At 36.3% G+C, this 71,431-nt stretch overlaps 2 protein-coding genes across 2 annotated transcripts; one reads left to right on the forward strand and one right to left on the reverse strand.

Moving 5' to 3' along the window:
• Positions 1 to 36,048: 36,048 nt before the first annotated feature.
• On the forward strand, positions 36,049 to 41,962 carry LOC131157601 (uncharacterized). The gene is made up of 7 exons (XM_058111886.1): positions 36,049 to 36,349; positions 39,143 to 39,258; positions 39,354 to 39,472; positions 39,554 to 39,716; positions 39,811 to 40,037; positions 40,135 to 40,456; positions 40,545 to 41,962. The coding sequence occupies exons 1-7, from the start codon at positions 36,191 to 36,193 to the stop codon at positions 41,698 to 41,700; spliced, it is 2,262 nt and encodes a 753-aa protein (XP_057967869.1). The 5' UTR covers positions 36,049 to 36,190; the 3' UTR covers positions 41,701 to 41,962.
• A 1,405-nt stretch (positions 41,963 to 43,367) lies between these two features.
• On the reverse strand, positions 43,368 to 46,496 carry LOC131157621 (pentatricopeptide repeat-containing protein At1g15510, chloroplastic). Its single transcript, XM_058111912.1, has one exon. It carries the CDS (start codon positions 46,433 to 46,435, stop codon positions 43,799 to 43,801), a length of 2,637 nt encoding a protein of 878 aa, XP_057967895.1. The 5' UTR covers positions 46,436 to 46,496; the 3' UTR covers positions 43,368 to 43,798.
• Between the last annotated feature and the right edge of the window lie 24,935 nt (positions 46,497 to 71,431).

A 71,431-nucleotide genomic window follows, 5' to 3' on the forward strand; every position in this document is an offset into this window, starting at 1 on the left:
ACACACATTAGTAACTTGCGGTTTGTCATTATCAAAATTATAGATTAGACTCAAAAAGTCAACAATCTCCCCCTTTTTTATGATGATAAACGCACCAGAGCAAAATGGGGTTTAGCCCAAAAAGACTCCCCCTAAGAGTATGCATAGTTAAATAAATAGTATAGTACAAGCATATTAATAAAGAAGACATTACAAATGATTATGCATTTAATTTCAACATTGAAGCACAGTCACACATGCATTTTGCTCAACAAAAAACTCTCCCTTTTTTGGCATAAAAAAAAGGGTTAGACTAAGTGAAAAAAATTTGGAGATTTTAAAAACAAACTTAGCTTCAGAGAACTCCCCTCTTTTAAAAAAAATGTTCCCCCCTTTTAACGTTTAAACACAAAAAAATTCTCCCCCTTTATCATATAGTATTTGGGCATGAATAGTTTTAAAACCAAATAATATGACATTTAAGCACACAAGTAAGAAAATAAGATATGTCGCATGTAAATTCATTTTCTTGCAAAAAAAAATTTAAAAATATATGTGTGTGTGTGTGTGTGTGTGTATAAATACATATATCACCTTAATGATGTTATCAGGAAGTACTAGGGGTGTGCTTGCTGAAAGATAAACTTTAAAAATTATGCAAGCAAAATTTTTCTGGTATCTCATTTAAGCATACAAAAAAAATGTGACCAGAAAAATCTACCATAAAGATCCTAAAGTTATTTGGCAATCTAAAGCAAGGATCATACGACAAAACAAACAACTTGAGGCAAGGCCAAAGATTTCTTATTATGATTTTTAATAAAAACATCACCTTTACACACAAGCCACAATGAATTCAAGAACTGATTGAAGCAAAAATTGGTGAGCATAATATGATAGACATTTAATATTGGATGCTCCCCCTATCGATTTGAATCCTAGCTTAGATACCATGAATTGCTTATACTAGTCATAGATTAATTACACTAAGTAGGCCAAGTAGTATAGGCAATCATTTTTGAATAAAGAAGAAGACGTTTATTTCTTATTGTAATGCATTTAATTTTTTATACCTGGTATGTAATAATGCATGCATTTGCATGGTATGGATGAATGCTCAGAACAACCGTAGATTGACCCTAGGAACCAAATAACCTTAGAGCACTTAACATTTCTAAGAAAACATTTTTCTAAAAGACTAAAATCATAAAAAAAAGGTTTAGAAATATTTTAGGGTCTTATTTGGGGCGAAAACAAACTTCGGTTGATCGACGTTGGATTATTGGCTTAATTTAAAAGCTCGGTCAACCAAATCCTTGGCAATATAAATGCCTCGATCGACTGAATAGGTCAAAAGTCAACATGTTGACTTCGCTTGGTCAACCGTTTTGTTTTGAACACGCTTCCCTTAGTTGATCGAACCAACACATGTCTGACACCCCAACTATTTGGTCGACTAAACTTATAGTTCATTTTAGCCACAATCGACTGAACCATATGAGCGGTCAACCGAACCTAAGCCACGGTCGACCGAACCCATGAAGGAGTTCAAAATCGCCTTGATACGGTCGACCATATTTGCAGTTCAAAAGTGCCACGGTCGACCGAATGTAGTAATATGGTCGACTGAACCTTGAATATGGTCGACTGAACCTCTCTGGTTTCAAATTTTTTAAGAGCTTAAATGTAATTAACTTTTAATTAAATAATTTGAAAAATACCCTGTGTGTCCCCAGTGGTCATAATTTTCAAAAAATCTATAAATACCCCCTCCATAACTCATATTAGTAATTTTGATTAACGCCAATTTTCTCTCTAATCATTTGTTAATCAAAGTTCCCCAAACCATTTTTATTGCAAAAATCTCTTCTTTAGGACAAACTTTTTAAACAAAACTCTGCACTCTTTTCCATTCATTTATTTCAAAATCACTTTGGAAGAGAGTAAATTTATTTTGGGCATTTATTTTCATATTCACATGCACATACTCTCACTTATTATTTATCTTTGAAAATCATTTTCTTGAGAGTATAACTTTGGTTTCTCCCGGTTATTTCTTTTGATAAACATTCTTGGGAGAAAATATTTATTGCACAAATCCTTTTGAACTTAAACTCCAGATTCTCCAAATACTTTTATTTTCAAATATCCTTTTTGGAGAACATAATAATCATCTTATATATTCATATATTTTATTTGTACAAAATTATTTGAGAAAACACCCTTTCTCTACTGAGCATTATTGCATATCATAAGAGAGTGTATGTATTTGAGCTTTTAATGTTGTACATCTCTGCTTGTATTTAGAAGCATTCATTTATACAAATATATATATATATATATATATATATATATGTGTGTGTGTGTGTGTGTGTGTGTGTGTGTGTGTGTGTAATGGTTGGGTTCAACCTGTTAATTGAACTGGGGAGTCTCAACCCGTAAGTGAGACCAGTTGGGGTCATTCCGGAAATTGAACTAAGGAGTCTCAGCCCCGTAAATGAGACAAGTTGGGCTCAGCCTTATAATTAAGTTGAGGTTTCCCTCGTCCCATAAGGAGAGGTTTTAACGGCTTCTACTCCCCCTATTTAAGTGAGTAGGGATAGTGTATTCCTTAGGGGGTATGCCCAAGGCGGGGACGTAGGCTGGTTTAGCCGAACCTCAATAACAAATATCATGTGTGTCTCTCTCTATCTCATTTATATTTCCACACTTAAAAGTTTGTATGTGTATGTTTTTTTATTCATTGTTATAATTATTTGCATGCACACATTTAAATTAAATGAGATAAACAGCACACGTGTATGCCTAAACTCATAGTTTAATTATTTTACATACACGCGTGTACATTGAATGGGATATGATTTGTGTTGAATCGGTGAAATGTTTAAATTAACCAAAAAGTTTCTAAAACCCAATTCACTCCCCCTCTTGGGATCACACCAATTCTAACATGGACCAACTCTTTCCAATATCTCAAATGGTCCAATATACCTAGGGCTTAGCTTACCATTTTTCCCAAATCTCAGAATTCCTTTCATCGGTGCAACTCTCAAGAACACGTGATCTCCTACACCAAACTCCATCTCTCTCATGCGAGTGTCTACATAGCTTTTCTGTCGACTCTGAGTAGTTTTAATTCTGTCTCAGATGAGTTTGATTTTCTCAAAAGTATGTTGTACTATTTTTGGCCCCAAAATTTTATTTTCACCAATTTCATCCCATTATAACTGGGATCGACACCTCTAACAATATAATGCCTCATACGATGTCATCCCAACACTGTCCTGATAGCTGTTATTATAAGCAAACTCAACTAGTGGCATATGCTGGATCCAACTACCACTAAAGTCCAATACACATGCCCGCAACATATCTTCCAATATCTGTATAGTCTTCTATGTATGTCCATTGGTCCGAGGATGAAATGATGTGCTGAATGTCAGTTGAGAACCCAAGGCTCCTTGTAAACTCTTCAAAAATTGAGATGCAAAACATGGGTCTCGATTAGAAACGATGAGCACTGGCACTCCATGTAGTCTAACTATATCTTGTATGTATATCTTTGCCAATCTACTCATGTAGTAGTTAACTCTAATGGGAAGAAAATGGTCAGTCTTCGTCAATCAGTCAACAACTACTCAAATGGCATCCTGTCCATGAAGTGCCGGCAATAACCGTTGTAATTGGTTTGATCCCAAGAGGGGGGGTGAATTGGACATTTAAAACTTTTTAGGTAATTTAAAACACTTCGCCAATTCACCATAGTTCATATCCCATTCAACATATATACATGTATGTAAAATGAGTTTAACAATAAAAGTAGACATACACATGTGCAGTATCCTATTTAAATCAAATGTGTGCATGTGAATAATTTTGACATTAAATGAACATTCATACACATGCTGAAATTAAAGTGTAGGAATTTAAATAAGATAGAGAGAGCGACATCAAATATGTTATCAAGGTTCGGCCAAACCAACCTACATCCCCACCTTGGGCATACCTCCCAAGGATTCCACTAAACATGCTCACTTAACCAGGACGAGCAAAACCCATTTACATCCTCTCTTTAAAGGGCGAGGAAAACCCCAGCTCAATTATTAGGCTGAGCCGAACTAGTCTCACTTACGGGGCTGAAACTCCCCAATTCAATTCCGGGCTAAACCAAACTGATCTCATTTACAAGGCTGAGACTCCCCAGTTCAATTAATGGGTTGAACCCAATCGTTACATAAAAACCTTTTTTGTACATGAAAAATGCTTCTGAAATACAAGCAGAGATGCACATGTTTAAGCTCAAATAAATGCACTCTAATACGATATGCAATAATGCTTAGTAAAGTAATGGTGCTAATCTAAATAATCAGTACACAAATAGAATGTGTGAAAATATGAGTATTATAGTCTCCTATAAATATTTTGCAAATAAATAATATTTGGAGAAACTAGGAATTTTAAGCTCAAAACAATTTGTGCAATAAATAATTTTTCTCCCAAAAATATTTATTGAAGAAATAACGTAGAGAAACCCTAAGCAATATTCTCAAAGATGTTTTTCAAAGATTTGATACCTAGTGAGAAGATGTGCAAATAAAAAGCCCTAAATAAAATACTCTCCTCAAAGATAATTTTGAAATAAATGCATGAAAGAGAGTAGGAGAGATTTATATAAAATATTTTGCCCCAAAAGAATGATTTAAACAAGAAAAAGCATTTTGAGGGAACTTTGATTAACAAAGGGTTTAGAGAGAATTTGGGTTAATCAAGGTTGCTAATTAAAGCAAATGAGAGGGTATTTATAGATTTTATGAAAATTATGACCGTTAGGAACACAAAGGTCATTTTAGAAAATGATTAATAATGTTTAATTAAAAATAATCTCACTAAAAATAAATTAACCCACGCGATTCGGGTGCCCAACCCAAGGTTCGGTCGCCCGAACAGACTCAGCTAAAAAAGGTATTTTAAAGAGTTCAGTCGCCCGAGTCTAGGTTCGATTGGCTAAACCAAAGTCAGAAACATTTGCGCATGGTTCGGGTGCCCAATGCAAAGTTCGGTCGCTCGAGACCATTTTGAACACGAAGTTCGGGTGCTCGGGTGTCAAGGATTCGGTCACCCGAGGAATGTGCATTCATATTTGGTTCGGTCACCCGAAACCAGGTCAAACTGTTGACTTCCTAGCTGTTCGAGCGCCCGAGGTGTTTTGAACAGCACATGTTCAATCGCCCAACCTGTCACAAATTTCCCTATTAAATTCATTTTCACCTTAATTAATTCCCCTGATTTGTTAAGTGAATTTGGGGACTTTGTGCACACTGTGTAACATCCTCAAAATTCTATCCATTTTTTTTTAAATCTATATATTTATATATATCCATACCTAAGTAGTGAAAACACAAATCATACAACCATTCACATATACGCTATACAATACCAGAATCCCAGTACGTACAGACCATAGCCATACAAAAATACCCCTCCAGCATCATCTACTCAAAAATGTACACAACTCTATCAAAAACTCACCCTATAACCAGGGTGATCAAACTACTCTCTATCCACGAGCCTGATCTGCTCGCCTAGCTAGGTCACCTGAAAAATGTTAAAGTAATGGGGTGAGTCGATGCTTAGTAAGTGGAAATACGCTATTACTAGTGTGTGGCAACTAAGTTAAGGATACTTTTAAATAGTAACTAAACAATAATACAATAAATAATTTGTAAAACATATCTTTCTATCACAATTTAAAATATAAATGTATCATCTGTACTTTCTACTTTTCATAATGATAATATCATACTATACTCATCATATACTGTAAAACTGTATAAATATACATAACTATACTTTATCCCTGGGACTCTGTACATCATGATTTGACCCCTCATGACAGGGTTGTGCGACCCGTAGGCGGGACTTCATCTGGTCAGCCCTCCAGATAAGTCAATATACTCTACTCTACCTCAGCCCGACCAAACTACATCCACTCCTAGGCTCGGGATTGGCTACTACCTCGTCAAACTGGCCCCCTCCACCTAGTGAACTGGGGAGCTACATCCTCTCCGAGCACGGCTAACAGTACCCACACACTATCTGATATATGTGGTTGCACTCTATCTGTATATAGCAACGGTACCGTGCTCTGTAATCTATATCTATATTATATCTATTTGTAATCTTTTCCACAGGGATCTGATATTATATATATATATATATATATATACTCTTTTACTATTTTCGCCATATTTCCAAAATTACCATAACGCTATCTTTCTGTACTGTAAATACTATAATCTCTATATACTGTATCTGTAGCATCTTGATGCTACCTTTGTATATCTTTCTGCATCTCTCTCTATATACTATGTCTATATACTCTATATGTTATGGTAATAGGAAACATGACATACTATAACTCTATATATACTGTTCTGTATAAAGCTGTAATATAAATACTAATCTGAGTAAAACTATATGCATGTATATGTGTATATATATATATATAACTATTTCATGAAACTAGTCATATAAAAACTGTATATGCATGTAAATTTCTCTGTATAATCTCTGTGAATATATAACTATATCTGTATATTCTGTATAACTCCATATACTAGGAAAAACTATATAAACTGTATATGTTGTCTATATCTGTGTATTCAGTATAGTATGATACATTATAAAAGCTATATAAATTCTTTCATCACATGAAAATCTACTCAGGCTACACAAGCATTTAAACTCATATTCTGTAAATACTGTATAATAAACTAGTATAAATATGTGTCTATGAAATCTCTGATAGCATTATAAAAACTTCTAGCATAGTATATTTCCCTTACCTTAACTTTGAAAAGCCCCTATATAATTCTGGCTCTATACCCACAGGATTCCTAACTCAATATCCTAAAAACACAATCCCCCAGAACAAAATATCAGTATTTTCTTACCTACAACATTTCTTATAACTGAGGGAAAGGCAAATTCTGAATAAAATGTCTTACCCTGAGATTGGGAAAAAATCCAACCCAATTTTTCCAACGATCAGTTCCGGCAAACTTGTAAAGAACTTTGCCAAGAGCGTCATGGTAGCCTCAGATATTCGATCCGGTGAGAAACAGACCCAAAAACGAAGAGAGAAGTGAGAGAGGGACGTAGAGAGAGAGAGAGAAGAGAGAGAGGAGCGCTGGAAATGGATAAAAATCTGAGTTTTAGCTATTTATAGGGCTCGATTCGTCGACGAGACACATCACCTCATCGACGAGTTCTTCAATAATTTCGTCAACGAACTTCCACCCTCATCGACGAATTTCAGGCAGCCCCAAAAACTCTCTTGGTATTTTCTCATCGACGAGACATGGCTTCGTTGACGAAATCCTTTATGCGCTCTTGATGAATCTCCTGTATTCATCGATGAACCCTACAAAAATCCCAGGTTTTTACATTCTCCCCTCCTTATAAAATTTTGTCCTCGAAATTTATTATTTGTATCTTCATCTATACACTCCATCATTCCGTAAAGGAAAAGGTCTACTTATTTTATTATCTGCTCTCACTTGTGGAGAAGGAATACCGTGGTTACATTTATGTTCTGGAAGATTACACATATAAGACTAAAAACTATCTACTAACTAAAATCAGTACATGTACCTGCAAAAGGAACCTATCTAACTATTATACTTTACCTGAGTACCTTTATACCTTTTGGAAAAACTACAGGTATTTCTGTCTAATCTGCTCCTCAAGCTCTCAAGAAGCTTCCTCTATAGTATGATTCCTCCACAAAACTTTAACTAACTATATTTCTTTAGTACGTAAAGTCTAAACCTTTCTATCAAAAATCTGTACTGGTACTTCTTCATATGCCAATGAATCCTTAAACTCTATCTCTGCATAGCTAATGATGTGGGATGGGTTTGAGACGTATTTCCTTAACATGGCAACATGAAACACGTCATGAATACGAGCTAAAGCTGGCGGCAAAGCTAGTCAGTAGGCAACTGACCCTATTCTCTCAAGTATCTCAAAAGGGCCAATAAACCTAGGACTCAACTTGCCCTTCTTTCCAAACCTCATAACTCCTTTCAGAGGAGCTATCTTCAAAAATACTCGATCTCCCACATCGAATTCCAACTCTCGGCGGCAAGTGTCTGCATAGCTTTTCTGCCGACTCTGTGCTGTACTGATTTTTTCTCTAATTAATCGGACTTTGTCGGATGCCTGTTGTATTATCTCGAGACCTAAAACTCGCCTTTCACCTACTTCATCCCAGAAAAGAGGAGAACGACATCTCCTGCCATATAATGCCTCGTATGGAGTCATGCCGATACTAGTCTGATAGCTATTATTGTAAGCAAACTCAACTAACAATATAAACTGGATCCAACTACTCCCAAAATCAAGCACAGAAGCATGAAACATGTCTTCTAATGTCTGAATCAGTCTAACCATCTGTCTGGGGATGAAAAGCAGGCTAAAAGCTAGTTGCGTATCCATAGCCTCCTGAAAACTTTTCCAGAATCGTGAAGTAAACCAAGGATCTCGGTCTGAGACTATGGATACTGGTACTCCATGAACGCGAACTATCTCCTGAACATATATCTCTGTCAATCTATCCATGAAATAACCAATTTTAATAGGAATGAAATGAGCGATTTTTGTCAGACGATCTACAACCACCTAAATCGTATTCAGTCCCTGTCAAACTGGTGGTAACCCCATAACAAAATCCATAGAAACGTGGTCCCACTTCCACTCCGGAATAAACAATGGCTGCAATTGCCCTGTTGGCCTCTGTTGTTTAGTTTTAACCTGCTGACACGTCAAGCATTTCTGAACAAATTTGGCTATCTCCCTCTTCATTCCACTCCACCAGAAATATTCTTGTAGGTCTCTATACATTTTAGTACTACCGGGATGGACTGTGTGTAGGGATCTGTGAGCCTCCTCCAGTATAGTTCTCCTGATTTCAGTATCTACAGGAACACATAGCCTAGTACAGAATCGCAGAGCTCCATCATCTGATATGCTGAACTCCTCACCCTGACCATCACGTACTCTAGCCATCACCGCTGCCAATTCTGCGTCATCACCCTGAGCTGCCTTAATCCTCTCGTAAAGTGTAGGCTGAACCACTAGGCTGGCAATAACTACCTGAGGACTCTCCTCCACCAATTCTATACTGAGCCTATCCAAATCCACTAGAATCAAGTGCTGAATCTCCATAGCTACCAACAAAAATCCCCCTGATTTCCTGCTAACAGCATCTGCCACTACGTTCTCTTTTCTTGGGTGTTAACTAATCGTGCAATCATAGTCTTTAATAAGTTCTAGCCACCTTCTTTGCCTCATATTCAATTTTTTCTGAGTAAAGAAATATTTTAAACTCTTATGATCCGGGAAAATCTCGCACTTTCCACCATATAAATAATGCCTCCAAATCTTGAGAGCATACACCACTGCAGCAAGCTCTAAATCATGGACAGGATAATTTTTCTCATATTCTTTAAACTATATGGATGCATAAGCAATGACCTTGCCTTGTTGCATCAACATGCATCCAAGACCCTTCAAAAAGGCATCACTATATATCACAAAACCGTCCTCCCCTGATGGAATAGCCAATATCGAAGCTGAAACTAACCGCTGCTTTAACTATTGGAAACTCTGCTCAAAGTCATCAGTCCATTCAAATTTTACATTTTTCCTCGTAAGTCATGTTAATGGACCTGATAGCCTAGAGAAACCATTCACAAAACGTCGGTAATAACCTACTAACCCTAGAAAACTCCTGACTTTCTGAACATTTCCTGGCCTTTCCCAACTCACCACTGCCTCTATTTTACTCGGATCAACTGATACTCCTGCTTCTGAGATCACATGATCGAGAAAAGTAATCTGCCTTAACCAGAACTCAATTTCCTTGAATTTTTCAAATAATTTCCTTTCCCTTAATACCTATAATACTAGCCTCAAATGATGCTCGTGCTCCTCAAAACTCCTCGAGTAGACCAGTATATCATTAATGAACACAACCACAAATTGGTCCAAATACTGGTGGAACACCCGATTCATCAAATCTATGAAAATCGCTGGTGCATTAGTCAACCCAAATGGCATCACTAAAAACTCATAATGCCCATACCTGGTATGGAAAGCGGTCTTCAAAATGTCCTCTGCTTTAACTTTCACTTGATGGTAATCTGACCGCAGATCAATCTTAGAATAAACTTGGGTGCCCTGGAGCTGTTCAAATAAATCATCGATCTTAGGGAGACGATATTTATTCTTGACTGTCAGTTTGTTTATCTCCCTATAATCAATGCACAATCTCATGGTTCCATCTTTCTTTTTCACGAACAAAACTGGCGCTCCCTAGGGCGACACACTGGGCCTGATGAAACCTTTATCCAGTAATTCCTGGAGCTGATCTTTCAGTTCTTTCAACTCGACTGGAGCCATATGGTACGGTGCTATAGATACTAGTGCAGATCCAATTAACTTAATCTCATGATCAGGCGGCAACTCGGGTAATTCTTCTAGAAATACATCTCGAAACTCTCTCACTATTGGTATGTCAGCTTGTCTCAATACTTCTTTTGGCAATTCTTTTATGTATGCGACATACCCCTAACAACCATATTGTAACAATCTTCTCACCTGAATAGTCGACACCAACTGTGGCGAGGCACGCACACGTGAACCCGTAAATCTAAATTCTGGCGCACCCGGGGGTCTGAAAATTACTTTTTTCTGATGACAATCTATACTAGCGTGATAAATGGCTAACCAATCCATACCCAGTATCACATCAAATCCCTACATATCCAAGACCACAAGATCGGCTAACAGTACTCTCTCCTCAATACTTACTGGAAAATTCTGAAGTACCCTTCTACATCTAATCACAGATCCCATCGGCGTACCCACAAACAATTCTATATCTAATGGTTGTGTCTTTATTCCAACTATTTTCACATATCCCGCTGATATAAAAGAGTGGGTGGCACCTATATCAAACAAAAACAATCATTCTAAATGGGAAAGCAGTAAGAGTACATGTGACCACGTCTCCAACCGCGTCTGCGTCACCCGGTGTCAACGCATAGACCCTCGTTGGTACAGTGTTCCTTGACTGACCACCGCGAGGTGCCTGATATCCACCTCAAAATGGTCTGGGAGCCAGTGCATAATTTGATGGCATCTAAAGCGATCGAGCCATATGACTCGGCCTCCCATAGCGATAACAAACATTCTTCCCCAGTCGGCACTCACCAGGATGTCTTCGTCCACATCTAGGACAAATGGCAGGAAGCTATCCGCCCTGAAATCCCCTGTGCTATACCATCTGTCTTTGGCCTCCGCCAGATCTACCTCCTCTCCAAGGGCCTCAACTAGGACCCTCCTGAAAACTCGAGGGCACAGTCTTCTTCCTCTGACTCTGTGTCTCTGTCTCTCTAGATAGACTCTCCTCTGCTATAGTGGCCCTGTCAACCAATTCTGTAAAATCCTAGATCCTCAGTACTGCCACCTGCTGGTAAATATCACGCTCAAGTTTCTATCAAACATTCTAGCCTTTTTTGCTTCATTGGGGACAACATATGGGCAGAAACGAGAGAGCTCAATAAATCTCGCCGCATACTATGGGACAGTCAACAACCCTTGGGACAGACTCGGGAACTCCTGTACTTGAGCATCTCTAACTGAAATAGGATAATATCTATTAAAGAACATGTCCCTGAATCGGGCCTAGGTCATCTGCACTGGTATAGCCCTTTGCTCCTCCAACAACTTGGTGGCTACCCACCATCTCTTGGCCTCCCTCACTAGCCTATATGTGGCATATAAAACTCTCTACTCGTCGGTGCAATGGAGTACTATCAGAATCTTCTCTACCTCTTGCACCCAGTTCTCAGCAACTGCAGGATCAGTCACTCCAGAAAAAGCTAGCGGATTCATCTTCATAAATTTCTCTATGGTACATCCTTGAGCTGAGGATGGACCTCCCTGCTCTCTAGAGCTCCGTGCTATCTCAGCCATGACTCGCCAAGCCACACTGCGTAGCACAGCATCTGAATCCCCATTTACTGCGCCAAAAGGACCAACACCATCATCCCCACTGACGTAAGCGCTATTGCCTCCTGGGTCCATCCTACAAACACATAGAACACCGTTTCAAAATTCTATTTTCCTACAGATCCAACTTATTCAACTAAAACTATAAATCCTTTATTAACTATCCCTCCTACTCCTAACCCCAAAATCCAATCCTGCAACCCAAACACATGACTCGTCAACAGTTTACTATGGTTTTCCTAGAATCGTCACCCCAGGAAAAACCTAGAAACAATCACGAAATCCCGTATCCGGATCACAGAACAAAACCTCAAATCTTTTCCCTATATTCTAGTATTGTTTTTCACTACATTCTAGAGTCTACAGAACCTAGCAACCTAGGCTCTGCTACCAAAATGTAACATCCTCAAAATTCTATCCATTTTTTTAAAATTTATATATTTATATATATCCATACCTAAGTAATGGAAACACAAATCATACAACCATTCACATATACGCTATACAATATCAGAATCCAGTATATACAGACCATAGCCACACAAAAATACCCCTCCAGCATCATCTACTCAAAAATGTACACAACTTTGTCAAAACTCGCCCTATAACCAGGGTGATCAAACTACTCTCTATCCGCGAGCTTGATGTGCTCGTCTAACTGGCTCACCCAAAAATTGTTAAAGTAATGGGGTGAGTTGATGCTCAGTAAGTGGAAATATTCTATCACTAGTGTGTGGCAACTAAGTTAAGGATACTTTTAAATAGTAACTGAACTATAATACAATAAATAATCTGTAAAACATATATTTCTTTCACAATTTAAAATATATCTGTATCATCTGTACTTTCTACTTTTCATACTGATAATATCATATTATACTCATCATATACTAACTGTACTTTATCCCTAACGTCATGATTTGACCCCCCATGACAGGGTTGTGCGGCCCGTAGGCGGGACTTCATCTGATCAGCCCTCCAACTAAGTCAATATACTCTACTTTACCTTAGCCTGGCCAAACTGCATCCACTCCTAGATTCAGGACAGGCTACTACCTCGTCAAATCGGCCCCCTCCACCCAGTGAATAGGGGAGCTGCATCCTCTCCGAGCACGGCTGACGGTACCCACACACTATCTGAGATATGTGGTTGCACTCTATCTGTATATAGCAATGGTACCGTGCTCTGTAATCTATATATGTACTGTATCTGTCTGTAATCTTTTCCACAGGGATCTGATACTATATATATATATATATATATATATATATATACATATATACTCTTTTACTATTTTCGCCATGTTTCCAAAATTACCATAACGCTATCTTTCTGTACTATAAATGTTGTAATCTCTATATACTATATCTGTAACATCTTGATGTTATCTCTGTATATCTATCTGTATCTCTGTCTATATACTCTGTCTGTAAGAACCCGAACTGTGATAATGGGTTAATTTATATAAAGAGAGGGACATTTTGGTAAAAGAGCAGGTTCGTCGACGAAGCCATATTTCGTCAACGAAGCTTTTGTTATTCTCATCAACGAAATTCAGAGCCTCGTCGACGAGGAAATTCTGAGAGGTTTAGGAAAAATGGAAATATCTGGTTCGTCGACGAGGCCACCGATTTGTCAATGAATTTTGTGAAGAATTCGTCGACAAGGACACCAATTCATCGACAAAATCCTCCAGGTCAAAGGTCTTTATAAAGGATATTTTTGTTTGCTTCTTGGCTAAGTTTTGGAAAAGCTATCTCTCTCTCTCTCTAGAACTCTCCCTACACTCTCTCTCTCTAGTTTTCTTTGCCATTCATTGTCAGATTCTTGAATCCAACAATACTGTGAGGATCAGTGAAGGATTCTCTACATTTCTAGCACATCGAAATCTTGTTTCGAGTGATTTCGAGTTTCTGGCTAAAATCGAGGTAAGGCTCAATTTTCGTTTCTGATTAAGTATATGTGTAGTAGTACGGATTGTAAGCATGTACTGTATTGTGGTTTATAGGTTTTGGAGTCTCGATTTGTAGTTTTGAGGATTGTAGAGTTCGTAGTTGGAATTTGGGTTAAGGTAAGGGGATTCTGTTTATATCAGTTCATTTTCGAAATCAGGATCGGTAAGCTTGTACGGTACGATCATATGTATGCTATGACTACTTATTTGGGGAAATCTGTCAGGTAAAACTACGGGATTTTTGGGTTACAATTTTTTAAGAAAATTGGAGATTTTGGGTATCATCTCTACTTTGTTTGGGAAATCGTTTGTTTTGTTAAAACTGTATTATTGAGATAACCGTAATCCATAATTGCATAAACTGTATATTTGAAATTGTAAATGATATGATTCGCTGTAAACCAAATAAGTGTGGTATGTATGAATGTATGTATTTGTTCCAGGTATTTGTAAAACAGCTATATGGCGGCTAATTACCGTACGTTGAAATGTATAGGGACATGAGTTCCAAAATGATTCCAGGTTTTGTGAAATCGGCTAGGGCGGCTAATTACCATACACTGTGCCATGGATCGGTTAACTACCGTAGACAAGAGTGTCCGGCTCTATATCCGAGGGTGTGAAATATCACGAATCTAATTTCGGTTGGTCACTGAAGTGGTGTGAGCTATATGCTACATCGTATGAAGCAATGGATTCACTATTAGGCCTAGGTCATTGCAACGTAGTTGTGCATATGGCAATGTAATCGTGGTGAGACTAGGTGACCTTGTGTAGTCGCGTATGTAGCAATGTAATCACTATTCGACCTGAGTCGTAGATCTTCGTAGTTGCATGTGTAGTAATGTAATCGCTTTGAGACTAGGTGACCTTTGTGTAGTTACGTATGGAGCAATGTAATCACTATTGGGCCTTGATCGTCGCAGCGTAATTGTGTATGTAGCAATGTAATCGCTGTGAGACGAGGTGACCTTGTGTAGTTGCGAACTAGTGTGACGACACTGACCGTATGTATGTATGTATGTTGGGTATCGTATAAACTGGAATGGTTTTTGTGAATACTGGAACTGTATGTATTTGTATGAAACTGTACGAATTGTTTCAAACTGTATCGTATGTATAGTGTTATGAAGTATGTAAAATGACACTGGTATGCCACACACTTATACAAACTGTTTTCTTCCTTACTGAGAGGTGTCTCACCCCGAATGTACGTACAATATTTTTCAGGTCCTTCAGGTAGCGGTAAGTAGTATCCTAGCATTTGGAAGCAAGGGTGACGTAGCTACTGCTAGTACCTTTTAGGTACGAGTTTTGGTATCCAGGTTGTCAGAATAGTTTTGTAGACACATGTAGTATGTTTTTTATATGGGAATGTATATCCTAGCTTGTATAAACTCTGGTATAAGAATAGTTATGTATGAAAGACCGTATTCCACTACGTATTTTAATGAGTATGGACGTTTGTACATATGTATATAGGGCATCAGTTCACCCCACGGGGTCGGACCCTCCATTTGTATTGTATCATGTATGTTTTAAATTGATACAAAGACAGGTTAGATTACAAAATTCACCCCCGAGTCTCATTTCCGAGTTCGGGGCGTGACATTGTTTGTATACTCTGTATGTTATGGTAATAAGAAACATGGCGTACTATAACTCTGTATATACTGTTCTGTATAAAGCTGTAATATAAATTCTGATCTGAGTAAAACTGTATGCATGTATATGTATATATATATATATATATATATATATATAACTATTTCATTAAACTATTCATATAAGAATTGTATATGCATGTAAATTTCTATGTATAATCTCTGTGAATATATAACTATATCTGTATATTCTACATAACTCCATATACTGGGAAAAACTATATAAACTGTATATGCTGTCTATATCTGTGTATTCAGTATAGTATGATACATTATAAAAGCTATATAAATTCTTTCATCATATGAAAATCTACTCAGGCCACACAAGAATTTAAACTCATATTCTGTAAATATCGTATAATAAACTGGTATAAATATATGTCTATAAAATCTATGATAGCATTATAAAAACTTCTAGCATAGCATATTTCCCTTACCTTAACTTTGAAAAGCCCCTATATAATTCTGGCTCTATACCCGCAAGGTTCCTAACTCAACATCCTGAAAACACAATCTCCTAGAACAAAATATCAGTATTTTCTTACCTACAATATTTCTTATAACTGAGGGAAAGGCAAATTCTAAATAAAATGTCTTACCCTGAGATTGAGACGAAATCCAACCAAATTTTTCCAACAATTAGCTTCGGCAGACTTGCAAAGAACTTTGTCAGGAGTGTCGTGGTAGCCTCAGATCTTTGATCTGGTGAGAAACAGGCCAAGAAACGAAGAGAGAAGTGAGAGAGGGACGTAAAGAGAGAGAGGAGCGCTGGAAATGGATAAAAATATGAGTTTTAGCTATTTATAGGGCCATATTCATCGACGAGACACGTCACCTCGTCAACGAGTTCTTCAATAATTTCGTCGATGAACTTTCACCCTTATCGACGAATTTCAGGCTGCCCCAAAACCTCTCTCGGTATTTTCTCATCGATGAGACATGGCTTCGTCGACGAAATCCTTTATGCGCTGGTTGACGAATCCCTTGTATTCGTCGACGAACCCTGCAAAAATTTCGGGTTGTTATGCACTAAGTGGGAACCTAGGGTCCCTAAGGTCAATCTACGGTCATCTAAGCATTCAAAACATATCATGCAAGATGTATGCATTATTATAGACCAAATATAAAAAATAAATGCATATATAATTTAAACACAAATGTCTTCGTCTTTTGCTCTTCAGTCTTCATGGAATTCGCTAGGAGTGTGTGAGCTTTATGTCTCTCCTGGCATCCATTTTGTGGCATATTATGTTCATGTTGAAATGACAACCTATTCAAACACTAAACGAACACATAAGATACTAGTGGTTTGTCAGCATTAAAACAGAGATTGGACTCAAAAAGCCAACAGTAACCCTAAAATGAAGTCCATAGAAATATGCTCCCACTTCCATTTGGGGATGTGAAGTGGTTGCAATGGTCCCATTAGTCTTTGATGTTCAGCCTTCACCTGCTGGCATGTCAAACATTGGTCTACGTATTTAGTAATTTCTCTCCTCATATTCTGTACCAGAAGGATACTCGCAAATCCCTGTACATTTTCATACTTCATGGATGTACCGTATATAGGGAACGATGCGCCCCTTCCCAGACAATCCTTTTAATTTTCGCGTCATCGGGTACACACAACCTGCTATGAAACCTCAAAGCTCCATTATCTAAAATATTAAAATCGGCTCCCTGTCCACTTTTCACTTTACCCACAATCTTCACCAACTCCCCATCTTTCATCTAAGCAGCCTTAATTCTTTCCTGTAAAGTGGGTTGAATTACCAAATTGGCGATGAGTGCTTGGTGATCTCCCTCTATCATCTCCACACCAAGTCTTTCTAAATCTATTCTGATATGATGTTGCGCCATCACTATTGATACTGAGGCACTTCCTGACTTTCAGATCAAGGCATCAGCTACCACATTAGCCTTTCCTGGGTGGTAACTAATGGTACAGTCGTAATATTTGATCAGCTCGAGCCACCTCCTCTGCCTCATATTTAGCTCCTTCTGTGTGAAGATATACTTTAAACTTTTGTAATCTATAAATATCTCACACTTTCTAGCATACAAATAATGTCTCCAAATCTTCAACGCATATACTACTACTGCTAATTTCAGATCATGCGTTGGGTAATTCTTCTCGTACTCCTTGAGCTGCCGAGAAGCATAGGCTACAACTTTCCCCTGTTACACTAGCATACATCTGAGCCCCTTCTGAAACGCATCACTATAGATTACAAAACCCCCTTCTCCCGAAGAGATTGTTAGTACCGGTGCAGTGATAAATCATTGCTTTAATTATTGGAAACTCCATTCGCATTCATATATCCACTCATATTTTACATTCTTTCTGATCAATCTTGTCAAAGGGCCTCACAGTTTAGAAAATCCCTCTACAAATCAGTGGTAGTACCCTGCCAATCCCAAGAAACTCTTGATCTCGTGAACATTTTTCGGTCTTACCAGTCCACTACTGCCTTTATCTTGCTCGGATCCACAAAAATACTACCCCTGGATATCACGTGCCTAAGAAATGCGACCTATTCTAACTAGAATTCACACTTCTTAAATTTGGCATACAACTTCCTTTCTTACAGCACCTGAAGAACTATTTTCAAGTGATCCTCGTGCTCCTCGGGACTCCTTGAATACACTAGATGTCATCAATAAATACCACAACGAACTGATCCAGATACTGGTGGAAGACCCTATTCATCATATCCATGAATGTAGTAGGAGCATTCGTAAATTCGAATGGCATAACCAGGAACTCAAAATGGCCAAACCGAGTTCAGAATGCTATCCTTGGAACATCTTTGCCTTGACCTTCACTTGATGGTACTCGGATCGGAGATCAATTTTAGAGAAAACCTATGTTCCCTGGAGCTAGTCAAAAAATTCATTAATACGGGGAAAATGATACTTATTCTTAATCGTCACTTTATTTATCTCCCTGTAATCTATACATATTCTCATTGACTCATCTTTATTTTTCACAAAAAGTATCAGTGCTCTCCAGGGTGGCACACTTGGCCTAATAAATCCCTTGTCCAGTAAATCTTGCAACTGTCCTTTTAATTCTATTAATTCCATCGGAGGCATTCTGTACGGAGCCTTAGAGATTGGCGCCGTCCATGGAAGTAAATAAATAGCAAGCTCAACTTTACGATTAGGAGGCAACTCCGACAGATTTTTCGGAAACACATCAGAGAATTCTCTCACAACTAGTATATCCTCAAACTTTAACCCTCCCTCGTGTGCTTTCTTCACACAAGCTTAATACCCCTGGCATCCTTTAGTAGTAGCCTCCTCACATGAATAGTTGACAATAATTGTGGTGAGGAGTGCACACACGACCCCACAAATCTGCACTCCTACTCCTAAGGAGGTCTATACACCACCTTTTTTTTATGACAATCGATACTGGCGTAGTTGTTGGCTAGCTAGTCCATTCCCAGAATTATGTCAAACCCATGCATATTGAGAACCACTAAATTAACAGGCAATGACCTCCCTTGAATACTGATGATACAATCCCTAAGTATTCACCTACACACCACTACGGCTCTTGTCGATGCAGCCACTGAGAAACTGACATCCAATGGTTGAGCTTCTATTCCCCATATTTTGACAAACTCCCGGGCTATGAATGAATGAATCACCCTTGAGTCAAACAAAATAATAATTTTATATGATAGAATAAAAAAGGTTCCTGTCACCACATCGTCTGCCACCTCTGCATCTCCCGGTGTCAATGTATACACCCATGCCAGGGCAGTGTTCCTCTATTGCTCTCTGCGGGATGCTTGGTTGTTCCCTTGGTATGGTCTAGGAGCAGGCACATTATTCAGCTGCACACAGCAGTATCGTGCCACATGGCTAGGTCTATTGCATCGATAACAGACCACCGCTCTCGCTCGGCATTCTCCTGAATGTTTCCTATAGCATTGAGGGCAAGTAAAGGGCACTAGATTGCCCTAAGGAACTTGGTGTCCCTTCAACTGCTGATGGCCCACATCATATCTCCTCCGCCGCCCCAGACTCGAACTCACCTGAAATTTAGGAGGGGTGGGCCTCTTCCTCTAACTCTGTCTCCTTATACCCCTCTGCCGACTGGTCTCTACTACATTGGCTTTATCCACAAGCTCTGAAAAATCCCATATCTGCAAAACTGCCACTTGATCATATATTTCCTATCTTAGTGCTCTCTCGAACCTTTGCGCCTTCCTTAATTCATCAAGAATCATAAATGGGGCGAAACGAGATAATTCCATGAACTTAGCAGCATATTGTGGCACTGTCAAATGACCCTAAATCATATTCAAAAACTCCTCTATCTTAGCATCTCTAACGGAGGTAGGGAAGTAGAAGTTGAAAAATATCTCTTTAAAGCGTCTCTAGGTCAGTGCTATAGGTACCAGTCTCTGCTCCTCTAGGAGCTTCACCGCTGACCACCATCGCTCAGCCTCTCTTATCAGTTTAAATGTTGCATATTGAACTTTTTGTTCGTTAGTGCAATTCAGTACTGTTCGAATCTTTTCAATCGCTTGCACCCAATTCTCTACCATAATTGGATCGGCACTCCCTAGAAAAACCGAGGGATTCATCTGAGTGAACTACTCTATGGTGCAGCCCTGGTTTACTGGCGAAAAACCCTGCTCCGTAGAACTCCGTGCTATCTTCTCCATCACCTGCTGAGCCATGCTATGTAGGACTTGATCTAAATCACTGGCACCCGAGCTAGAAGCCCCCACATGGCTGTTACCTCTCGCATATTATTCTCGGGGTCTATCCTAAAAATATAACAGAAAAATCTTAGAATTTCATTATCTTACTGTGACAGTTACTATCATATAACTAAGAAAACAATTAAGCATTTCACTTCTTCATTGTAAACATCAATACACAACCCAGACACAAAATCGTCGACGGTTTTTACCTACCACACAAAATCGTTGACAACTTGGCCCAAAATTCCTCTCCAATCCTTTTCTTATATATATACTTAACCATTTCAAGGGCCAAACCCCTAACCCACAAAATTTTGACCTATCCAATCAACTAGTGTCTCAAGTTCCGACCTCTCTGCACAGAAACCAAAATCATCAATGGTTTGCCGTAATTTTCCTGAAACCGTCATCGTAGAAAAATCACAGAAGACCGTCAATGGATTCCTGCTTCCAGGCTTCGAAACCAAAACCCAGGATTCTATCTAGCTTCCAAAAATGACTTACTAGATTCCTAATCTATCCATTTCCCACCCTCAACAAAATTCATTCCTATACTCTGGTATTGCTTGTAACGACTTGCCTATTTTCCATATATATATATTTTTACAACATACATAATGTAACGTCCTGCTATTTAAATGGGTTTTATATATATATATACTATAACATTTAGCATGATTTGATACCACACTGGATTGAACCCAATCATCAACTTAAGCAGCGAGAAGCGGAAATCAAATAAACATATCCATATATAATTATATACAATACCAGAGTACTAACAGGTTTCCCAAAATACACATATATAACTATTCCCCAAATATCCTCAACTGGTGAGGGCTAAACAAAAATACTCCCAAAAATATACTCACTCTCTCTGACAAGGCAGTACTATGACCCCTCCATCTACAAGCCTGGTCCGCTCGCCCAACGGGCTCACCTAAAAAATAATTCAACACTGGGATGAGCCAAAGCTCAATAAGACGAAATATGCTATTGCTAGTATGTGGAAAATGAGCTACAATACTGTGAAAATTTATTACTATATAGTCATGTATCACTGAATCTGTAAAGCACAATACCAGTAAGATAATCTTCATCTTTTACCTGTTGCTTAACATTTCTGTACTTTAGGTCTCTATTCAAAATATTGTTAATGTATGTATATATTTTTTGTTTTTGTAAAACTGTATAAACATAATAATAACTGTAAACTTCCCTGCGGATAACTGTGTGTTATGATTTAACTCCTCATGATAGGGTTGTGCAGCCCGTAGGCGGGATTTACCCTGGCTGGCCAACCAGGAATAAATCACTATAATCCATAGTCTGATCAGCCCTCCTCAACCCATATCTGATGGGGAGTCTGTCCACTCGTGGGCTCTATGCGATCGACCTTTATACCACGTATTATCTGAATAAGTGGTTGCACTCTATGAACTGTATGTAAATACGGTATCGTGCTCTGTAAACTGTATGGTCCAATAGGGTCTGTTACTATGTAATACATCTCTATATACAACTCTCTGTTTTACCATGATTCTATAATAACTGTATACCATGACGCTGTGGAAAATTGTATCTATATCAACTGTGTTTCTATAATTAACTATAAATCTGTATGTCATGGTACTGTAAAACTGTATAAACATGGTATTTCTGTAATTACTGTAAAATACATTCTCTGTATAATCTGTAAAACACATCTCTGAAAAATACTATAAAGCATGTTTCTATACTATATCTATATTCTCAAGCCACACAGTAATTTTAAAACATATTAATCATATTTGATAAATTGTATAAATCTCTACTGTAAACAATACTCTAGTGGAACATTTATAATTTTATACTAAAAACATTCTCAAATAACCTAGCATAGCATATTTCCCTTACCTGCTTCCTGCTAAAAATTCCCTACTATTAACAAGTCCAACACCCGCAGGGTTCTCCACTCAACACCCTGAAAATCATAAATCTCAGAATAAAACATCAATATTTCTTGGCCTACATCATTTCTTACAACTGGAAAAATGCCAAAAATTGAATAAAAGACCTTATCCTGGATTTGGGATGAATTCCAACTCCGTTTCACCAACGATCCGTTCCGGCAGACTTGAAGAGAACTCCGCCAGGAGCGTCGTGGTGGCCTCAGATCATCGATCCGGCGACGGACGGGGCCGAAATTGAAGGAAGAAAAGGGAGGAGTCGTAGGGGTAGGGAGAGAGAGAGAGAGAGAGAGACTGTGGCGAATTTCTATCGGTATCTTCTCGTCGACGAAACCCCTGTGTTCGTCAGCGAAGTCGACTGCCTCCGTCTGTTACTGATTCCATTTCCCTCTCTCTTTATTATTTAAATACCATTATTTTTTGGGTCGTTACACATAATAATCCTGATATCCTGCTAAACTGCAATAGTCTTGGTCAACTCGGACACATGGGTGTTAAGGATAAACCTATCATACATGTCTGATACCTAAGCAGAGGAAAACATAAATTATATACATGTCATACACAACACCAGAAACCATACCAGAGTTATACTAAATCTATCATATGTATACAACCATCCACAAAAGGACCCAAAAAGTAACCTAGGGTCAAAACCCAAAAACCCATCTGACCCTAGCTCAACTACTTACCCTTTTGACAGGATAGCTCGGTCAACTTCTACTGCTGTGGGGCTTTATCCACCCTCCTACCTAGATTTTCTGAAATATTTGTAATGCTAGGGTGAGACACATCTCGGTAAAGGAGATAAACTAACATTAGTGTGTGACGATATGAGTATTATTGTGACATATATAGGAACTATACTTAATTGTATAACATGTACAAATGCCTGTATATTTTCTAAATAAAACATGATTCATCATATCATAGTAAATATCATAATGATTATCGTACTAATTTCTATAATCATGTAAAACATCTTCTATAACTGTACAATACTGAAATAATACCCAAGATGGATAGCTAGTCGGTGTCATGTTTTACACCGCATATGACAGGGTTGTGCGGCCCGAAGGCAGGACCTAGCAATGGGTAGCTGACCACGCTAAGTCAACATAAGTTTGTAAGTATGATGGGCTTGCCCCACCTGGTCCAGATTGCCAGTGGGACACCTGTACTACCATGAAGCCACATCAACTGCCATCTCTCACACTCTATCTGAGATGTGTGGTAGCACTAACATAAACATAATCTTGAACATATAGCTATGGTATCGTGCTTCGTGAAACTAAACTAAGCAATCCAGGTTTTGATAACATATAATACATTTCAAGATACTGATACATAACTATTTCTTATTTCATAGAAATATCTGACATGATCATATTTTCATGAATTCTGACATAACATGCATATTTACGGCATTTATGCCAACATACATCACAACATTTGCGCCGTCATATCATAATATGTAAATCACGGCATCTGTGCCAACATATCATATCGTATAAATCATGACATCTGCGCCAGCATATCATATCGTATAAATCACGACATCTGTGCCGGTGCATAACACAACATAATATATTGAATCTTGATAATTTTGTATTGTTAACGTATTATCTAAAAACCATAGTTCCTGTACTATTTTTATGGTTTTTCTAAAAACTGTTATACCATGCTTAGTATGAGAAATTGTAATATTTCAGTATAACATAATTTACATGGAAAATCATACTCATGCCACACAAATGTGAATAATATTTTGAATATAAAATCAGAACTGAAACCATGTTTTCTTCTAAAATGTATAAAATCCATTTCCTTGTTCAACAACAGTATTCCCAAACACTATATTATATCATATGTAATTTCTGAAAATAAATGTTGTATAATAATAAATAATTTCATGAAAATGCTGACTTAATTTATCCCCTTACCTGATTTACTGAGAAACCCACATTCTAACCCAAAGTTATGCATATAGTATTCCCAACTCAATACCCTGAAATTTACATTTTCCCAAGAAAAATTTTAGTATTATTCCATCTACTACACTTCCCTCAGTCCAGAAATACCAAATACCTTATAAAACTTAAAATGACTAACTTACCCAAATTTTGGGATGGTGTCCAAGTTGGCTTATCCAACGATCTACTCTAACATACTTGAAGAGAATCTTCCCAGAAGTAGCATGGCAGCTTCCAATCGTCGAACCAGAGAGGAATGAAGCGAGAAACCTAGAGAGAAGGTGGGAGAGACAAAATCTAGTGAGAGAGAGAGAGAGTTTTGCATGAAAATTTCTTGCTGAAAACCTGAGGTTGGTATATTTATACACCTGGATTCGTCGGCGAGACACGTCACCTCATCGACGAGGCCAAGAAGAGAGTTTGTCGACAAGCTCAAAACCCTCATCAATGAATTCAGGCCTGACATCACCACTCTTGATATATTTTCGTCGACGAGACACGTGGCATACGACGAACCAGTGAAGGAGTTCGTCGACGAGACCAGAGGGTTCGTTGACAAACCCTTCTTTGTCCCCTTTTTTAATTTCTTTTCCTTCCACCTATTTTTCTCTCTCTTTATTATTTAATGGCTATAAATTTTTGGGTCTCTACATTCTCCCCTCCTTATAAAAATTTCATACTCCAAATTTACTATTTGTATTGAATACCATCCTTTGAGGAAAATGGGCTACTTATTTTATTACTTACCGTCACTTATGGCGAAGGAATACCGTGGTTATATTCAGGGTCTTGGGAGATTACAAATACATAAAATAAAAATTCTCCCAAAATCAAAACACTACCTACTAACAAAAAATTATTACATGTACTGATTATCCTACATAAAAAAAAAAAAAAAAATTTAACATACTTATCTGCATTTTTCTTGATTACTGCCTGTCCCCACTAAATAGGTGCGGGTATTTCTATCGTATTTATTCTTCAAGCTCCAAAGAAGCTTCTTCCACTGTGTGATTTCTCCATAGGACTTTTACTAATGGAATTTTCTTATTGCGCAATTCCTGTTCCTTCCTGTCTAAGATCTACACTGGTATCTCCTCATAAACCAGTGAATCTCTAAGTTCTATCTCTGCATAACTGACTACGTGGGAGGGATCTGGGACATATTTTCTCAGCATGGAAACATGAAATACATCATGTATTATGGATAAAACTGGTGGTAAAGCTAGTTGATAGGCAACTGACCTCACTCTCTCAAGTATCTCAAAAAGGCCAATAAACCTAGGGCTTAGCTAACCTTTCCTCCCACACCTTATAGTTCCTTTTAGTGGTGCTATTTTCAGAAATACATGGTCTCCTACTTCGAATTTCAACTTCCAGCAGCGAGTATCTACATAGCCTATCTGCCGATTCTAAGCGGCACTGATTCTTTCTTTAACAAGTCGGACTTTTTTGTATGCCTTCTGCACTAACTCTGGTACCAAAACTCGTCTTTCACCCATCTCATCCGAGTATAATGGACAATGACACCTCCTACCATATAACACCTTGTAAGGTGTCATGCCGATGCTGGCCTGATAGATGTTAGTGAATGCAAACTCTACTAGCGACATAAATTGAGTCCAACTACCCCCAAAATCTAGCACACATGCCCGTAACATATCCTCTAATATCTGAATCGTCCTCTCAAACTGCTCGTTCATATGAGGATGAAACACTGTGCTAAATGATAACTGAGACCCTAGAGCCTCCTGCAAGCTCCTCGAAAATTGTGACGTAAAACATAAGTCTCGGTATGATACTATAGACACTGGCACACCATGTGATCGCACTATCTCTTGAATATACAGTTCTGCTAGCCTGTCCATGGAGTAGTTGACTTTAATAGGAATAAAGTGAGCGGTCTTTGTCAGTCGATCTACGACCACCTAAATAGCATTCTATCCCTACTACACCAGCGGTAACCCTATCACAAAGTCCATAGAAATGTGATCCCATTTCCACTCCAGGATGTAAAGTGGCTGTAGCTGGCCCGTCGGCCTCTGGTGCTCAGTCTTTACTTGCTGTCACATCAAACACGACTACACAAATTCAAAAATCTCTCTCTTCATGCCGTTCCACTAAAAAGACTCTCGCAAATCCCTATACATTTTAGTATTGCCTAGATGAATCATATATAGGGACCTATGAGCCTCCTCTAGGATCATCCTTCTAATATCCATATCTACAAGCACGCACAGCCTGGTACGAAACCTCAAAGCTCCATCATTAGAAATACTGAACTCCTTCCCCTATCCTTCTTGTACCTTCTCTATCAACTCCATCAACTCTGCATCATTTTTGTGGACTACTTTAATCCTTTCCTATAGGGTAGGCTGCACCACTAGGTTGGCAATAAATGTCTGGTGATCACTCTCTTCTAACTTTACGCCCAGCCTCTCCAAGTCCATCTAGATCATGCGCTGAATTTTTGCTGCTGGTAATGCTGCTATCATGGATTTTCGGCTCAGCACATCAGCCACCACATTTGTTTTACCTGAATGGTAACTGATAGTACAATCATAATCCTTGATGAGCTCTAACCATCTTCTTTACTGCATATTCAACTCCTTATGCATGAAGAAGTACTTTAAACTTTTATGGTCTAAAAATGTTTCACATTTCTCTCTGTACAGATAATGCCTCCAAATTTTTAATGCATGAACCACTGCAGCTAATTCAAGATCATGGGTGGGATAATTCTTTTCATATTCTTTCAATTATCTGGAAGCATATGCTACAACTCTACCCTGATGCATCAACACACACCTAAGCCCTTTCAAAGACGCGTCACTGTAGATCACATAACCATTATCTCCTGATGGAATGGTCAAAATCGGTGCAGTAACGAGCCTCGATTTCAATTCCTGGAAGCTCTGCTTACAACTGTTGTCCCATTCAAACCTGACATTCTTTCTAGTTAGTCGTGTCAAAAGCCCTATGTAATGACCTGCTTATATATCATATAAGAAAACATATTTAATAATAATATCACCCGAACCCGTGGATAACGGGGACACATCTAACATTCATAGCGGAAACTTAAGCAGCAATAAATATAAATCACATTCTCATAACCAAAAAAATACATAATACCATAGCCTACTACATTCCCAAAATACTGTGTTTATATATAATCTCCAAAAATACAAAAATATTTACATATCTAGGAACCCACAACAAAAATTTCCTGTCCCTAGGACAAAACTTACCCTCCAAGCAAGGTATTATCACACTATCTCAATGGCGGCCTTGATCTGTCGGTCATTCTAGGTTGCCTAAAAATTATTTAATTTTGGGGCTGAGACACCTTTCAGTATGGGAAAATAAACCAAATACAGCTGTGTGGCAACATGAATATTTAATGCTAATATAGATATACAGTACATTTCGCATACCACAAAACATTAATCATTTAATAACTGCATAAACATATACTTTCATATTTATAATAAATCATACTATTCATAAACTGTCTAGCATAGCTAATGATACTGAAAATTTACCCAGGATGTATACCTAACTGATATCATGTATTACCCCCATGATGTGTTGTGCAGCTCGAAGGCAGGACCCGACAATAGCTGGCCGACCACTGCCGAGTAAAAAATGTCTGTAAGTACGATGGGCCCACCACACCTTGGTTCGAAGTGTCAGGTGGACATTTACAACTCTACACTGAAAGCCACATCGACTATCCATCTCCCACCCCCTTGTGGGGCAGTTAGCACAAGTCTTAATGTAGTAATCTTATCTATATAGCTACGGTACCATGCTCCTGTAACTCAACTGAACTATCATCCGGGTTTTGATAACATATAATACATGATAATATACTTGTTCAACATAAATAAATTGATAGCATTTTCTAAAATAACATACATACATATGGCCTTGCGCCAATTTCTTTCATATATGCGGCCTTGCGCTGAACATTCATAAATATGGCCTTGCGCCAAAATCATACGTAAAACACGGCCTTGCACCAGCTATCAATCATGGCCTTACGTCAATATTTCATACATATCATTATGAGTAAATAATTCATTTATCATGTAATTTGAAATCATAATGTATTGTATTATTTCACAATTCCTCAAAACATACTTTATTCATAAAATTGTCATATAATAATACTTCCCACAAAAAATAATATCCATGCCACACATTGTTGTATAAAACCATACATTATATTCTAATATCATAATTTCTGGCATTTCATACATATATATACATTTCAACATAATAGTAATATTTTCCCAAATATGCATTTTCTCCATAATATACAAATATAATACATGTTTTCTTGAAAATTAATTTTCTGATAAATAATAATAATTTGTATGGAAAAATAACTACTTTAGTTTATTTCCTTACCTAATACTGAAAAGAAACCACCCTAAGATACACTCGTCCTGCTCTCACAGGGTTCCACGTTCAATACCCTGAAAATGACAACTCTCAGAACTAAACTTTAGTATTTCTCCATGAATAACCTTTCCTATAACTACTGAAAGACCAAATTTTGCATACAAAGTCTTATCTTAAACCAGGGATGAATTTCAACTCGGTCCCACCAACAATCCACTCTGGTAGCTTTGGAGAGAACTTCCCCATGAGCGTCGTGGTGGCCTCAGATCATTGATCCAGTGAATGTCGAAGCTGAAATCGAAGAAAGAGGAGAGAGAAACCATAGATAGGAGAGGGAGGGAGGATTTTTTCTGATTTTCTGCGTAAAAATTTGAGGTTTGGGCTATTTATACTATGAGTTTTGTCAACGAGCCACGTCACCTCGTCGATGAGGTCAAGAGGAAATTCGTTGACAAACTCTCCCCTTTGTTGATGAAATTCAGAGTCATCCAAAACATCCTCTCTGTATCTTCTCGTCGACGAAGCACACCTTTGTCGACAAGCCTATACTACCACATCGTCGACGAACGCGAAGCGTTCATCGACGAAATTTGCTGCTGCCCCCTTTTTATTGTTTTCATTTTCCTCTCTCTTTATTATTTAAATATCATTATTCTTTGAGTCATTACACCTTGATAATGCTGAGAATCCTTCTACAAATCGATGGTAATATCTTGTCAATCCCAAGAAACTCCTGATTTCCTGTACGTTCCTCGGCTTGGCCCAATTCACTACTGCCTCTCTATCTTGTTGGGATCTACTGAAATTTCATCCCCTAATATAACATGCCCCAAAAACATAACTTTCTCTAACCAGAATTCACATTTGCCAAACTTGACATATAATTTCTTTTCCCTAAGCATCTGAAGTACGAGCCTTAAGTGCGTCTCATGCTCCTCAAAACTCCTCAAGTAGACCAGTTTGACATCAATGAAAACCAAAACTCACCTCGTTGACGAGGCCAAGAAAGGAGTTCGTCAACAAGCTCATAATCCTCGTCAATGAACTTTAGGCCCGGCATCACCACTCTCGGTATATTTTCATCAATGAGACATGTGGCATACGATGAACCAGTAAAGGAGTTCGTCAACGAGACCAGATGGTTCGTCAACAAACCCTACTTTGTCCCCTTTTTGAATTTCTTTTCCTTCCACCTATTTTTCTCTCTTTATTATTTAATAGCTATAAATTTTCGGGTATCTACATTGTTATCCGCTGAAGTCTACAGAACCTAACAACCTAAGCTCTAATACCAAACTGTGATGACCCGAAAATTTTACTACCTTTTTTTTTCTTTTATATGCATAAAAACCTGATACAATATATAAACCACCTGAACCCAAGTGAGTTACTGGGTATGATTGTCCATAAGCTAATATACAATACATCGGAAGCATAATATATATATATATATATATATATATATATATATATATATATATACACCCCATATACAAGAGTACTAATACCATCATAATACAAAAGTACCTCTCTCCCAAAACCACCTATATAACCCAAGGTACAAAAACATATCTATACACAAATAAAATAGTAGTGTCTCACCGGCACTAGCTTCAATCCCCAAAATCACTAATCCTGCCTAGAGCTCTCTAAGCTCATCTCTCTAGACTTCCTGAAATGTTAAAATATTAAGGAGTGAGACACCTCCCAATAAGATGGAATAAATTATTGTCAGTGTGTGGCAACATGAGTTTAAATGATTCAAAACATATTCACTTAACTAAGTAATCATGAAATCTGTACTCATATCCATATACATACATACATATATATACACACACACACACATTTGCAATCATATATTTTTCTCAAAAGTATGTATGTCCTTGATAAGTCTTCCTGGGTTTGAAACCCAACATGTCTGTAAACGTAGTTTCATCATGTCTGCAATGAGGAACCAACCTAAGTGGACATCCATATATCACCGTCATGTAATCACTCCACATGAATGTGTTGTGCGGCCCGAAGGCGGGACTTAGCCATGGTTGGCCCAATAGACTAAGTCAAAAAAATTCTCGTCTGTAGTACAATTGGCAAACCGCAGCCTGGTCTGGACCCAAGGGCGGTCAACATCTCTCCGCAGACCCAATCAACTCCCAATACCAACACTCTCCCCGAGAAGTGTGGTTGCACTGACTCATTTCCTAGCAACAGTACCATGCTCTCAATTACATTACTGGTCCCCCAAGGTTCTCATTTCCACAATTTTCACAGTGGTCTAAATATCAAAAATATCTTACTTACCTTAGTTTTGGAGTGTTGATCCTTAACAACAGGTTCTGACTTGGAATTATGTGTCATGGTCATGGTCAAAATAGAACCCCCTCCCCCCCTCCCCCTCTCTTTTCCAAAGATAGTGCTAACTGTTGCTGCAAAAAAATTGGCTGGTTGATATAAACTAATCTTTGACCACGACCACCTGCAAGGAAATGAACAAAAGAGGCTTGGAGGACCTAGGGTATGCTCTAGGGATCACTCTGATGCCTAAGTCAGGGACTGTGGGAGGATAAAAGTGCAGGAATAAGAAGGAGTGGATGAGAATGAGATGTTCACCTTCTCTCCGGATGTTCCTTTTATAGTTGGGGATGACATGCCCCTATTAAATTTGACATTTATTTGCTAGTTATTTTGATGGTAGGGGGTTTCATCTTGGTTTAATGGTAATAATGGAAAGTTAATTGCAAAACCTTGATTTTCGCCTTTCATTAATTTGTTTTTCCAATCTTATTTTCATGCCATATATATATAATGGTTCTAAGTGAAGCAAACATAATTTTTTTCCATATTTTAATCTTCTACATGCTTAAACTTATAATTGGTTGTTGATTATGTTCAAAACATATATAGAAATTGTATATTGCTTAAAAGCATATTTGCCAAAACGGTTAAGGAATTGTAAATGATTTTAATTCTGCTTGATATTCTCTTATTTGGCTTACTTCTTATTAATTTGACCAAACTTACTATGTTTGTTTCCTTCACTTGTAAGTTGTAATCTTATAGGTGTTATTTTATCAAAATAATTATATGCAATGTGCACTTGTTGCAACGAATTACTATCTTCCTTTTATTAACTTTAGTTGAGAAACAGAAACTTATGAATTTTTTATATGTATTTGAATTGATTTTGCATGTATATATCTAATCAGAATAATACTTTATGCAAATGGAGGTAGAATCTAAGATGTACCAAATAAATTATGGCTCCATGTGTGTAACGATCCTCGACCCAACTCCGATGAGATATTATCCGTTATGGTCCATTGGTTTCATGTTATTTGTTCTATAAAAAACACGTCATTTAATTGGAACCCAAACCCTCCTTATAGCCCAAGAACTCCCTAGTATACATCCAATTTAGGACCTTGATAAATTATCCCGTCCAATCTCTGACGTCTTTGTTCGTGTGAATTTCATAGTACACATTCAATATGAGATTGTGATAGACTCTATTGTCTTATTTTTGACATCCTTGTTAGCATGATCTTCCTAGTACACATCTGATATGAGACTATGATAGACTCTACTGCCTAATTTCTAATATCCTTGTTAGTGTGATCTCCCTAATACAGACATCCGATCTGAGACTACGACAGACCCTTTCATCTGATTTCTGACGTTCTTATCAAAGTGGCTTATATTTTTGTGTAGGGTTCACTCACATGATAGTGCCACAGGGAGTCCTTGATACAAAATGTAACTGCTCCGGGCCCAACTCCAGTGAGGTATTATTCACTTTAGCCCACAAACCATGCGAATTTGTCCTATAAAAGATGTCTCACTTGATTGAAATCTAAAACCTCCTTATAAGTCCAAAAACTCATTAGTAAATATTCAATGTGAGACCATAGTAAGGTGCAATGCACATACCCCACACTAATTTTTAATAAAAGCATACAGGTTAACTATAGCATGAGTATTCTTGGTAGCAATAGTACCTCTAATAATGAAGACTACCGAAATAGGTTGAACTCAGCTTTATTTAGGACAAGCTGGTAATTCTCAAATATAAATCTAAAAATCATTCTTTCTCTTTTGTGGGCTAGTCTTATATATAAAAAATATTTAAAAATCAATCTAATTTGAAATTTTGATCTGAATCGAAATTGGGGTTAAATGATTTGTTTGGTTCGATTTCGGTTTATGCTTTTTATGGTTTTGCCTTCAGTTTGAGTTTTTCTGTTCATGAACCGATGGTTACCCGAACCGATATGTTTATATATTTACAATATATATTATTTATATTATACATTACTATATAATAATTTATATAATATACTTAAAATTACAAAATAGTATGTCCGAAATATTTTTGGGTGATTAATTTATATAAATAAAGTGTAAATACACATAATAAATTAAAATTTAAGTAAAATATCTAATTTTTCTTTATAAAAATTATAATAGTTTAAAAAATCAGTTCATATTAAATAACTGAAATATATCTTCAGTTAAATCGAAGGATTCGATTCGGCTTTAGTTCAAAAAAATATTGAACTAAAACTTTCGATTCGATTCGATTTCTAAACTTCGATTCCGATAACTGAACCATGCAGCCCATTCAATTGTCAAAGCCCCCCGGGGGGGTCAAAGCTGATGTTGATGATGGGGACATGGGCAATGGGATGAGGGATCCAAATGATTTGATGAGTACTTAATTTCCGAAAGGAGCCTTTTGAGATTAGCTTTTGCATTTGTGTTTCTTTATTCTGTTTTCAAACAAAATGATGCACTACTCATCACTTGCTTCTTTATTTTTGAATTGTGGTAGTAGGCCCCAACTGCTCTATGCTTTGACATAAAAGCCCTTGGGCTCATCCCAAATTTTGGGTTTTAATTTTTGTTATTTGAATTTTAAATAGCATGACATGTTTTCATTTCTTTTTCTAAAAAAAATTAATGATATCTAAGGGGAGAAGTTGATCACAAGCACAGGGAAGTGCCAAACATTCCTCGAATTTGGTGCTACATCATAGTGTCCAATGTGGCGCAATGATGGCTGAAATCCTCAAATCATTAAAAAATATATATATATTTACCTCACTAAAATGATTTAGATGCGTAAAAACAAATAACGAGAATTTTATTTCAAATTATGTAAATGTGGCACAAATTAAGTTGATACATCCAACAAGAATACTTTAGAATACGAGATACAAAGCGATCATCAATTCAGTCATTACTATGCATATTGTGCACTAGTCAAGTGTTAAGATATTGTCTCAGTTTGTATTATTCATTAAATGACTTTCTTTATTGTATGTACTTATTACCTTCAATTTAAAAAATATTTCACGATACTTGAATTGGTACCCAATATTTTCTCATCGATTCATAATTATAACAAGTAACAACATTATTAGTCGATCCCGAGTCTCTTGTTAAAAATAGAAACATATGTGAGGTCCACATGTAGTTCTGTGTCTAGAAGAGGCATCCTTAAACACAAACTCTTGAAAATTCAATTAGTCACCATTTTAAAAGCATTTAAACACTTATATGGGATTAGTTAATCCTTTAAAATAAATTAGTTATACTTTACTTACTGCCTTATGCTTTAATTTGGATGCTCAACTTTTTCACCTTACACAAAAAATTACAATTCAATTCCACACGATCGACAACTATAAACTTACATGATAAACGCATCAATAGGGCTCGATGAATTTTGTTGGCTTCTCGTTTGTTTCTCGTGTGGACTAAAGCCTACTTGCCTTCTTAACAAAAAAAAAAAAAATAGTATTACGATTTATTATCAAGTTAAAAATATGTCAATATCAAAATTGAAACATCAAAATTAAAATTAAGCTATAAATTAATATTACTAATGGCATTACTTTTTTTTTTTTATATTAATTCTACTATGGTTTTAATGTGACAAGCAATAGAATTGTGCAATGCACAGGCTCACTGAATTAAATATTAGTTTTGATTTTTTAATCGCACTTATAAATATGGAAATGACAATATTTTTCAATTAATTCTCATGAAAATAATAATTTTACTAGCCTTATATGGCAACATACTTACTTTGCAATAAAAAACATATATGAAATTTTAAAAAATTAAATGTTGAAATTGAAACGGCAAAGATCAAATTTCAAACTAATAAAGTTTCATTAATTAGATTCACCATTTGTTGTCAGTAAATGATATGATTCCAAATGTACTTAAAATGATAAAGAATATTAATTCTCGAAACGTTTGATAAAGATATTACTTATTTTATTTTTAGAGTTGAGTATAATAATTTTCTTTTGTTACGGTTTTACTGTAACAAGGTTCAATACTATTTAACCTTTTTTTTTTATTATTATTACATAGGAATTCCAGCTACCAACGAGTCATTCAGATCCCCTGATGCGGCACCAAACTTACGGATCAGCGTCCTTCGTCCCCAGGTCTCGCTGATCAGGATAAAATTCAGATGCGGACACGACTTATGTGCATCAGTTAAACATTCGGCCAACCTGACTCCTGGGACACATCTCCATTACCATCCACGATCCCCGCTGGCTCACAGAGAACTCTCACCATCCACGGTCTCTGCTGACTCACAGAGCGAACTTTCACCATCTACAGTCCTCGCTAGCTTACAGGGTAAACTTTCACCATTCACAGGTACCGCTGGTTCCGTGAGTATATCTATCTGGAATTAAACCCTCGAGACTCCTTCTTACTTGTTAATGCCTTTCCACCGCACCATGTCGTGGGGGCTATTTAACCCTTTTTTGGAACATATAAAAGTAAGTGATTATTATGAGAAATACTTAAATTAAGTGCTTTGAATCAATAAGTTATGTTTGGTTACACTTAAATGAATACTTATTTTTTAAAAAAAATTTAGACTATTTTTTTAGAAAAATAAGTTTTTAATTTTTTTTTTTAAAAGGTGCTCATCTAAAAAAAAATATTTATAATTAAAAATTCAAACTACTTTTAAATATGTATTTTTTTTAAATAAATAAATATTTCTAAAAAATTCTATAAATATTTCCAAACAATTGGTTGACTATTTGTCAACCTTTCCTATTTCTATAGTAAATTACTGTTGGGAAGTCCAAGTGCGATTATAAAACTTCGAAGACCCCGAAGGGTAGTTTTGACCGTTCAAGAATATGCTAATGAAAATGGAGTAAGGGAGTGGGCGTGTGGGTCAGAATTTGCTGAAGAGGATTAATTGCCGGAGGCCAGCACAGATAGCCGTTGCAAATCCTACCCATGCCACGTGGCTATTCCAAAATTTGAAACTCCACATTCTTCTGAATTTTTAAAACAAAGGGACCGTTACAAGTCTGACCCTCATCAAGCCACCTGGGTTCGGCTCACGCTTTCCCCGGTTTTGATCTTCTCCCATTTCCACAATTTCCCTCCGAGGAAGAGTCATCACAGGCGACGATGGCTGCTGATTATGCGTTCTCTGAAGACGAACTGGTCGTTGACCAAGGCCTTGGGTACCCTAAAGCCTACGCCAAGCTCTGCCGAGATCGCCATTCCAGTCCGTACATCCATGGCCCTCCCTTCACCTTCACTCCTTATCTTCTGCAACCGCAAGAGGTAAGAAGAAGACTCTTCTGTTCTTTTTCTTCAGTGATTGATCGGTTGCTAAGAAAATTGAACCAGGGCAAGAAAATGAGAGCTTGAATTGTGGCTTCTTATGTGCTGTGCCGGGTTTCAGGGAAATGATGTAACCTGATATCCGGTAGGCCCAAACGAGGCAGAATTCAATATCTTCGTTTTCCTGCGCGACAATCATTACAATGAGGATGCTTTTGTTATTTGATGCTCTTGCAAATGCCAATTTTACTTGAAATTTAAAGTTTTCTCGCAAAAAATTTGACTACAAATCTGGTTTCCTCAGCAAATGAAATTTTGAGATGGGCATTGTGTGATTAGCCTAACAGTGGATTTTAGAAATTCTTTATTGATTAGAAGTTTTCAAGCACAAAGTTCTTTCTTGAAATTTGGTTATGAATTTTGAAACTATATGTTTGTCACCAGTTTTATTTTAAATTTAGTTTGAGAGCTTGGATTTCAATTCAGACTCTTGATTTGAAAAAAAAAAAAAAAAGTAAAGTAAAGAGTAAGAGATACTTACCTCTCTTGAAATTTGGCTACAAAAATAAAAACTTCTCATGAACTTTGGCAAGTCCCATAGACTTATGCTGAGATTTCAAATGAACCACGTACATCTCCTAACATTTGATTTTTGGAACACTTGTATCTTCCAAAAAGTTTGTTTCTTTGTTAAATATAAAGAGAGTTCAGTGTCATTTTTGGCAAACTTGGAGAGAAGTTTATGGAATTTTTGAACTTCCATGAGAGGTTCTTGAAATTTTTGAAATTTCTAAGAAGCTTCATGTCTTTTTTCCAAATCTAAAGAGACCTAAGTATTTTATCAAAAAAAAAAATCATTTGGTTTTCTTCCAAATCTACAGGAATTATTTGTGGGTATTTTTTTTTTGGAATTATGATGTTGAGATTGATTAACATGAAATTACAGGCCTCGCGAAAATAGTTTCTGCTTTTTATTCCAGCTTTTGGAAGAACTATAAAAATGCTTTTTTGTAACTTTTCCAATATTTGTACATGAAAAATAACAAAAATATATTTTTGTTTGGCATTACACAATATATTTGTTTACATATTATTATCAATATATGATTTGAAACTTAAAAAGGATAAATTGTAAACGCTTATAATTTGTTTTTACTTTTTCTTACTTGATTTGCTCATTGATTTTGATTAATCCATGACTAAAAGGAAAATGCTGGCCATCTAAAAAATTTTACAAACTTTGCATCACATGATGTCCTTTGGGTGCTGCATATTAAACTCTCAAAGCTAATATGTACCACTCAAATGAGCAGCACAACCAAAAATGATAGTACCATTGCTAAAATATATGTTATTAGGCTGCCAACTAATAGTATGTACATTAAAACACATGTAATTTTGAATGAAGAATACAAAATTAAGTTTACGTATTTAAGATGTTTTTCGAACTAAATATTAAACTAATTTATATATTTATCCATGAATTCAATTAATGTGTTTTTAAAAAAAAAAAAAAACAGGGAGGTATTTTCGGTAATCCAAAAATTTCCTTGGCACTCTTCATTTATCTTTGACTTTTCATTTTGGAAGTAAAAAATTGAAAATAAATAGATCATAAATTCATCATTTCATTGGGAAAATCATGTAGAGTGCTAATAGTGTTTTTTTTGTAGTGCCTAACAACTTTATAAATCTTCCCTTTGAAAAGAGATCAATAAACATGTAGCTTAAACTATCTCAGACCCTTGGAAAAAAAATGAGCCCAAAATGTATGGAAATGAGTACAATAAATATATATTTTTAATTGTGTGGGGCATTATAATAAATATTATACTTTGATCAACTCTTCTAATTTTATTTTATTTTTTTAGTTCAAAATCACAAAAAAAAATAAGGGCAAGAGAGACCCTTGTTTTGCTTTTATATATGTAATTGATCTTGGAAATGTGAAAAAGAAAAAAGAAAAAAAAAATTTGTAATAATTTGAAAAAAAAAATACAAACTATTTTAGGCCGCTACAGTTTTGTAATCTTTTAGAATTGTTTCTTCACAATAATTGGCTCTGTTCATCTCCTTAGTGATTTCAATATGCTGTTGTAATCATTTGAAAAAAAAAAAAAAAAAAGTAGAAACTATTTTAGGCCGCTACAGTTTTGTAATCTTTTAGAATTGTTTATTCACAATATTTGGCTCTGTTAATCTCTTTAGTGATTTCAATATGAATTTTTTATTCCCTTTATCATTATTAGACATCTCTAAGATAAATTGAAGTTTGAGTACAAATATGAGATTTAGTGCATGGTAAGCCATTAGTGCACTTTACCCTTCTTGCTGGTTGTTGGGAATTAAGAACAAATTCCCGAAACTTGTGAGAAACAAAATAGAGAAAGAATACACGCCGAAAAAAAATCAATCATACGCACAAGACAATATTTACGTGGTTCAGTAATTTTACCTACGTCTATGGAGTTGTAGGGATTTTAATATTATCAGGAAGAAAAACACAGACAGTGCGGCAATACAATGCTCTCCCTCTCGCTCTCTCGCAAGTACGGCCACACACCCTTATCACCTAAAAGCAATCCTTTTATATGTTGCGCATAGGGTTTCGTTCCGAATTGGCTCAAAAAAGGCGTTGCCTTAGGATAGAAATTTCTCATTAAATAAAGGTCATCATCCAAATTTAACACAACTAAGCTCCACAAAAGCCAACAGGTTGCTGCTGCGTTATTGTTATTGTTGCTGTTTTGATTATCCAAGTGTTCAGCTTTGTGAAATTATATTGTGTTTCAGGCTGTGAGGGCTAGTGATTTAGATGAGATGTTCCCAATTATCAACCCCCGAGCAAAACCTACCACGAAGCCAAAGATTTTTGTCGGTCTCCTGTGGAAGCAACTCAACCACCTTGGGTAACCATCTGAATTATGCCCTAGTGCTCTCAGAAATGGATAGTAATGAATTATAAGGTTGAGTTTCTAATAGCTGTTGCTAATTTAAACTTTAGGAATGCCGGATTTGATCCTGCTATATTTCGAATAGACCCATATGGAAATGTTCTCTATTATCATGCTGATCCAGCTTCTCCTCTTGCTTGGGAGATTGATCATTGGTTTCCTCCCTCAAGTAATTACATCTCTCTCTCTCTCTCTCTCTCTCTCTTACACACACAAAAACACACATGACTGACTTGTGGGCTTTTTGAAGGAGGAGGATCGACTGTTCCAAGTAATCTGAGGATATTACAATGGCGTGTCTGCAAGAAGAAGCATAACAAGCTCGAATTTCTGGTTCCATGGTGGGATCTGCAGTTGGGTATTTCAATAAACCATTTCTTGTCATTTTTCGCTTCCTCAAACTCAGATTTCAGGTGAGTCCGCTTCATTTTTTTTACACACTTTTTATTTCATATGTTTTGATTCACGAAAAAATAAAGGTACCATCATGTTTTGCAACTTGGGCAGGCACAGAGCATTTTCATTTTTGTTTCCTGAAGGAGAAAATGAAGAGCTGAGTGCTGCACAAATAGTGGACTCGCATACTTTTCCGCAACATTTCATCGAATCAAAAGAGAAAGTAGGCCTTGCACCTGCTGCCATTGTTTTATCTCGAAGGGAATCTTATGATACTTCACCTGCTCTGACGTCACTAGATGTCAATAGACGACCAAGGCCAAACTCTCTCATAGTTGGTCAGTAATAATAAGATGGCTTCTTTTAACTTGCTGATTTGCAGAGCAATTTAACATTTATGTAATGAAGATCTTCCTTTTCATTTGATGGTGACAGCTTCTAGAATACTAAAACCAAGCATCTCTAAAGAAAATGAAAACCCAGACATGATTACAAATCCTTATCAAGCCATTGTGATGGCCAGAGATTCCCTAAAACAAAGGGAAGACACTTTAAAGATGCAGGCAGAAATACAGAAGTTGGATGAAGAAGTAAACCAACTGAAACAAAAGAACGAAGAAGAAAGGCTGACGATTCAAGACCTAGAATTGGTCTTGATAAAACGTCGGAGACGAGTTGAAAAGTGCAGACGACTTGCAGAGACACAATCTTCCTATAGAACTATGCTAGAGAAGATGATTCGAGATGCCATGCACCAGTAAGGCTGCTCAAATTCATTCTACGCCTACGTAAAATCTATTCTGAAAGAAAAATAATAATCTCCTCTTTGTACATTTTTCTTGTAGGAGTGTCATTTATAAGGAACAGGTGAGACTGAATCAGGCAGCCACAACTGCTCTTACGGCAAGACTTGAAGCACAGAAAGCAATTTGTGATGCCTCAGAAAAAGAACTCCACAAAAAATTCAAACAAAGGGATGATATTGAGAAACAAATAAGACCTGAATATGGGCAAGCAAGGAAGAGATCAAGAATGGGTGACACTGATATTGAAGAAAACGAAAATAAAACAGTTCTGCTTTTACCTGGAATCGAACCAAATATGCCTTTGCACAAGGAGCTCAGGGTGTTCCTCGAGGAGGAGCAAAGGGCATCTGAATCCGGCTTGTCTTTCAATGAAGATTGGAAGCAAAAAGAAAAAGAAGAGAAGATAAAAGATCTGGTTGTCCATACTTCCGGAAAAGAGCATCAGAATGACAACTCCATTGTTGCTGTAAATGACAATGTCCCAATTGAGGAGAAACTTCAGGCATTGGAGATAGGGGAAGAGAAGAAGTACTACATTCAATTTCCAGACCCCAAAGGAGAAGAAGATGAAGAGTGCAGGAAGCAGCGTGGAAAAGGGAATGTTGAGAAGTGGCTCCAAATGCTATTAGAGAATGCACAAGACGGTCTTGAGCCGGAATCTCAAGATGCCACTGAACATGAAACTAGCAAGGCTGATGAAATAATTAAAAAGCTGAATCATAAATATCCACATGATGAGATCCGGATCTTAAGATTTCCTGAATCAGAAAGTAGGGAGGGTGCAGAGCAGCAGGTTCACAAGGATAACATGCGGCATGCAATTGAAAAGAACTACAATAAGAAGGGCAAAGAAGAAAATGCTGAGTTAGAAAGCCGTGAAACAACTGAGAAACACAATGCCATTGAAGTGGGAAGCAGTGGGAAAGGAGTTGACAGCTGCAATAGCTTTGAAGGGAATGAGAGAAGAGGGCAGAGTGGAAAGGAAAGGAAACTTGTGAGGTCAGAGAGTGAAAGGGCCTTTAGGCGAATTCCCTCCTCACCATCCATTATCTTGGGTATGAGAAAAGGAGTTGATTGCATAGGGAAGAAGCCCGTAGTAAGTGGTGAGGATGATGAAGGTGTTGAGGATCGTGTGCCAGGTAACAACTTCATCAAGTCATCCATAAAGACAATCAAGAAGGCCGTGAGAATATGAGATGGATCCTACAGCATTGGTACCATATCTTTGGTTTTCTTTTTCATCATTTATATATTTAAATATTTTGTGTGTAGTTAAAGAGTGGTAGTGATAGCTTCATTAGTTGAATAATTGTGTGAAATTCGGGTATTTGATTGTGTTTGATTTGTGTATAAGATTGGTTGTGCCAGTTATGTGATAATGGCTTCTTGTTCAGTCAGAAATTGATTCTCCCACCTTCAGAAGAATAAAATAGAGGCTTTCCCCTTTGAATCTTCCATGACTATCTTGGTTTCATATGGAAATTTATATATAATTTCGAAAAAGATTTTTTGTCATAACTTACAGGCTAGAAAAATATATTTTGTCATAAGATAAAAAAGAAAAGACTCACCATCTTTGGGACCTGATCCTAAACTGCTGCTCAAAAGCTTATCTTTGTTTTTCCTGCAATAGCTGCATTAGCTGAATGCTTGCAAAGCTATTTGATTGTCTATTTGTGAATAAAATTGGTTGCGCCAACTATATCTGTGATAATGGCATGATCATTTCAAGCTTCTTTTAGTTGGATTGTCAATAATTATTGTTCTGTGTCTTCATTTTTTCCACATTTACATAGCAATAGCTTCATTGCTGTTAGATTTGTAAACACAATTGGTTGAACAAATTATTTGATAAATTCATGTTTAAACAGGTAAGTTCATTTTAAGCTTCTTTTTATTTGACTTTTTTCAATGAAGCTTAATAATAGTTCTGTCATTGCCAATCAGTTTAACTCTTTATGAGGACAATATAGCCCCCTGTTAAGGGGACATGGAGTTATTTTCAGTATGTTGCATCATCTAGCTCTTGGTTGAGGACCCTACCCATACAGTATGCACAACAAGTTCTCTCTTTAAAGAAGTCAATAGAAGGCAGCTCGTTGGCTTACAAAAGCATCTTAATGGTCATTGAGGAAATCATTAAAAGGGTCTAATCCAGAATATGTTCATGCATTTAACAAATGGGAAAAGAACAGAAAGAACAAAGAAAATAAAGATAAATGGAGTAACATGTAACTCTACAAGCTTATTTTTCTCCCACATCAAACTGCTTGCTAAAACCTTACATGGAAATCAGCAGAACAATCTGCAGAGATTTCCTTTCTGTTCATATCCCAAACAACTAATATATGTATAAAGGAACAATGGCGTGGGATGTGGGAAAATATGGAAACACCTCTCATGCTTCTTTATGATGCATCTTTCACTAAAGCTTCATTTCGTATGGTGCAGAGAGTTCTACTGCTTTATTTGCTTAACGACAACAACAACATACACTTTTGTACAATATTAGCAAATGTTGCATCTCGTACATTCTCATCCACATACAGGTCAGCCTGCTATGCAATTTTACAGCAAAAATACAGATAAAGAATTCTAACTACACTTTGCCAACGAAATTTGTTTGAGAGGGCATTCAGCGAGGAGGGAGTTCACTAAACATCCAGTGGCACCACAGATCAAAATTGAACAGATCATGAACTAGAGACATTACACTTTTTCCTACTTCAAGTTGGACATTGTTTATGACATATATATAGGACTACTTTAGTCTTGGCATTCATGCCTCTCACCCGAGAGGCACTTACCTAGCTGTGGGGCCGCAGCTTACTGCTCCATAAAAAAAGGAACAAAGGATAACATGAATACAAAAGAAAAAATATTCACATCTTCATTTGATCTTTTATACAACATTAGCAACATTCATAGATTGTCATCCACATTGAGTTCAGCCCCAGTATGCAATTTTATGGGGAAAATACAGATAGCATAAGGAACTCTACCCTTTGCCAATAACATTTGTTATGAGGGAGGGCATGCCCTGAGAAGGGAGTTGGCTGGATATCCAGCAGTACCACAGATCAAAATTCAACTGGACCTGGAATATTGACAAATTCTTCCCCCTTGAAGTTGTAAATTTGTTTTTTATGATCAATAAACACCTTCATTAATATATTTCTGTCCAAAATCCAAATCATCATGGCTCACTTTCCTGTCTTGCATAAAACTCATGGTCAAGAAACACTAACCCATTGCAGAACACTGCTTTCTATATTTCTAAATGAAAATTGGTTTTATGTTCTTTCAACACTCTGTCCAAATTTCCTCCAATAACCTTTATCCCTACAAGAGCAGACTCCGTCCTTAAAATGGTGGAATTGTTCAGTATCCCTGATGGAAATCTCTCTCCGAACAACCTTGGAGATAAATTTGACTGTATTATGACAACTTTCACACGTGTAGAGATTTTTCGTCACCCAAATAGGCATCCCAGGGGCAGTATTGATGAGGCCAAATGCAATGGCCAGTCTCTCACTGTGCCCGCAAAAGATCTCAGCTTTTGTAGATTCAACTTTGCCAATAGAACTGTCTTCTAACCAACTTAAACCGACTGCCTCCATTTTCTCATAAAAGCCCTCCAAAACTGCATTTATTTCCTCTATTTGAGGATGAAATACATCACCACTGAGAAAAGCATGAACTTTTCCCTTCACTTCCACCCAACTGCACCCAGGATCAACAATAAGCCCTCTCTCCTTCATTGTCTTTCTTATTCTCGCAACTTCATCCCATTTGCCACTGCCAGCATAGAGGTTGCAGAGGAGAATGTAATAACCGACGCTTTTTTTCTCAACTTCAAAAATATGCTGTGCAGCAAGCTCCCCAAGCTCAACCTGCCTGTGAATCCTGCATGCATTTAACAAAGCTCCCCAGATGGCAGGGTCAGGCTTTATTGGCATTTTTTGTATGAAACAGTGAGCATCCTGTAAATGGCCAGCACGGCCAAGTAAATCCACCATGCAAGCATAATGCTTCAGATTTGGGACAATATAATGTGTGTCTCTCATACTATTAAAATACTCAAACCCCTCGGATACCATCCCTGATCGACTACATGCACATAGTAAAGAGATGAATGTAACCTCATCTGGATTAACCCCTGAATCTATCATTTTATGGAAAAGCTCCACAGTTTGTGTTCCTTGCTCACGCTGAGCATAGCCTGTTAGCAGAATATTCCATGAAGCTACGTCTCTTTTTTGAGTGTTAAACTGATTCCATGCAGGTCCCATCCTTCCACACCTTACATACATGTCTAGAATAGAATTAGGTAAAAAACCATCAAAGCCTAATCCGGTCCTTAATGCATGAGCATGAATCTCTTTTCCACACATCAAAGCTCCTATTCTAGCACATGCAGATAGGACAGAAACCAAGGTGACAAAATTCGGTTTGAGTTTCATTTTCCGAAACAAAATCAATGCCTCAAAGCTCTGATTGTTGATCCTAAGGCCAAAGATGATGGATGTCCAAGATATGACATTCTTGTCAGGAATGTTGTGGAAGACTTCCAAAGCCTTATCAATGCATCCACACTTGGAATACATATCAATAAGGGCATTTGCAACTATAACATATGAAATTAGTCCAGTCCTGCTAGCAAACTCATGAAGTTTAATACCCATATCTAAAAGACACAGAGAGGCACAAGCAGATAGAACACTAGCAAGTGTGATCTCATCTGGTAGGACACCTTCTAGCTCCATCATTCTGTAAGTTTCCACAGCTTCCTCTGGCTGCCCATTATTTTCATAACCAGAAATCATTGCTGTCCACGACACCACATCTTTAGACTCTATTCTAGAAAACACTCTCTCAGCATCCTCCCACATCCCAAAACTCGAATACAGTTGAATTAAAGAGTTACACACAGAAACATCAGCCTCAAATTCCATCCCGACCACAAACCCATGAATTTCTCTCCCCAATCTCAAGTCACTGAGAAGCTCACAGGCAGAAATCACACTTGTCATGGTCATCAAATCTGGATCAACGGAATAATCTTGACACATCCTTAAAAACAATCTCAATCCTTCCAAAAGCTCCCTATTCTCAAAATACCCTGAAATCATTGCATTCCAAGAGACCTTATCTCTTTTAGGCATTTTATCAAACAACAACCGTGCACTAAAAATGTCACCGCATTTCGCGTACATAGTAATCAATGAATTAACAACATCGACATCCAATTCCAACCCATATCTAATTACATGCGCATGAACCTCCCTCCCCCTCACCAAGTCGGGTACGCCACCACAAGTCCTCAAAACACAAGGAAAGGTATATATGTCAGGCCGTATTCCAACCCACAGCATTCGATGGTACAAATTCAAAGCCTCATCAAAGAACCCTGCTTTCGCATAACCACCGACCAAAACATTCCAAGAGAAGACATCCCTTTCCTCCATTCTCCCAAACACATACCATGCATCATTCAAATTCCCCATTTTCACAAACATACTCAACAACGCGTTACCGAGCCCAATGCTTAAACGGGTAATTCTTTTTGATACATAGGAGTACACCCGAGCTCCTTCATGCCCTGCTCTCTTCCACTCACACAGCCTAAGCAGAGCAATGTAAGTTTCCTCCTCGACGGGTAGCTGAAGTTCGTGCATGGAGTCCAGCCGTTGAAGTGCTTGTTCCAATTGCCCATGGAGGCATAAGTGGCGTAAATCTCTGTTTGGGGTCCTTGTGTCGACGGAGTTGGAGTTGAAGACAGAGAGTTCATGGGGTCTTCTGAGGGAGTTTCGGTGAGTTTGGATATTGTGAAAGAAATTCAAAGTTTTGGGCTTATGGGTTTTGGAGTGAAGAGGATTGTGAGTCTCTGTGTGTGGACGAATTTGAGGGGTTTTAGCAGAGACCGCCATTTTCGGATGCTTGGAGGTGAGGCTCAGGTGTTTTGGATAAGGTTACGGTTTAAACTATTAAGAGGAGCCGTAGCCGCGAAACATGCCGGAGAGGAGCCGTTGAAGGAAGACGGAAAGCCAGTTCAAAACGACGCCGTAGAGACTCAAATAATAAGTAAAATTGAAATGAAGTAATTTGGTAAAAGATTCAAGTAATTTTTTAATTTAATAACTTGGCATGGATAATCAAATAATAAGTGCCCTTAAATGAATAAATTATCTAAGAAAATGTTATGAAGTCAATATAATTAAAATTGCTTCGAGCCGATTAGTTTAATATTAGGTGTTTAACTTCATGTATTCTCTTCCTAAGAGCTTTGTCTTTTGGATATGACTCCTAGCAAATAAAACCCTATATCATTGTTTGCTTACTGCTACCAACTAATTTATCTTTGTTTTCGTTAATTTTTGTTTATTAGATTTTAAATTACATATATTTGAATAATTTGATTAAGGATGCTTTCAAAAAGCATTGCTTTGATAGTTTTGTTAAATAAAAGAAAACTCTTGTATAGGTAAAATTGTAAGTATGAAATATCTTAATCTCGTGTAATTAATAAATTAACAATACATAAAAATTGTTTAGGTATCTCATCATCGAACATTGTGCACAGACTTAAATTGAAAATAAGTTATCATTACTAGAATTACAAAATAGTTAACAAAAATTAAAAGATAATAATAATAATAATAATAATAATAATAATAATAATAATAATAATAATAATAATAATAGTCTTTTAAGGATCGATGCCTCTAGCTTGTGTTCCAATTTCTCAACAATCAATTGAGCCCTTTAGATCTATATCCTATATTCTCAAATCTCATAACATCCATGCACCATTCTACTTCTTTCTAAAATCATATATATATATATATATATATATAGAGAGAGAGAGAGAGAGAGAGAGAGGATGGAAGCTAGAACAATCCAACTTGTACATTCTCTGGTGTTTGCTTTAATGTTAGGTGACACTCATCCTCTCGTTGTAAGATTATTTGAGAAACATAAGATGCCATCTCTACTACATATATAGAATACAACAAAGTAGGAGTGGAGAATAATTTCATTTTTGAATTCCTGCCAAGAAAATAAAGCAAATAACAATATCAACAAAAATAGTAAAATCAGTTTTAGAAAATATTAAAAGTAGAAATTCAAAAACAAAAACACACACACATTTTAAACAAACAATTGATATGGCGTGTTATGCCAATGTGTTATAAAGCATTATAATTGAACTAAAAAGCATCATACTCGAGTATTGACCCGAATCCAAAAAATCAAGATCTAAATACTCATATCCACATCCGGGTCTAATAACCCGGATTCAAATGCCCAGATTTGACCTAGGGACTCAAGTCAGTCAGTTGACCCAAAGACCTAATACCAAGGTCCAACTTTGACTTGGGTCCATTAATCTTGTACCCTAATTTGAACCCACTTAGACCTAGACTTTGGCCTAGACCTAATTTCAACTAAACTCATCAACTCACTGATTTAACCTAAGTCCAACTGGATAAAATTCAATCTTAGACCCAAACTGGCATAACACTATTAAGTCAGCTCAAAGTCCAGTCTAATTTCAAACCTAAATAGAATCTCATTGGACTCAACCCAATTGGCCAAACCCATTTGAATTTAAACCACGCCCAATAGTTTGTTTAGCTTACAAAGCCCATGTTGACTTGACCCTAATTAAACCCAAAAGCCCACCAAATTGAGGCCCACTCATTTGATTATTCCAATTGGCCTAGTTGGCTAAGCCCAAACACATTAAACTAAAACCCAGTTAAGCCCAATCAGTTACCTAACTTGACCTAAACCTAGTTCAGTCCAGAGGCCTCAAGACCAATACTCTCAAACTCATACTCATCTAGATTTAAACCCTAAATTTAGGTTAATTTAATCTAGGCTCCAAGTCCATTTGGCCGCTACGAAAATCATAGAAAACTCAAGAAACTCCACAAAATTAAATGACTCAAATGAAAACTGAAGAAAAAAAATGGAAAGGGGATCTTACCTTTGGGGTGATTGATCCGAGTTTGAATTCGAAAGAAGATAACTCAAAACTTTGTGCTTATATACCTCTTTTTATGAAGACCTGCAAAATGAGAGGGAAAAAAAGGAGTGAGAATGAAAAAAGAAAAAGAAAATGAAAAAGAAAGAAGAAAGAAATAGATTAAGAGAGAGAAAGAGTCGTTCAAGGGAGCAGAGTACAGAAAGAAAAAGAGAAAGAGAGATCTATGAGAAATCGAAAGAGTCAGAGAGGAGAGAAAGAGATCTATGAGATAAAAAGGGTGAGATTAAAGAGTAAAGAGGAGAGAGAGAGAGAGAGAGAGAGAGAGAGAGAGAGAGAGAGAGAGAGATAATTTAGAAAAGAAAAGGAAAAATATATATATTAAATTTTCCAATATATATATAATAATAATAATACTAATTAGTTGGACACGTATCACCATACAGACGGTGACACGTGGCATAATCAAAGCCACGCATTTGGGGAGCAACTTAGTGCGATCTTAGCCGTCCAAGTTGTGTTTTCTCAAGAGGATTAGATCGCTGCTGCAAAGACTCATTCAAGGGAGTAGAGTACAGAGAGAAAAAGAGAAAGAGAGATCTATGAGAAATCGAAAGAGTCAGAGAGGAGAGAAAGAGATCTATGAGATAAAAAGGGTGAGATTAAAGAGTAAAGAGGAGAGAGAGGGAGAGGAAGGGAGAGAGAGAGAGAGAGAGAGAGATAATTTAGAAAAGAAAAGGAAAAAAATATATATTAAATTTTCCAAAATATATATATAAAATAATACTAATTAGTAGGACACGTATCACCATACAGACGGTGACACGTGGCATAATCAAGACCACGCATTTGGGGAGCAACTTAGTGCGATCTTAGCCGTCCAAGTTGTGTTTTCTCAAGACGATTAGATCGCTGCTGCAGAGACCCAGAGAATTATAGCAATTAAATAATAAAGGAAAAGAGGGAAAAAATATTTTTCCAAGGGGGTTCAGTAGGGACTTGTCGACGAGCACAGAATATTCATCGACGAGTGGCCTCTTGGGAACATCGACGAGGACACATGTCTCGTTGACGAAGAGAAACCAAGAGGCTTGATTTCAAGACCTGAAGTTCATCGACGAAGGTTATGATATCATTGACGAACCTCCTTCTTGGACTCGTCGACAAGGTGACGTGTCTCGTCAACAAGGCCGCACTTTATAAATATCCTAAAATCGGGATTCAGCGAAATTATTTTCATACAAAGCTCTCTCTCTCTCTCTCTCTCTCTCTCTCTCTAGAATTCTTCTCTCTAACTTCTCTCTAGGATTCCGGCTTCGATTCTCACTGGTTTGATGATCGAAAGCCGCCACATTACTCCTGGGAAGATTCTCTACAATACAGCGGGATCAGAATTTTGATTTGGAGTATTTGGGTACTATCCCAAAATTTGGATAAGTTGGTTATTTTAAGTTTTACAAGTTATTGGGTATTTCTGAACTAAGGGGAATGTGTTGGAAGGTGTTATACTGGTGTTTGTTGATTTATCGGGGAAACGTGAATTTTAGGGTATTGAGCTGGGAACACACAGGAGTAGGTTTGTGTAGATTTGTGGGCTTTTCAGTAAGCCAGGTAAGGGGATAAACTAAGTTAGCATTTTTCATAAAATTATTTATGAATATACAACATTTACTTTCAGAAATTATATATGTATAGTACAAAATTTGAAAATACTATTGTTGAACAAGAAAATAGATTTAATACATTTTTATCAGAAAATATGATTTCAGATCATATTTTATGTTTAAAATATTATTCATATTTGTGTGGCATGAGTATAGATTTCCATGAAAATTATGTTATACCAGAATAATATGATTTTTTAAGAATAAACATGTTTTAAACAGTTTTCAGAAAAATCATGAAAGCGGTACAGAAACTATGGTTTAAAATATTATTTTAAATAGTACAGAAAATTTATGTTCAGTAAGTTATGATATGGTCGGCGTAGATGTCGTGATTTATATGCTATGATATGGTTGGGGTAGATGCCGTGATTTATATGTTATATGATATGGTTGGCGTAGATGTCGTGATTTACGATCGGCGTAGATGCCATAATTATGTATGATATGTTAGAATTCATGAAATATGATCATGTCAGATATTACTCAGAAATACGAAACAGTATGACAGGTTCAGAATGATTTTTGGGTTATGACCTTAGGGTACTTTTTGGTACTTTTGTGGATGATTGTACATATATGACAGGTTCAATAGAATTCTGGTCTTGTGCCCATTGTTGTATGGCATGTATGTAATTTATGTTTTCCGCTGCTTAGGTATCAAAGATGTATGACAGGTTTATCCTCTGCACCCATAGGTCCGAGTTGATAATGACTATATTAGTTTAACAAGATATTAGAGTTATTATGTATATGGTTATGTTGAAAAAAAAAAATTATATAGCAAAATGGGCAGGTCGTTACAGTTTGGTATCAAAGCCTAAGTTGTTAGGTTCTATAGACTTTAGAATGCAGTGGAAACAATACCAGAATATAAGAAAAAGGATTCGAGGTTTTGTTCTACAATGTGGAGGCAAGACTCTTATAGTGGTTTTTGTGTCTTTCCTGGGGTGACGATTTCAAGAAAGTCATGGTAAACTATTGCCGGATTATGTTTCTATAGTGTACGACTGAATCTTGAATTAAGTTAAGGATGTTAAGATAGTGGTTAGATACGTAAATTTTAAGGATATGGTCCCTAAGCTATGTTTATTATCTTTTTAGGATGGACCCTGGGGGTGGCAGTGCTTACGTGAGCGGTAGTGAAGGTGCAGGGCCCTTGGGTGCAGGTGGGGCTGATTCAGATGTGGTATTACGCAATGTAGCTTTGCAAGTCATGGCTAAGATTGCCCGAAGCTCTAGGGAACGGGGAGGTCCATCTGTAGGTCACGAGTGTACGATAGAGAAATTCACTAAGATGAATCCTCCGAAATTTTCAAGAGGAGCTGATCCTGCAGTCACTGAAAACTGGATGCAGGAAATTGAGAAAGTATTGGCGGTGCTGCAGTGCTCGGAGAAGCAAAGGGTCTTATTTGCCACCTATAAGCTGATAGAAGAGGTCGAGAGATGGTAGACTGCTGTAAAACTATTGAAGAAATGGAGGGTAGTACCTATAGTTACGACTTGGTGCCGGTTTAGAGAGTTGTTCTTCAACAGATACTTTCCGGCCACTACCAGGGAGGCCAAAGTAAAGAAATTGCTGAATTTGAAGTAGGGACAGCAAACAATCTAGCGGTACGCAGTGAGGTTCATAGAGCTGTCTCACTTCGTCCTGTATATCATTCCTGATGAGGCAAAGAAAGCGAGACAATTTGAAAGAGGTTTGAGGCATGAAATATATAAACATGTAGCGGTGCTGAAAGTGTAGGACTTTATTGAGTTGGTAGACAGAGCAGTTGTGGTAGAGGCCAGTGAGCGGATGGGTGTAAAGGAGCAGGGATAAAAGAAGAGGTCCACGCCTTCAGGTTTTCAGCAGGAATCTAGTTGTGGCCCGTGGAGGAGAGGTAATTATGGCAGGGGACAGAGGCAGGAGATGAGGGCTGTGAGGCTCAGGGTATGCAGATCTACCTAGTCTGTCAGACGTGAAGAAAGAAACATCTAGGAGAGTGCCAAGAGGGGAGAGACATATGCTATCCTTGTGGTGGACCAGGACATTTAGCACGAGATTACCCTACAACACCTGGTACCAATCCTACTCCGAGACCTTACCAGGGAGGTTATCAAGCACCCCATGGAGGCCAGCAGAGGAATGTAGCCCCGGTGAAGGTTTACGCATTGACGCCGGGAGACGCTGAGACTGCAGACGACGTCGTGACAGGTACCCTTACTATTTTATCATATCAAGCTATTGCTTTATTTGATTTGAGTGTCACACACTCTTTTATGTCTACAAGATATGTCAAACTATCTAGTGTTGAGACACATATGTTAGATGTTGAATTGTCAGTAGCTAAACCGACAGGGTTAGTGATGAGGTGTCATAGGGTGCTCAGAGGCTATCCAGTAGATATCCAGGGGAGGGTATCACCTTCTGATCTAATTGTGTTAGATATGCATGGATTCGATGTAATACAGGGTATAGACTGGCTGGCAGCTAACTATGCTAGTATCAACTGTCATTTGAAAGAGGTGATATTCAAACCACCAAGAAAGTAGGAATTCAGATTTTTGGGGCCGCAGGTGCATTCCTCACCTTAGTTAGTGTCATCCATACAAGCAAAAAGACTACTCCTGGACGGGTGTCAGGGATTTACGGCCTATGTAAAGGAGGCGACATAAAATGAATTGAAATTTGTCAGTATACCAGTGATAAAGGAATTTCTAGACGTTTTTCCAGAGGAACTACTCGGGTTGCCTCCCGACCGCGAGGTAGATTTTACTATTGATTTACTTCTTGGGATGGCATAGATCTCTAAAGTTCCTTATCGAATGGCTCCAACAGAATTGGAGGAATTAAAGGATTAGTTGTAAGATTTATTGAATAAAGGGTTTATTAGGCCTAATATATCACCTTGGGGAGCTCCAGTTTTATTTGTGAAAAAGAAAGATGAGACTATGAGGATGTGCATAGATTAAAGGAAGATAAACAAAGTAACAATTAAGAACCGGTATCCTCTATCCTGTATAGATGATTTATTTGATCGCTTTACGATACACGGGTTTATTCAAAAATTGATATACGCTCTGGGCACCATCAGGTAAAAGTCTGGACAAAGGACATCTCTAAGATAGTGTTCCATACTCGATATGGCCATCATGAATTTTTGGTCATGCCATTCGGACTAACGAATTGTGACAACCTGAATAATAATAATATTTAAAATAATAAAAAGGAAGAGAAATGGAAATAGTAACAGAAGGAAGCAGTTTACTTCGTCGACGAATGCAAGTTGGTTAAAATAAGTTGGAAATCATCCCTAAGTTGAGGTAAGGTTTTTTAAGCCAAATTTGATCTTACGCTAATTATAGGAAATGATATACATGTGAAAATACTGAAGTTTAGCACTAGGAATTTTCATTTTCAGGGTATTGATCAGGAAATCCTACGGGTGTGAGTCCTGGAATACATAGGGGTTTTCTCAGTAGCCAGGTAAGAGAATAAACTAAAGCAGTTATTTTCACACAAATTACTATTATTTATGAGCAAATTGATTTTCTGAAAATTATGTATGATATTTGAATATTATGGAGTAAATGCATGTTTGGGAAAATACTGCTATTGTATGAGAATTATGGTTTTTGAATGAAATGTATGATTTACCCAACTTTGTGTGGCATGAATGTTATTTTTCATGAAAAGTGTTATGATATGGAAGATTTTACGAGAAAAGCATGTTTTCAGGTATTATGAAAAGATACGTTATGTTATGATGATTTTGAAAAATACATGATAATTGATTTATTTTCAGAATGTATATACTTGAAATGATTCCGGCGCAAGGCCGTGTATATATAAAATGATTCCGGCGTGAGACCGTGTATATATGAAACAATTTCAGCGCGAGGCCATATTTATGAAATGTTCAGCACGAGGCCGTGTTTATGAAATAATTTCGGCGCAAGGCCGTATTTATGAAATTATGAAAGATGTTATATGTTCACATATTATATGTTATCAGAACCCAGATGTTAGTTCAGTTCAGTTCAGGAGTTCGGTACCGTAGCTATATATAGATCAAATATTTACGTTCAGACTTGTGCTAACCACCCCACGAGGGGGTCGGAGATGGATAGTTGATGTGGCTTTCAGTGTAGAGTTGTAGACGTCCACCTGGCAGTCCGGACTAGGGTGTGGTGGGTCCATCGTACTTACAGACATTTTTGACTCGACAGTGGTCGGCCAGCCATTATCGGGTCCCGCCTTCGGACTGCACAACCCATCATAGGGGTAATACATGACATCGGCTAGCTATTCATCTTGGGTATGTTTTCAGTATTATTAGATATAATAGACGATTTATGAATGATATGAGTTACTAAAAAAATATGAAAGTATATAATGATTCAGTATGTTATGATGAATGTTTACAGATATATGAATTGTATTGTATATCTATAACTACATTATATATTCATGTTGCCACACAACTGTATTTAGTTTATTTTCCCTTACTGAGATGTGTCTCACCCCCGAACTTAATTAATTTTTCAGGAGACCCTAAGAGACCGGTGGGTCGTGGCCACTGTTGAGTGAGTTGAGTTTCCCTGCTAGAAGGGTAAGCTTATCTAGAATCAGAAAATTTTTGTTGTATGATCCTAGGTCTATTTTGATGTTTTGGAGATTGTATTCAAATACGGTATTTTGGGAATGTAGTAGACTCTAGATATTATGTAACTAATGGTTTAATGGATGTAATTTATTTTTACTGCTGCTTAGGTTTCCGCTGTTTATGTAAGGCTATCCCCGCTACCCACGGGTTCGGGTTGATGTTATGATTATTTATGTTTATTATGAGATAAGTTAAGAAGGTCGTTACACGAATGCTCTTGTTGTATTTATGAATTTGATGAACAGAGTCTTTCATTAGTATTTAGATTAGTTTGTTGTAGTTTTCATTGATGATATACTAGTCTACTCGAAGAGTTTTGAGGAAGATGAGACGCACTTAAGGCTGGTACTTCAGATGCTGAGGGAAAAGAATTTGTATGCCAAGTTTAGCAAATATGAATTCTAGTTAGAGAAATTTGCATTTTTTGGGGCATGTTATATCAGGAGATGGAATCTCAATAGATCCCAGCAAGATAGAGGCAGTGGTGAATTGAGTTAGGCCAAGGAATGTTCAAGAAATCAGGAGTTTCTTAGGACTGACAGGTTATTATTGTCTGTTTGTAGAAGGATTTTTAGGATTGTTAGGGCTTTTGATGTGATTAACCCGGAAGAATGTCAGGTTTGAATGGGATGACGATCGTGAGCAAAGCTTCCAAGAATTGAAGTAGAGGCTCATCACATCACTTGTATTGACCATTCCATCAGCAAGTGATGGATATGTGATCTATAGTGACGTTTCTTTGAAAGGACTCAGATGTGTGTTGATGCAACAAGGTAAAGTTGTAGCATATGCTTCTAGAAAATTGAAAGAATATGAAAAGATTTATCCTACCCATGATCTAGAATTGACTGCAGTGGTTAATACATTGAAAATTTGGAGACATTATCTGTACAGTGAAAGATGTGAAATATTTTCAGACCATAAAAGTCTAAAGTACTTCTTCACACAGAATGAGTTGAATATGAGATAGAAAAGATGGTTGGAACTTATTAAGGATTACGACTGCACCATCAGTTACCACCTAGGGAAAGCAAATGTGGTGGCTAATGCTCTGAACCAGAAATCAGGGGAAGCGACACAATTAGTAGCATTAATTTAGCACTCGATCCAGAGGGACTTGGAGAGGCTCGGTGTGGAACTAGTAGAGAGTGATCGTCAAACATTTATTGCCCACTTGGTGGTATAGCCTACTCTACAGGAAAAGATTAAAGCTGCTTAGAGGGATGACGAAGAATTAGCAGAGCTGATAGCTAAAGTGCAAGATGACCAGGGACAGGAATTTAGTATTTCATATGATAAAGCTCTAAGGTTCCATACCTGGCTGTGCGTGCCTATATATATGGATATTAGAAGGACAATCTTAGAGGAGGCTCATAGGTCATTGTATACAATTCATCCTAGCAACACTAAAATGTATAGGGATCTTTAGGAGTCTTTCTAATGGAGCATCATGAAGAGGGAGATAGTCGAATTTGTGGAACATTGTTTGACGTGTCAGCAGGTGAAGGCGGAGCACCAAAGACCGTTGGGACAGTTACAGCCACTTCACATCCCTGAGTAGAAGTGGGACATATTTCTATGGATTTTGTTACAGGTTTACTACCAACGTTGCATGGGCAGAATGTAATTTGGGTGATTGTAGATGGACTAACAAAGATGGATCATTTTATTCCTATTAAAATCAATTACTCTTAGACAGGATGGCAGAAGTATATATTCAAGAGATAATATGATCATATGGTGTGCTAGTTTCTATAGTATCGGACTGAGACCCACGTTTTACGTCACGATTTTGGAGGAGCTTGCGAGAAGCTATGGGGTCTTAATTATCATTCAGCACGACATTTCATCCTCAAACTGATGGGCAAATGAAGAGAACGATCCAGATCCTTAAGAATATGCTACGCGTGTGTGTGTTGTATTTCGAGGGTAGTTGGACCTAATATCTACCGTTGGTTGAGTTTGCATATAACAATAGTTATTAGGCCAACATCAGTATGGCACCTTACGCAAAGGTGTCATTCTCCATTATACTAGGATAAGATGGGTGAGAGGCAAGTTTTGGGACCAGAGTTAGTGCAGCTAGCATACAATAAAGTCTGACTTATCAAAGACAGAATAAGTGCAGCTCAGAGTCGGCAGAAAAGTTACGCTAATACTCACCACCGAAAATTGAAGTTTCATACAGGAGATCATGTGTTTCTAAAAATAGCACTGTTGAAAAGAGCTATGAGGTTTGGGAGGAAAGGTAAGTTGAACCCTAGGTTTATTGGCCCATTCGAGATATTAGAAAAAGTGGGTCCAGTCACCGATAGGCTAACTATACCACCAGTTTTATCCAGAATACACGACATATTTCATGTTTTCATGTTAAGGAAATATGTCCCATATCCCTCCCATGTGATCAGTTACACAGGGATAGAACTCAGTAATACTTTAGCATATGAGGAAACACCAATGTGGATTTTGGATAGGAAAGAACAGGAATTACGCAATAAGAAAATTTCCTTAGTAAAAGTCCTATGGAGGAATCATGCAATGGAAGAAGTTTCATGAGAACTCGAGGAACAGATACAATAGAAATACCCGTACCTTTTTAGTGGGAACCAGCAGTAATCAGATAAAATCAGGTAAGTAAGTAACATTTCTTTTGTACATTAATCAGTACATGTATTAGTTTCTATTTTAGTTGGTTATGGGAGATTTTTGTTCAATTATTGTAATCTCCCAGAACCGTATATGTAACCACGATATTCCTTCGCCATAAGTGAAAGTAAGTAATAAAATAAGTAGTCATTTTTCCTCAAGGGATGGTGTATAATTTAGATAGCAAATTTCGATGACGAAATTTTTATATATAAGGAGGGGAGAATGTAGAGACCCAGAGAATTATAGCAATTGAATAATAAAAGAAAAGTGAGAAAAAGGATTTTTCCAAGGGGATTCAGTAGGGACTTGTCTACGAGCACAGAATATTCACCGACCAGTGGCCTCTTAGGAACATCGACGAGGACACGTGTCTCGTCGATGAAGAGAAACGGAGAGGGTTGATTTTAGGACCTAAAGTTCGTCGACGAAGGTTTTGATATCGTCGATGAACCTCCTTCTTGGACTCATCGACAAGGTGACGTGCCTCGTCAACAAGGCCGTACTTTATAAATATCCTAAAATCGGGATTCAGCGAGATTATTTTCATGCAAAGCTCTCTCTCTCTCTTTCTCTCTCTCTCTCTCTCTCTCTCTCTCTCTCTCTCTCTCTCTCTATATATATATATATATATACATATATCTAGAATTCGTCTCTCTGACTTCTCTCTAGGATTCCGGTTTTGATTCTCACCGGTTCGACGATTGAAAGCTGCCACGTTACTCCTGGGAAGATTCTCTACAATATTGTCATATCAGAATTTTCATTTGGAGTATTTGGGCACCATCCCAAAATCTAGATGAGTTGGTTATTTTAAATTTTACAAGTTATTGAGTATTTCTGAACTAAGGGGAATGTGTTGGAAGGTGTTATACTGGTGTTTGTTGATTTTTTGGGGAAATGTGAATTTCAGGGTATTAAGCTAGGAACATATAGGAGTAGGTTTGTTTAGATTTGGGGGTTTCTTAGTAAGTCAAGTAAGGGGATAAATTAAGTCAGCATTTTTTGTGAAATTATTTATGAATATACAATATTTACTTTCAGAAATTATATATGTATAGTACAGGATTTGAAAATATTGTTGTTGAACAAGAAAATAGATTTAATACATTTAATCATAAAATATGATTTCAGATAAGATTTTGTGTTTAGAATTTTATTTTTTTTCATATTTGTGTGGCATGAGTATAGATTTCCATGAAAATTATGTTATACTAGAATAATATGATTTTTCCAAAATAAGCATGTTATGATAGTTTTTAGAAAAATCATGAAAGCAATACAGAAACTATGGTTTATAATATTATTTTAAACTGTACAAAAAATTTATGTTCAGTAAGTTATGATATGGCCGGCGTAGATGCCGTGATTTATATGTTGTGATATGGTCAGCATAGATGTCGTGATTTATATATTATATGATATGGCTGGCGTAGATGTTGTGATTTACGATCGGCGTAGATGTCATAATTATGTATGATATGTTAGAATTCATGAAATATGATCATGTCAGATATTACTCAGAAATATGAAACAGTTATGTATCAGAAATATGAATTGTACTATATGTTATCAAAACCAAGATGACGTAGTTTAGTATTTCAGAATATGGTACCGTAGTTATATGTATAAGTTCAATTTTATGTTAGTGCTACCAAACATCTCAGATAGAGTGTGGGAAATGGCAGTCGATGTGGCTTCATTGTAGTGTAGATGTTCCCCTGGTAGTCCAGAACAGGTGGAACAAGCCCATCGTACTTACAGACTTATGTTGACTTAGCGTGGTCGACCAACCATTGCTAGGTCTCACCTTTAGGGCGCACAACCCTGTCATGTGGGGGGTAAGACATGAGATCAACTAGTTATCTATCCTGAGTATTATTTCAGTATTGTACAATTATAGAAGATGTTTTACATGATTACAAAAATTAGTACGATATTTATTATGAAATTTATGATGATATGATGAATCATGTTTTGCTTAGAGTTTATAAAGCTAGTTTTTATCAGATATGCATGTTATGTATAGTTCACGTTTAAGCACGATAAAACTCATGTTGTCACACACTGATATTAGTTTAGCTCCCTTACTAAGAGGTGTCTCACCCCAGCATTACAAACATTTCAGGAAATCCATATAAAAGGGCGAATAGAGCTCCACAGCAATAGAGGTTGACCAAACTACCCTGTCATGAGGGTAAGTAGTTGAGTCAGGGTTAGAATAGTTTTTGGGTTATGACCCTAGGATACTTTTTGGTCTTTTTGTGGATGATTATACATATATGACAGGTTTACTAGAATTCTGGCATTGTGCCCGTTGTTGTATGGCATGTATGTAATTTATGTTTTCCACTGCTTAGGTATCAAAGATGTATGACAAGTTTATCCTCAGCACCCATGGGTCTGAATTGATCATGACTATATTAGTTTAGCAAGATATTAGAGTTATTATGTATGTGGTTATGTTGAAAAAAAAATTTATGTAGCAAAATGCGCAGGTCGTTACAACTACCGTGTTAGAATGTGTGTCAAAAGCCTAGCGCCCATTGTAGCCTACCACATTGCGGGTGACGTCACGCTAACGCCACCCTACTACAACAAATAACTAAATAAATAATATCTTGTGTCACATGTCACCACCATTGGTTGACACATGGTAGCTCTATTCCCCATCTGGGTCAGCTTGGTCTTATTCGGGTCAACTTGAGTTGACCTATTGACCTTGTTCAAAGCATTTGAACTAGTCCGACTAGCCTCAAACTGCCCAAATCATTTCTTTAATTTTAAATTTTTAAAAATTAGAAAAAATAGTAAAAATTAGAAAAATCAAGAGAATTATAAAAAAAATTCATGCAAATAAACAAAAATTATTTGAATTATTTTTTACTTTGATAAAAAATAGAAAAATAAAGTACCAAAAATGAATAAAATAAAGGGAAAAAATCCCAAAAATTTTCAAAAAAAAATGTTATAAATTTTCAAGGAAAAAATCTTGAAAAAATTCTGGAAAATGTGGGGAAGTTTTAAAGACTCTTTTTTGCTCAAATTTGATGAATTTATTTGATTATTTTTTTCATATAGATTCTATTTTGTCCGTGTGTATCCCAATGTTTAAACAAAAGTCAAAGAGGTGTTTCAAACCTCACCTATATTAATTCTGATGAGGGCTTTATCTAATAAGATCCCCTCCTTTGGAGGTCTTGCTAGACATTCTAAATCGCACCTTATTCCACATTTTCTTTTAAAGTCACAATATTTATTTATTTATATAAGGAGTTAATTAAAGATCACTAGATTTAGTTTAGGAATAATTCATGGTTAATTAGGTATCATTCATAAAATGAGTGTGTAAGGGATGCTAGTACCTTCCCATCGCATAACTAAACTTCTGATCTCAACTCTGGTAAATGCAAACCAAGACTACTGGTTCCTTAGTCTAGGATTAGTTTGGAAACTAATCAACAAGTAGTAATTAGGTGACCTATCTTAACCTAGAAAAAACAGGTTAGTAACAACTCCATTGAACCTTTAATATTATTATTTCTCATCATTATAGATCCTTCTCCAAAACGTTGTGACACCAGTCAACTAATAAAAGGTCCATTTTGTCTTGTAAAATTACATCTAAGGGGTCTTCTTTGGTAGTTTTTGAAAACACAAGAGATAGAGTATCATTTTTAGAAAACTCAGGAGGTGTTGCTAGATTTTACCCTAACATGTTTACATGCATCCTAAATTCATAATTTGAGTTATTTTGACTTGAGGGACAAAAAATATTTGTATTTTCTATTATTAGAACCTTCGACCATTTTACATATCAATACAATTAGCCTACTCTCTCTCTCTCTCTCTCTCTCTCTCTCTCTCTCTCTCTCTCTCTCTCTCAAGTCATCTCCTATGCTTTCTCCATCCCTTCTATGATTTTTACGATTCTTATCCTACAATTCTTATTCCACAAGGTACTCATTGTGAAATATGACATTATCCCAATATAGGAGCTAGCTTAATGATCTCATTCCATCATCACATCCATAACCAATTGCTCACATCCACATCATCTTAAAATGTATTTCAACACTCATTTTCTATAAACACAAATTTTGGTTGGCCAAATGAAACCCATTATGCTACTAGTTATTAGAAGTACATGACAAACTATTAGTAGAAACACTATGTGGCCTATGCTAGTCAAACTCACCAATATTAATTTGGCAACAATTCGACAACAAATTGTTGAAAAGAATTTTCATGTGTTTTTCACACATTCACAAGACAAAAATCGCAATAAAGACAATGGTTGACAATTTGAAGGGTAAAATGAGATCTTGGATAGATGACATGCTAAAAAAAACATGTTCAGAAATACTAGATTCACAACAGAAATGTGTGTTTGCACAATCCTTCTACAGGTGTGGCTACACCAATGCCAATAACTATTATGATTCATATGAATTTGACCAATCTGCTCTTTAACAATTATACAGAAAGGGGCAAGTTTCAATTTCTCCATGATTTTTGCCTAGTTAAACCATCTTTTATGATGATTTTGGCCAACTTAGTAGCACAGGAGGCATTAAAATCTTTTAACAGATGCTATCAACTAAGACGATTACAAGAATCTCCTCCTAGTTGATTATGTAAAAATGATGAAGACCTCACACTATTGATGAAAATTATTTGGACTCTTCAATGACCAATTATACCAACAAAGAGAAGGAATTCGACCTTGTCAAACTCATTATTGATAGAAGTTCTAATGATCTTGGGAGAAAAGAATATCTTAGTAGTTACAAGGGTCCCAAGCAAGTTGATTATCAAGCTTGAATCCTTATGTTGAGACTATTGTAATTAAAATAAGACTCGATGTGGACATGAACACTTTCAAAAGCAAAATTATTTATTCAAACAAAAATCACTATTTGACTTAACCTAAATTTGGCATATGATAATTAACCAACTCTTATCTTCAATCCTAGTTTGGTCAATTATGCTCTAAAGTTAACATAATGGAGAAGAATTGTTTATAACTTGACCAATTAGGAAACTAGTCAGCTTAAGAAGACAGCAAAGGAAACATATTTTATAAGCATTTTGGATTCTCATTGATAAACATGAAATGCAACTAAATTGAGCGGTCATTGGGGTGGGGGGAGCAATGTTTATGCAATCTTTGTGCATTCTCCAACAATATAACATGGGGGTCAAATAATTGTGTACATAGCATAGAGGAAGATGACACACATTGGAATAAGGCCTCACCAACTAGAAAGGTCATAAGTGTACCTCAAGACATGAAGATTTGCTTGCCCAATGTCACAAATGTCGTCCAATTATAGGGTGACAAAAGGTTGCCTTGTCATCGGGGACAAAGTCACTTAGTTATTTAGTAATAAATGTTGCTCAGTCATCAGCCAACAAAGTAGACAAGCATTGAGAATGGCTTTGTGCAAAATCTGTAGTGACCTGAAGAATAATAACATTTTAATAATAAGAGGGAAAGAAAATAGATACAGAAACAGAAGGAGACCGTACATTACATTTTAGAGATAATATTAAATAATCATAGTTGTGGGAAATTGCCAAGCTTCGTCGACGAACACAGGGTTTTGTCGACGAAGGCTTTAAGGATTTCGTCGACGAATACAGGGCTTCGTCGACGAGAAAGTACCGAGAGGGGTTCTGAGGCAGCCTGAAATTCGTCGATGAATACAAGACTTTGTCGACGAATTTAATGAAGGATTCGTCGACGAATTCGTTGACGAAGTGACGTGTCTCATTGACGAATCCGGCAGTATAAAAATGGGAAAACCAGGATTTTTATCATTTTTCTCGCCGCTCTCTCTCTCCTCTCTCTCTCTCTCCTATGACTCTCTCTCCCATGACTCTCTCTCCCTTCTCTCTTCGTTTTCGGCCCCACCAGTTGCCAAATCGATGATCCGAAGCTACCATGATGCTCCTAGTGGAATTCTCTACAAGTTTGCTGGAGCGGATCGTCGAGAAAACGAAGTTGGATTTCATCCCAAATTTATAGTAAGGTTTTTTATTGAGTTTTTGATTTCCTGACAGTTATAGGAAATGATGTAGACTAAGAAATACTGATGTTTTGTTCTGAGACATTGTGTTTTCAGGATGTCGAGTTAGGAATCCTGCGAGTATAAAGTCAGATTTTTATAGGGGCTTTTCAAAGTTGAGGTAAGGGAAATATGCTATGTTAGGAGTTTTTGTAATGATATTAGAGATTTTATAGATGCATAACTACACCATTTTACTATATAGAATTTTCAGGATATGAGTTTGAAACAGTATCTGTATTAGAATATGAATTTAAATGCTTGTGTGGCTTGAGTAGATTTTTATGAGATGAAGAAATTTATACAGTTTTTATAATATGTCATACTATGCTGAATTGAGGGACAGCGATACGTAATGCCTCAATCTCAGTGAGAGATTATACAGATTATACAAATAAGGATATACATATACAGAAAAATATACATGCATATACAGTCTTTATACGAATAGTTTCATGAACAGATATTTATATATATACATATACATGTATACATATTTATTCAGATCAGTATGTGTATCACAGTTTTATACAGAATGTTATATATACAAAGATTACAGCAATTACAGTACAGAAAGAAGGAGTTATGGTAATTTTGGAAACATGATGAAAACAGTAAAAGAGTATATATGTATATATGTATATAGTATCAGATCCCTGAGGAAAGATACATAAACATATACAGATTACAGAGCACGGTACCATTGCTAAGTTACAGATAGAGTGCAACCACATATCTCAGATAGTATGTGGGTATCGTCAGCCGTGCTCAGAGAGTATGCAGCTCCCCAGTACACTGGGTTGAGGGGGCCGGTTTGACGAGGTAGTAGCCGGTACCGAGCTTAGGAGAGGATGCAGTTTGGCCGGGCTGAGGTAGTGTAGAGTATGATGACTTATCTAGAGGACCGACCAGATAGAGTCCCGCCTACGGGCCGCACAACCCTGTCATGAGGGGTCAAATCATGACGTGCAGAGTTCCAAGGATACAGAATAGTTATATGTATGAAAACAGTTTTACAGTATATGATAAAAATAGTATGATATATTATCAGTATGAAAAGTAGAAAATACAGACGATACAGTACATTTTAAATTGAGAAAGAAAGATATATTTTACGAATTATTTATTGCATTACAATTTAGTTGCTATTTTTAAGTATTCTTAACTTAGTTGTCACACACTAGCAATAGCATATTTCCACTTACTGAGCGTCGACTCACCCCATTACTTTAACATTTTGCAGGTGAGCCAGTTAGGCGAACAGATCAAGCTCGCGGATAGAGTGTAGCTCAAATCACTCTAGTTATATGGTGAATTTTTGACAGAGTTGTGTATGTTTTGGGATAGATGATACTGGAGGGGAATTTTTGTATGGTTGTATATTCTGAATTCCGGTATTGTACAATTTATGTATAAATGGTTTATGATTTGTGTTTTTGCTGCGTAAGAATGTTTATTGTATATATATATATATATATATATATATATATATATATATATATATATATATTTTAAATGATAAGAATTTTGAAGTCGTTACAAAATCCATGCATAAGAGTTTTGTATCAACTATAATAATTAGGCTTGCAATATTTAGAAATTTTTTAAATTTATGATTATGATTAATATTTAGAAACGTCTCAAATTTATATTGGAATTCATGTTTAGAGATGTCACGAATTTATGATTTGAGTTACTTGTACTCCAAGTTTAACTTGGATAAGTGGTATAAATATGTGTATTTTCTATCTTTTAAGGACTAATCATTTTTACACATCAATATAATTAGTTGGTGCTAAATGGTCTAGTGTCATTTTATCTCTCTTCCATTCTCTTTCATGCTTCCTTTCTCCCTACCCTATTGTCATCTATCTCCTTCATTCCTCTAGCTTCTAATCTTAATATATCATCACCTACCTCACTTTCTCCTTCCTTTTTATAATATTCTACAATTTCTACACTTATTGTCCAACAAACCTTATTCCATAAAGTACTCCTTGTGAGGTAGTGCACTGCCCTAAAATACCTTATTCTAATGGGATTAATATAACAATCTCATTCCATCATCACATCCACAACAAATCATAGACATCCACATCATCAAAAAAATGCTTACTTAAATACCTTCTTAACTTGTTTGATGGGATCGGGTCCAATTTACCATTATAGACACCTCATTTTGTCCGGAGCTTATATAATATAATTTGGGTAAATATCCATTAATACAATAAAATGAGAAAAATATAGAAAAAGTGAAAAATACATTGAAGAATGAAATTTTTGACATTGAAAATAAAAAATAGAAAAGGAAAAATGAAATAAAAAAAAGAAATCAGTAAGTCAGCTTCTCCATGCTAGCACCTACACACACATACACAAGAGAATTTTAGTTAAGAAATTAGAATAAAAATTAATTAGTTTTTAAATTTGATTGAACAATTTAAAATTGATTAATAAATTTAATTAAAAAATCAGTTTTAAATTTGATTAATCAATTTAAAACTGATTGGTCAATCAAATTTAAATCAATGTTCTTCCCCGAGGTTTATAAATAGACGACTTTAGAAGGGACAAGATAAAGACAGACACAGAGAGAGAGAGAGAGAGAGAGAGAGAGAGAGAGAGAGAGAGAGAGAGAGAGAGAGAGAGAGAGAGAGAGAGAGAGAGAATTGCTTAGGGAAGAAGGAAAAGTAGAAAATTTGAGAGAGAAATATTGGGAGAGTTTGAGGTTTTAATGAGAGAAGCAGAAAGGTCGAAGGAAAGGCGGTTGTGAGATTGAAAGACAGGAGTAGCATAAGATTGATAGTAAATAATTCAAGGGCCTTGAGCAAAGGAAGAGAATGTTGCAGATTGGAGAATTTAGGAACAGAGGTTAGAATTTTCAAATTTTATATTAATATGGTTTAAATTTCTGGCATACTGAATGTTGAACTTAAAATTCTGTAATTAGAGTTTAAAATTTGAATAGAATAGAAACCAATAAATCTAGAAATTTTTCTAAGATATTCCAAACAAAACCTAAGCTTTTGACTTGGACTTGGAAAAAACATACCTGAGTACCCATATCTAGATCAAAATTCGTATTTGGGTCTGATAACCCAAATTTGAGTGCCCCAAATTTGACCCTGGATCCGAATCAATTTGGCACGAGTCCAAATTAATTGATCCATCTATCTAAGACCCAAGTCAACTCTTGACCTATATAAACTAATTCTTGAATCCAATTAACTAAACCTACCAAGAGCCCAATAGCTAAACTAGGCCAAAGTCCCAGCTGACCCTGTTAAACTATCCCAAACTAGATCAATTTGGCCCGAGTCCAAGTCAATTGATCCATCTATATAAGACCCATGTCAACCCTTGACCTGGGTCAATTAATTCTTGAATCCAATTAACTAAACCTACCAAGAGCCCAATAGCTAAACTAGGCCAAAGTCCCAGCTGCCCTGTTAAACTATCCCAAACTAGATCAGGCATAATTGGGTTTGAGTTTATTTAACCCAAAAACTAAGCCAGTCATCAAAGCCCAACTACTATTAACCCAAAGCATAGTAGACCTATTGACTTAAGGCCCATTTAATCTTACCAAGGCCTAATTGCGTTCATTTTAAAATTAGCTAGACTAAAGCCCAATTAGGCTTAAACCATAATCCTCCAGCTCATGGCTCAATCGGGGCCTGATTAAATCCAATAGCGCAGCCAACTTGAAGTCCATTCACTCAATTAGACCGAAATCCACAAAGCCTAATTAGGCTTGGTCCAATTTAAACCTACCAATGCACCCAAGCCCAAATACCAGTTTGATTCAACCCATTTTAAATTAGTTTAGCCTAAACCCAATCGCAACATATTCCTAACCCTAGTCAATTGAACCTGGCCTTATTTGGTCCACAAGAAACTAAAAGAAAATGCATGAAAATAGATAATAAAATGAAAATAAAAATAAATAAAAAATAAAAAAAGAGATTGAACATATCTTACCTGAAGGATGATTGATCCAAATCTGGATTTGAAAGCAGAAAACTCAAGGCTATCTACTCATGATTTCCTCTTCTCTCGAGGCCTGCAAAAGAGAGAGAGTATCAAAGATAAAAATAATAACTAGTGTGACATGTCTTACCGTATGAACAATATGACATGGTGTGCCCAAAAATGTAAATTTGGAAAGCGACGTGGTGTGATCCTAGACGTCCAATGTGCATTTTCTCTAAATGGCTAAATTGTTGTCACATCAACGATTTATGTCAAACCTCCAATGCCCGTCGTAGCTTGTCACGTGGCGAATGACATCATGTTGACATCACCCTACTGCATTAAATTTTGTAAATAAAATAAAATAAAAGAAAAGAAAAATCCTACATCACGTGTCAACATTGTTGGTTGACATGTGGCAAACCCATTCGAACTTGGTCACACGATTTAACCTAGGTTAACCAGAGTTGACTCGTTTACCCAGTTCAAATCAGTTGAACCGATCTGACCTGTCCTAAATCGTTGGTTCACTTTTTAAATTTTAAAATTAATTTTTAATTGATTCTTAATTTTTAAAATTGGGAAATAAAAAAATTAGAAAAAATTAGAGAAAAAATTAAAAATTTATAAAAAATAACCAAAAATTATTTGGTTTATTTCGACTCATATAACAAAAAAATGGAAAAATAAAAATACCAAAATTAAATAAAATGGAGAAAAAGTTTTTAAAAATCCTAAGAATTGCATAAAAGTGTTGGAAAATTTTTAGAAAAATTTTGGAAAACTTGTGAATATTTTAAAGACTTTTTTTGCTCAAATTTGATTAATTTATTTGAATATTATCTTTGTATATTCTATTTGCATGTGTGTGTATTCCAATAATCAAACAAAGGGTAAAGAGGTGTTTCAGACATCACCTATATTAGCTCTGAGAGGGGTTTATCTAATAAAATTGTTTCATTTGAAAGTCTTATTAGACATTCTTAAATTGCATCTTATTTCATATTTTCTTTTAAAGTTTTAATGCTTATCTGCTTTTAAGAAATTAATTAAAGACCACTTGATTCAGTTTAAGGATAATTCATGGTTAATTAGGTACTGTTTGTAGAATAGGTATGTAGGGAATGCTAGTACCTTCCCCTCGCATAACTGAACTGTCAATTTTAACTTTGGTAAATGTAGACTGAGACTATTGGTTTCTTGCCTCACGATTAATCAGGAGACCAATCAAAAGATAGTAATTAGGTGAACTAACTGCTCCTAAGAAAATAACAGGGTAGTGGCAACTCTATTAAACCTTTAATATTATCATTTCTCGCAATTTCGAACTTTCTTTCTAGGACGTTGCAACAACCACCTTTCCATCTCAATCTCCTTCATAAAAAATGCTTTGTGCATTTATACCATAAACAAGAGATCAAAAGACACTTGGTTTTAAACTTATATTTTTAAATTGGTATAACAACATGATGCAATACCAACCTTTATATATATATATATATATATATATATATATATATATATATATATATATATATAACTTGTGAAATTTAAAAAATTTTGAATTATCATTTAAAATCATTTTGGTATAAACACCAACCCCAAAAAAGTTTAAAATAAAGAACATTGAAAATTTTAAAGTTTTAAAAAAATTGTGTTGTCATTTAAAACAATCTTAAAAATATTTTTGAAAAGGCATTTTCAATGGAAGGTACAAACCTAGCCATTGCATGATGCAGAAATCTTGTCGGCAAAAGGTGGAAATGTTTGCTATTCCATTAATGAATACTATGGCCTTTAGATCCAAGACCCAAAATTCTATTTGTTTTTGTTTTAACTCTTCTAATTCAAGAACACACTTTTTTACTTTTCTTTTTTCCTCAATTTTTAGAGAGCAAGAAATGGTACATCATAATTATTGGCAAAAGAAATTGGAAATTAACAATTTCCGACACGTTTTCCGACATACCCATCATCTGTATTTCCACACATTTGAATTACAAGACCCCAACATAGGGACATATCATTATCATGATGATAATGAAAATTTTCATGCAAATTTTTTAATTAAAATATATGTGTATCATAACTTATATTTTTATTATTTCAATTTATTCTAATTTATTCTTGAAAAATAGGTGTTTTACCAACTAAATGTAATATAATGGTTCATTTGAGAGTATGAAGTTCGAACATTAGATTTAGATTTGAGCGGATTTAAACAAATTTTAATATAATTTTATATTACTCCTTATCCAAATCCAATACAACTCCAAATTCAGCGTCTATCTAAATATAGGGTAAGGTTCATTCAATTATGAAAAATAGTTTTCATTTTCATTTTTAGTTTTTCTGATATTACAAAAACTAAGGCCGCCTTGTACGTTCTCTATTTTTTCAGAAGATTCGCATAGAAAATGAGAATATAATTTTAATAACTTTCCCACGTAACTATTGAAAAAAATTAAAATAATTTGAATTTTTGTACGTTTTTAAAAATTAAAAATGAAAAATAAAATTACTTTTCATTGCCAACAGGCGGATAAAAAGTTATTTTGTAACAAAATAGGAAAACAAATGTGGAGCAAGAATTGTTTGTGTGTGTGTGTGTGTGTGTGTGTGATGTCAAGTAGAAAACAAATGAAGATATATATATATATATATATATATATATATATATATATATATATTCCAAATTTAACAAACTGAAAAACAAAATAAGGAGAGATTTCGACCTTTAGTGCAAGAGCATCTGGATCTAATTTTGGTAGGGGAATCAAAGACATACATAGACTGGGTGTTGAATCCAAAATTAGGGCACAACCTGGCTTCCAAGCGTATTATGAAAATATTATTGGGGGGACCTAATTACCTATATGCCCTAGCTGTGACTTGAAGACTTACCTATGCATGACCCATGGACAAGGGTAGACCCGATGATACGGTACATGCTTTTCCAACATATATATATATATATATATATATATATATATATATATATATTTAAAAAAAAAAAAAAAAAAAACAATGGTTCCAAGACCCTTTGAACACTAAACTAACCCACTAAAATAAAAGAGTCTCTCCTCTATCCTTCAAAACTCTAATACTAAGATATTATCTCAAATAAAAAGTCATAACCCTACAAGATTCGAATATTAGTCATTTAATAAGGACAGTCTTAAATGTATCACTTGAGCCACCCTTATAGAGCTAAAAATGTATGTGTGTGTCTATATATATATATATATATAAAATTTTATATATGATATCTTAATTTTAAGAAAAAGTTTAACAAAAAATCTTAAAAGAAGTAATGTCTTGTTTGATTTGCAAAATGGAATGATATAGGAAAGTAATGACTTTTTGAGTCCGATTTCTACTTTGATGTTGATAAAGTACAAGTTTCTTACATGTGTATAGAGTATGTGAACAGATCTTTAATTCAAACACACACATAAAGGGAAGTGGAAGTCAGAAGGAACTTCAAGTTTATCATCATTCTAGCGTATTCCATGAAAATTGAAGAGCAAATAAACGAAGACATACTTTGTTTTATTTTGTAATGCATTTAGTTTATATTTGGTCTGTAACAATGCATATCCTGCATGACATGATGAAAGTTCATAATGACCATAAACAAACTTTAGGGCACCCAACACTTTAATGAAAAATCCTTTCCATAAAAACTAATATCATCCAAAAGGATTTAAATCATTTTGGGTCAAAATCGAACAAAAATTAGGTTTTTAACTGTCCTCGGTTAACCGAATCTTCACATTTTAAAACAACTTAGTCGATCAAACTTGCCCTGAGGAAAAAATTGAATTTTTGATCATGTTCGGCCGACCGACCCCATATTGAACTAAAATGCCCAGCCAACCGACCTAAGAAAATTGACCAAAGTCCAAGGCTCAACTGACCGATCACTATAGTT

The sequence above is a fragment of the Malania oleifera genome, chromosome 6 (assembly GCF_029873635.1).
Source record: "Malania oleifera isolate guangnan ecotype guangnan chromosome 6, ASM2987363v1, whole genome shotgun sequence".
Taxonomy (NCBI): Eukaryota; Viridiplantae; Streptophyta; class Magnoliopsida; order Santalales; family Ximeniaceae; genus Malania; species Malania oleifera.

Coding starts and splice junctions, on each gene's coding strand:
- LOC131157601 (XM_058111886.1), top strand. CDS start 36,191: ATGGCTGCTGATTATGCGTTCTCTGAAGACGAACTGGTCGTTGACCAA. Junction 39,473..39,553: donor TCATTGGTTTCCTCCCTCAA/GTAATTACATCT, acceptor GGCTTTTTGAAG/GAGGAGGATCGACTGTTCCA. Junction 40,038..40,134: donor GCCAAACTCTCTCATAGTTG/GTCAGTAATAAT, acceptor TGATGGTGACAG/CTTCTAGAATACTAAAACCA.
- LOC131157621 (XM_058111912.1), bottom strand. CDS start 46,435: ATGGCGGTCTCTGCTAAAACCCCTCAAATTCGTCCACACACAGAGACT.